Consider the following 72,089-nt stretch of genomic DNA (forward strand, 5'->3'; position numbering starts at 1 on the left):
TCGAGGAACCCTGCTACGCTAGTGCTGCCATCATGCGGACAGTCTCCGCAACCCCCCTGCCGTTAAATATGGTGTATATAACCTCGTTGCTTCTTATCAGTAACGTGCAGTTAATAGTTGACGAAATGATTATCCGATTACTAACTGCTTATTGGCCTCAAACTTTACCTCCTTTAATTTCCCCCCCAACACACATACGTATACCCCTCATCCCCTCTTCCCCACCATAACGCCTCACCAGCACCTCTTTCTCTCCCTCCCCTCATCCTCTGCCCCTTACCTCACCCTTTCTCCCTCATCTCATCCCCCTCTCCCTCACCTCATCCCCTTCTCCATCACCTCATCGCCTCTCCACTATAATTTTTCCACTACATCATCTTCTCTCCATCCCTCACCCCCCTCCCCACCACCAACTCCGCCCCCCCCCCCCCCCCCTCTCTTCACCTCTACCCTACCCTGAATCTCACTCGTTCGGTTCGAAGCTTCCTCTATCGTCTCGTGCCTTGTTCAGCCTGCCACAACTCGCCTCCTACACAAACATTATAATTTATCACTAGGAAATGCTACGTCACTTTACACCAATGCTTTGGGCTGCAAAATCAAAAAATTGTTCTCCCGTTTCTTCCCCTTTCCAGCCTAAATTTAGACTTGCTCATGCATTGCTTCGCTAGTTTGAACGCGCCGCCTCCCCTCTCCTCTCCTGCTCCCTACCCACCATTTTCCTCAACCCTCCTTCCCCAATGATCAAAAGTTTCTTCTCTCCCATTAGTCACTTTCTCCGTAAAGCTGTTAATCCATCCACCCACAAGGCGTAATACCTTTGCATGCATTCCTAGACACAATCTCTTCCCTCAAACGTTCGCCGTAATTCCTCGTCCCACCATTTTTTTCGCGAGGCAAAAAGGTAGTCACCACTTAAGTAGAGTATCTCCGCAATTGACTTTGTGGTTAAGAAACACAACTCACCTTTTGCAACGATGTCCTCGATCCACCAGTCTGGGCAAACCTCATCCCAAGAACGGATGATAAATATAATAGTTAACTGACACACGCCCACACCTCCCTACACTCACACGTCTACTGATTCACGGAGTCAGTGCTCACGTCACTGGCCACTGGTCAGCAGATCGTGACTGCGATGACTGACGTATGATTCAGTCAGGGAGTCACTGACATCAGATGTTTTAACTTCTAATTCAATAAAAGTTACACCATGTGGGTCAAGGATGCTACAGCTCAAACTATTTTTTGTATGGATGGAGAAAAATAAATTAGATGCTGTCAAACGATTTGAAGGTTATTGCCTACCTCAGTGTTGTATATCTTGAATACGTATCTGTCTGTGTGTGTGTGTGTGTGTGTGTGTGTGTGTGTGTACACACACACACACACACGTATATATTCAAGCTAAGGGAAATTGAATAAGTGTGTGTGTGTGTGTGTGTGTGTGTGTGTGTACACACACACAAACGTATTCAAGATTTGTAAAATTGAATACGAGTTTGTGTGTGTGTGTGTGTGTGTGTGTGTGTGTGTGTGTGTACATCTCTCTCTCTCTCTCTCTCTCTCTCTCTCTCTCTCTCTCTCTCTCTCTCTCTCTCTCTCTCTCTATATATATATATACGTATACACGTTGCCTAGGTCAGTGTGGGTAGACTTGCCACCTGTACTGAGAGGTTCAAGGGTTGGGAAGTGTTTAACGTTAAGTTGCACCCATTTATTTCAGCATCATATACAAATATATACAAAGTTATATAAAAAGATACCCTCTCAGATACAAAGGAAAATATAATGACCAATTTAAGCTGAATCGTAGCCTACAGGACATTGGAAGGATAAATTATATGTTATGTCACTGATGAAACCGGGCCGAAGCCAAAACATGTCTCACTGAAGTCTGGACGCCCCATCGACGGAAAAACTCATCTACCACGACACCTACTTCTCCGGAGAGAAAGAAAAAAGTATGCTTGAAAATGATAGTTCACCAGATTATATTATTTTTATAGAAGCAAAGCCTCACTTGCTTGTTAATTAAATTCGAAGATATGAAGGTGGTGATAAGAGAGGCTCTGCTGATATTATGGTATATTTACTTTTAATCTTAATTTAAATCATGAATGCAGCAGTGGTTGCCGTGACGAGGGGTCCAGCGGGGTTAGCAAGCAGCCCTCAAGCAGGTCCTCTTGGCTCTAGACACCTGGGCCCGCAATATACCCAGCTCGATTTGGCGTGTTAGTCTCAATATCTCGTTTTGGTGGTATGGGAAAGCCGTTCAACACTCTCCTTGTGCTTGTGTCTGATAACTAAAAAAAAATCTGTACTTTAACAGCTAGATGCTAAGGCACGACTGTAGAACCTCAAGTGACTATCGCCAGAGGAAACTTTTTACGATTGCTTTCCTTTACCAAGATTTAAGCCAAACAGTTCACGGTGGTACAGGAAACGCCAGGTGCCTCCAGCGACGCAGTGCTGCCCGGCGGTGTCTGGCGGGCATGGCGCTGCGGCTGCTGAGTGTTGCTGGACCGGGAGGACGAGAGCTTAACTAAGGAACATTACACTGCTGAACTGAAGCTGCTGTCCGACCTCCCTGTCTATTACATGCGCCAGATTACCTTACTGTTTACCTGTACTCTTTTGAAGCTCAGTAACATGCTAACAGAATGACTCACGCCTTAAAAAAAGTGGTGTCCCATGAAAGATGACATTGATCACTACAAGAAAAATACTAAATGTGTAACTGTCCAAAATACAACCCAACACACTGAAGACAAATTTTACATGTACGTACAGACACAAAATTTGCGACATCGCCTGCAACTTAAAACACCTCAAACACTTTACTTAGTTGTACAGAGCGTCGGACAGGTGGGAGGGGATGCTGAGTCGTGCGAGATTTTACGCTTTTACAAAATTGATCCTCCATTTAGAGTATAATGAAAATGATGGGAAGGAAGGGCGGGGCATAAATCATGTACGCTTTGTATAACCACGAAAATGTTGATGCAATTAATGAGAGAACCACACGCGGCCCCACGCTGGTGCCGGGGCCGGAAAAGGAGACGTAAAGAAAACGCAACAGATCAACACTGCCGACAGGACGACGAACACAAGACTCGATGTGGAGGGCGTGCTGGGCCGGGGCGTGGCGGTGCTGGAGTCACGGGTAATGTGCTTCCCTCTGGTGGTTGGTTTAAGAAATGATCAAGTTTTTTTTATCGCAGTGGCAAGAAGGGGCGTGACCTGACCTATGCTTGCCGAGGTCACATCCCACTGGCCTGACCGTAGTCGCAGGGTAACATCAGAGAACTGGCTGGATAGTCCTGATTATATACATTAACCTTAATATTAATTGAATTGATCTTTGGGAGACTTAGGTTAAAAATAAGTAGCCTGGAGGTGCGACGAGGCCCGCTGCCTCCGGGGGTGTGAGGGGAGGAACTACACTACACTGATCACTACACCTGGCGGGGAGAAAATAAAGTGTCACAACCCGAGGACTGCACTTCCCTCGTACACAAAAAACGGACCATCCCTCTTTGCATAGGATACAGTGATGGAGTAAAGCAATCAAAGGAAACTAAAATAAACTGATGTGCAGATCGTGAAGCGCCTGGCTGAAGGTTGAGATACAAGTACATAGTAAGCTTCGGTTGTTGACACACTGCTGTACATGGTTCAGGATGCTTATGAAAAGTATAGACAATTATTACTCCTTACCAATAGTTTCACATTCAGCAGACTAATTCATTAAAGTTATATCCTAATCCTAAAGTTGCCCCTAGAAAATGCTTCCATCTTATACGTGTTGCTAGACAACAATTGCTTACCAAGAACAGAGATCTCGTCTTAACACTGAGAGAAGCCCAAGCAGCGGAACAGACAGACGGTCGCGGCCACACGCGGCCCTCACTCTCCGTCTTGTACACGCGCTACACACAAGCTGGCTGGCAGCACGCGGCTGGCGGCTCTGCTCTGCTCTTGCACAAGTTTTCTCCCTAATATTCCGCTGACTTATCACCTAAACTTTAAAGGCTTCTAAGTGTAAATCCATAGGCTGGAACTGATCAATACAGTAATATTCATGGATGTTCTTTTTTTTTAAGATTTTTTGTTTTGTTTTATGTGATACGCCCGGATTCTCTTGAGGCCAAACATCGACACAGAGACCTGATCAAAGTTTCACAAGTAAGCTGAAGTTGTTATATGTAAAAAAATCTTCATACATTTAGAAGAAACTGGTTTTGGGTTTACATTACAACTGCGCACTCAGACACATTTTGTCTGAGTAAAAAGGATGTTAACATGTTTGTCTAGCTGGCAGGCGACCCCGCCCCTTGACCTGCGACTTGTGGCTCTGGAGCCTTGCTGGTGGCGGCGCGTCACCCTCGCGTGATCATATCTCGGCCGTCTGCAGCGGGCGCCCCTGGAAGGTGATCTCCGCGTACTGGGTCTTGGGGCGGCGTTGCTCGCTGCGCCGCATCGAGCCGTTGTTAGAGGCGCGCGGCAGCTGCAACTCTGCGTAGATCACGCCGGCGCCGCCGCTGGGCCGCCGCGGGTGGCTGCCGGGGCCCGACTTGCCCCGGTCTTGTGGTGCCGAGGTGCCGCGCTCCAGGTTGGGTCGGTAAACCGGCACGTACTGAGGACTCTTGCTGAAGATCTTGGAAGTGTCTCTGGCCTCGTCTTGTGGAATGTCTTGCCTCTTGAAGGTGAGCATATCGCTCTGCATGTAGCCGGTGTTGCTGCCGTCTTTCTGGTCCCCTCCCTTACCCACGTGCTCCTCACTCTCCTCCTCCACCTTCCTCTTCTTCTCCTCCACTTCACCGTTCCCTGCTGCTGTTGTGCGCTCATCTCTTTTCGGCTGTCTGCAGCTGCTGTTGGTGCTGTTGCTGCTGCTTCTCATCTGGCATGAGCTTGGTGTTGCCGTTTGTGTTGGCATTATCTGAAAGGAATAAATCTGCGTTAAAATATAAGTATTTAAAAGGTTCAAAGAGTCCAACGTCTATGATTAACTACAAAACACTGAATGGTGATCTAATACATAAACTATCCGATATTATGACTTATTGGGGTGTGGTAGTGATGACCTTTCCTCTAATCCTCTTACCAGACAAATTAAATTCACTCATAATCTAATTATACGGAACTGGTTGATGAGAACTGAAGTGGTAATTATATTCTGCCCTCTTTCCGATGACCAGCCTGCCATAGAACTTTAATCTGCAAAAAAAATATATATACATACACTGGTAACACACAAAACTACAGATAACTTTGTGTTTGAAGGTTCTGAGAAATTACTTGAAACCTTATGACTACGTACTCACAGTTTCCAGATCGAATACGTTGAGAGAAACGTATGAAAATGATTCCTACTAACGGCTGAAGGATGTGAGCAGAGTATAGGGACAACAGCACTGCCTCTATACAGACACAACAGCGGCAGCTACAACAATGATCGTGTGAGTCTACGGCTACAGAAGTGCTGGCGAGAATAAGTGTTGTGACGAAGAAACTGTACGTACTCTAGTGTGCCAGTGTTAATATACCACACGTCTAGCTACAGTCTGTTAGTATTTGTGATTGTTTCTAGAGAATAAAAGAGGCGAGTTCACAGCGCTTCAGTCTTTACTTTGTACACTGAAAAATAAATCATCTGTTTGTTAGTGAATGTAATTTTTTTTTCTTTTACCACGTCAGGCAGAGTGTGAGTCTATCTTCAGGTGTGATTGTGTGTACCTGTTGATGAGATTTGTGGACGCGTGACACCTGGCTTGACAGACTATATACTTCGTTGACGTGATATGTGACAGTATGTAATTTACAAGATAATGAAATTGTGTGTGTGTGTGTGTGTGTGTGTGTGTGTGTGTGTGTGTGTGTGTGTGTGTGTGTGTGTGTGTGTGTGTGTGTGTGTGTGTGTGTGTGTGTGCTTGCGTATATGTTGCAGTGAGCGCTTGAATAAACAAATTTCGCCGTGACATAAGAGAGAGCGAAACAAAAGTCTGTACATAATATATAGAGGGCTAGAGTGCAGTGGTGTCTGTGGCTGATTGTATATACAGACGGGGCGTGGCGTGAGCGGCTAATGGTGGTGGTGGTGGTGGTGGTGGCGGTGCTCCGGGCCAGCGGTGGGGGGGTCCCGGGGGCGCGAAGCTGACTGGGGTACGACAGGGGCACGGGGGCGGCGGGGGGGAGTGAGTGGCAGTGGGCATTTGGCTGAGAAGCGCTAGGCATAACACATGAACTAAAAACGGGTCACTGATTACACTAAAAGGACATATACAGATAAAAAAAAAGTTTAAAATCCTTCAGGAGAGAAATGTCTTGCTCCTGAAGGGTGCCTAGGAAGGATTCATTGTCATGTTTAGTGAGAGAGCAAGCCACTGCCTCCTGCCCCGCCCCACAACACAAGCCGTGGCCTCACTGTCCCCCTCGACTCAGCGCTGGCCTACCCTAGTCTCACCTTCAGGTTCTCATACTCATGGTCAGGTTTAGAGGACACAGAGGGAGTGGTGTGCCTAGGCCGGGTTGTGTAGAGGGCGTCGGGGGGGATGGAGGAGGAGTGGAGGCTCCCTGCAGTGCCTCCCCCCACCCGACCCCCTCCAGACTCCGGACCACTGTACTGGTGCCTACCGTTCGCCCCCTTGTGGCTCTCCAGGTCACTCTTGTCGCTGTGGAAAAGGCGGGTGTTAATGCGTTGCAGGGGCGGGCGGCTGCTATGGGTCAAATATGAGTGAGGTCAGTTTTGTAAAGGATTGAAGTGTTGTGTATTTATGTGGTTAGTAATTCTGTTTTTGTGGGTTTTGTACATCGGTTCCCATCTGTTATCAAGGCAGGGTGTTAATGTAAAGTTATTATCAGAAGTATATTTTGCATTTTCGACATCTCGTAATTGTTGTGTGATGACAAAGACGTCTTAACTCACCTCTCCAGATCAGTTGGTTTAAAGTCACCTCGTTCTGTGTAAGAAAACATTCAATTAGAAACTGTCATTACGAATGATTACGTCAGAGTGGAACAATATATTTGCAGAACGGTTAGAAAGCCTTAGCAGTGGATTTATACGTATCACTGTTTTACAAAGGTGACTAACAGACATGAGTTACATCAAAATGCCAAAGTGCTTGACAATAGTTTTATGAAAGAGATCTAGAGAGTTACCTCAGGGATTTATATATTCAATTTTATACAATTCAAAATAATGAAGTAAATGTTTGAATTAAGGAGAAAATTTAGCATAGTAATTACGAAAGAAACACACACAATATGATCAGAATTATGGTCATTTATTAAGACAATATTTTAGGCAGCTTACCATGCTTCCGATTACTCGAGGCGTTTAAAGTGGTGAACGTTACTCTGTGTGGCAGCAAAGAGAAAACGTAGCGAGGCGGCTTTGTTACTACGTGGGTGACAAGACAAGAACACGTTTTAGTCCATCTCTGAGTCAGGTATTCATGAAAACGTTTAATCTGACATTCCCCGGACGCCCCGCGCACCGCACCACCTGGCGGGACTAAGCCAAAGCTGCAGCCACACCAGGGGCGGAAGGGCGTGTGCGGGGCGGTGGGAGGGAGGCGTGCGAGGCGAGGGTAAGGGGAGTGGGTGAGGGAGGAGGAGAACCAGCACCAGGAACACCCTCGCCCGCACCAAGCCTCCCAAATCAAAGGTTCGTTGACGCCCAGAAGGTAGTAACAAAGTCGCCGTTTAGATGAAAGACTCACATTGAGGTGCCAGGCGCCGACATGCAGAAGAGAGAGGCGGAAGAAGTAGTAGCATTATAACTCTGAACCCAAAGAGTCTCCCGAGGGGTGGGAGGCCGTCCTTTACTGCGCTGTGCCTGCCTGTTCTTGGGTCACACAGAGCACAGCGAGGCGGGTTTGGGAGGAATGCAACAACTGCGCGAAACTCATTACTACACCAGCAGATAAAAAAAAGTAGGAGAACTAAGAAGCAACAGGTAAGTAAGCATAAGCCAATGGAACCTTTCTTTGCATATACTGCTACTGACTTTTTTTTATATCAGCCATTAAAGTTATCAAGGCACAGGATACACAACATGAAAAATAAGTGTAATAAAAGTCGTCTCATTCTTTATTGTCATAGAAAACAACGTCAGCAGTCTGTATATAACATTATGACTCACACAACCCAACACGGAAGATGGCGGAAGGGAACGCGGCCTCCTCGGAAACACGGTAATGGCGGGGCGCAGCAACACAGTGTTTTCTGTTCCACCTTGAGGCTCCTCGTGGCCAAGGCGGTTCATGTTCGGCAAGGCAGCGCTACAAACTTTTAGTATCCGTCAGCTGAGAATACTTTTACTGTCACAACGGAGGCGCAGCTGCTTCCAGTTCGTTATATCAAAACATTCTCGATGAAGTCGAGACGCTGGCTGGATGGATATTACTTGTTTTTTTTTTCCCGATATTACAAAACTTTGTCCCGGACGGATGGTCCGGCACGAAGGGGGTTCACTTTTCCTCTCGTCGTATGTATTAAAAGCTACAATATTTTAAGCCCACACACTCCACTCGTTTTACAAGGAACTATTCTATAAAATACATATTTGCATCGTTGCCTAACCCGAGATCGGTGACATCTCCCTAAATGCTTTCAAAAATGGATCTGCAAATGATCTATTTTCTACGGAAAACTTTGGTTTATTGTATTTTGATTAAGCTCTCGACTATTCTTTAGTGTAATACAATGAGCACAATGCTACTAATGTTATATATAAGCTCATGTAGCTCCCTAACCCTCAGAGTAATCCGTCGTGGCGGGGTCACGGCCTCCGCCGCCGCCTTGGGAAGAACCGTCCGATGCTCCTTTTGGGCGCGTCACCGAGTACAGCCGATCGGCTGCTTCTCGACGTACACGTTCAGTACACGGGATGGCCATTCTGTTCACTGCCGTCCACTGCCGTGTGCTAGTCAAGCCCAGGAGGAGGGGAGGCGGCGACCCACGGCACGGCCTCCAACACAACACCGATGGAGGCTCCAGCGAGACACGAGAATCCACAGACTGTTCCTCCGGCAGTTTGTCGACAAAGCAAAGTGTACGCGTTTGTCTTGTGACTTAGAGTTCACGAATAAGATTCATTCACACCAACTGAGAAATCACATGGACAGTGCATGGAACAATGTGTGCTTGAAATAAGGTCACGATATTTTTGTGGCTGACGTGTTGAGGCCAACCCTGACAATCACGGGGGAGGGGGAGCACGGGACTGTCTGCAGCACACCCTTGGGGGGACACAGGGCGTGGCTGACGCATACCACACCTCGCAGAGATTGTGCTTGACTGGCCTAACACACACACACACACACACACACACACACACACACACACACACACACACACACGGGCCAGTCAATCACCCATCAACGTCAACTACTGCAGTATTGTACACTGTGATGAGTCTACTGTTACTCGCTACCTATACACAGGTGATATGAACATACCAGTCGCCTCAGGTAGCCCCACACATGCTTACGTCACCACTGCAGAGAGACTCGAGCAAGGGCGGGCGAGGGAGTGGCGTCAGGCGGGCGAGGTCGGCAGGGTTGTGCTGGAGGCGAGCTGGTGTCTCTCGGGGCCCACCTTCACCTTTCGACACCCATTCCAGAGGCTGCTTCCCATGCCTCCAGCGCCCTCGCCTATAGACGGCACGACACTCAGCACGTACACACAGCCTCGGGTCTCTGTGTCGGTGCGGTGTGTGGTGCGTGTGTCTATTCTGTGAGTCTGTGGTGAGCGGTTGTGCGGCTGGACTGTTTGTTGTGGTATGAGTCTGTTGTGCTGCTCTAACACGTAAGTGGCACAAGTATTGGCGGAAACGTCCGTTGTTCAAGGAAGCATATTGAAACGTTGGCAGACTTTCAGGGGGCCAATCCTCTCCGCTGAGCAGTTACAAGAGATGTCAGTGGCGTCTCAAGGGTCGCACTTCCCTCTGGCGTCCTCGCTGCCTCAGTAATACCTGTAGCTCTCCAGGTCATACGCCCGCAGCGGGGACACCTTGCTGGGCGACGGCAGATTCGCCACCTTGGTCCCTGCGGCAGGGTGGTGGGTGGTCATTGGGCGGCTGAGGTGGAGCCCTTGGAAGCAGGCAGTAATTTATGTAGCTTTGATTAAGAGAAGCAGATACAGCTTCTTTTAGGTTGCAAGGCACTTTTTCTCACACTCTGTACTAACTAACTGGAGAGAGGGGCCAGGGATGCTGCAGGGGGTGGGGCGTCACGGGGAAGAAGTGTGGGGTTGAGGGGGGTTGGGGAGATGGAGGCACTAAGGATAAAGTTGCGGAGTGGTGAGTGAGTAGGTTAGGTTCTTCATTCTATCCTTGGAGCGTCATGCTGAGACTAGACACAGGAGGGACGGTCTCGCATCACCATCTTGCAGTCCTTGCTCTAGCCTGTCAACATGCAATGCAACACGGCCGCGGCTGCCTCGCGCGGCTCAAGGGACTTCGTATTTAGTCGTCGTGCTCCAGACTTCCGGGCAAGGCGAGACCTGGTTGGGGCTGCTCGATGGACAACCTCGATTGCACGATTCCTTGCTTTGCCCTGTCACGGGTTTACATACAAAGGGTCATCATTAGACGGTGCGGCGAGGGAACAGCAACACAAACACACACAAAACCACTCCTTGTTCATTGCCAGACATGCAAGTGCGTACGAGCAGAACGTAACCACACCCACACCCAGATCTGTCACCTACACCTGTCACCCACACCTACACCCACACCTGTCACCCACACCCACACTTCCTTCAGAAAGCTTAAGTCGCCTTTGAGGTTTGGGTGGCAACTACTGAGCCTCACTTAATCTTCTTGGTCAAGGGTCTATAGTCTTTTGTTTATCTTTACATTTGTCCTTATTATTATTATTATTATTATTATTATTATTATTATTATTATTATTATTATTATGATCGCTATTATTATCCCGAGGAGCATCAAAACACCATTCAACTTTCTCGTACTCTGACCTTTATGCCTCGAAACACAACACTTCGAATAGAGTCTTAACGGAGAGGTCATAGTAACTTGACCCTTCAGCATCGCATCATTCAGCCACAGCAAGTTGCACGTAAGTCTCAGTCAACCACTAACACCCCGGAGCTCGGTGACGTATATTGGCAGGTGTTCTTCTTTTCTCCCCACCCGTACACGTCATCTGCGAAGGTGCAATTTCGGAACATCCCCGAGGCTGAATACTGATGTAGAAAAGGTAACAAAATACATTCTGACTAGTTCGCGTCTCTCTCTCTCTCTCTCTCTCTCTCTCTCTCTCTCTCTCTCTCTCTCTCTCTCTCTCTCTCTCTCTCTCTCTCTCTCTCTCTCTCTCTCCGCGCAGGTAAATAAGCTGTGCCACGGAAAAACAGACTAATATCTCTCTCGCCCTCTTCGCTCTGAGTCTCGCCATATTATTTCAAGCTTTATGGCCTTTCGCAGCCGCTAATAATATCAGTGGAAATTACGCGAGGGGCGAAGTACATACGTTTCGGGAGCGCGCGTTGCCCCGGCGTTTGTTATTATATATATGGCCATTAGGTGTCTCCGGCGCAGCGTGGGTGAAGGAAATTACGGTTGAGTAACTTAGGCGTATTGGCAGCTGGAAATACACGAATGGGCCCCGGCTTCAGGATTACGTTTGTTAAGGATATTAATTTCGGTTTATAGGCTCCGCTAAAGAGGGGAGCTTAAGGGGAGAGTCCGCCGTGAAAATATGAAAATAATTTTGAAAAAATACGAAATTGAGTTATATGGTCTATGGCAACACCCAATCCTTTGGCTTTAGAATGGTAGATTTTTTTTTTAGTCAGACATATATTTAAATCCCAACAGCGAGGAGATTTAAGTGGCTACTGCGTGGGCGTGGCACGGTGACTGCGGCGCATTAGCTGGCATACCAAAGATGGAATAAATGTTCGAAAATCAAATATGCAGCAATCTTCAGGGTGAAGTTTGTAACCCATGTAACAGTTTTGGAACACAATTATGGATATGAAAAGCGCAACCTGCTCACAAAAATGTTTGGAACAAATGAATACAGAGAAAAGGGATTAGAGATGAGAAATAAAAAGAGAGCGACAATGAGGGGCGTGGCGCGCCCTGACACTCTCGCCTTTGAGAGATTAATACCTTTATAAGGGGGGGCAAGGTGCCTGATCCTTTTATGCACTCACTGATATGTGATTACTGATCTATCTGACTAACAATATCATAAATCAAACAATTTTCCTTCCTACCAATTCCTCCTCATTCTCACAGATGAACCCTTCCCTCACACCATCCTTGTCCAATTTCTCCTTTTCCTCTCTCGCTCATCTCCACCATTTCCTCCTTTAGCCAACACCAACCACCACTGCCTCGCCGCCGATTCCCAAAGCTGCTGAGAAAATCAAGCAACGCCGCCGACACGATCACCAACAGGCAGACTCTCGAATGGAGGCAACTCGATCCTGGCCGGGAACACATCCTGGCTAATGTGTTTTCTGCTTCTTTATGTCACGAGTCCACAGCGTGTTTGGAGCCCGGCTGTCGTTCGGTCGTTTCCGGAGCTGACGTTTACGCTTTTTTGCCCCCCTCTCGCCGTTTAAAAGTCGAGTCGGAAAAAAAGATTAAGCGTTCGGTAAATAGTTATCTCAATGGCGTCATGGCTATTGTGTCTGTTGCCCGGCGCTGAGAGAGTAATATTCCAGTCCCGAAGTTGGCTCTTTCCTTTTTTTTTCCCTTTTTTTTTGTATTTATTTCGATGAACTGCCAGGCTTTCATCGGGATCGCGCACTAATGAACAAAACGGGATGGAACATCTTTATTTTAGCGAGACAGAACGACCTCCGCGTCAAAACTCATTGGGCAAACGGATCTCAAAGCAATAATTAACAGGCCATTCTAATCATACGAGGCGGGGCGGCAGTTATCCGGGAGACTGACTTGATTGCAGACTTATTGCAGGTGTGGTAATTAAGGGAGGAGGAGGAGGAGGAGGAGAGAATCGTTTTGAAAGTTGATATACAATACGTTATTTTACTTCTCATCATAGCACGCTCGTTATCCTTTAGACTCACAGAGGGAAAGATGATGACACAGATGACTTTACTTTATTTCCATTTCCTCTACGTCTGAATAATTGCGGCGTTAAGTAAAGAGTGAGGGTTTGCGTACACCACACCTGTTTACTAGAGTCATCCCTTCAAAACCTTCGTCTTCTTATTGTGGCAGAGAGAACGTGTTGGGAAACGTTTTAAATCTCTCTCTCTCTCTCTCTCTCTCTCTCTCTCTCTCTCTCTCTCTCTCTCTCTCTCTCTCTCTCTCTCATAAAACGTTTCAGTAATATATTTTTTCTTTGTTTATCGTCTTTGAACTGTTTCCTTTACTGTAAAAAATATAAATAAATAAAAATATATCGCGTAATCAATGTGTTTAAATTAACATATAACACCTTTCAGCTAGTTATCATCTCAACACCTTCGTTATCTTATCAACGGAGAGAGAACGCCGTTGAGATGAGCTTCACAACTTATCTCGCCTGCCTCTACACTGTTTTAGTAATCATGACCTGCTGCCGCGGGGGATAATGAGGAAGAGAATCAATTTTGCTGCCATGCATTTGAAATTCTGTAAAACCTATCGACTGCACGGAGTAAAAAGAGTTCAGACATTTTCTTTCAACGCATATAACTTGGTGCAGAAACAGAACTCCATTTATTTTATCATTATTATCATTTATCTTTTCTGGTGTGTTTGGGGCGAGGGGCAGAGTCGCGTTAAGTGAATTGAGCGAAATAAGCAAAAGATCCAGGATGTTCTTTTTCCTCTTTTCGTCTTCGCGTTTATTTCGTCCTCGGGGAGAATTTTCGTGCGTCCAGTTAAAAGTTTTCCTCTCTTCTTACATCACAATTACTCTCTCTTTTCTTCCTGGCAGAGTTACGCTTTATTTCGAGGCTTCTTGCAGCGACCACCATCATGGACTCCTGATTTTAAGAGCGGTATATCTCCCTCCCTCGCTGACGCCGAACAGTTCCACGAGAGACTGAGACTTGAGGGAGAAAACATCGGACAGGAGACACTGAGAGCAAGAGGAAAGAGACTCAGGTAAAAAAATAAAGGATGGAGAGCAGTGGTGTGTTTTCCCTTTCACTTGTCGGACGCAGGCGAGGGGCATAAAAATAACACTCCTATAAAAAGTGATGACAGTACAGAGAGGAGGAAAGCGGAAAGCTACACAGTCTCTCAGTAAAAGAAATAATACTGTTTTGTCCTGCGCCTACCCCTCTCTCTCTCTCTCTCTCTCTCTGTTTCACCTGCTCCCTCTATCCACATGTTCCAGCCACTCTGCTTCCTCGATGTTCCACCTCCTCCATATTCGCTTTTGCTTCCCTGATACCGTTTTGTCCTGCGCCTCCACCTCTTTGTTCCACTTGCTTCCTCTACCTATACTTGTCTTCCCTGTGTTCCACCTGCCCAGTACCCTTCATCTATACCTGTACCCTATGTTCCACCTGCCCTGTACCCTTCACCTGTACCCTCTGTTCCACCTCCTCGCTGTTTCCTTTCGCTTTCCATAGCCCTGTGAAGCTTCTCATTACAACAAAACAACACTGAACGTCGACGCACGGAAAACAGGTGAATTTCCTCGTCAGTTCAATCAGTCGCGAGTGAACACAATGAACGAGAAATAAAGGGGACTTCAGCAACACGGCTCTTTATAAATGCAGAACGTAAGCTTCCATCCCACGTGCTCAGTTATGTTTCGCCCCGACTCAGAATGCCTACCTCGTGAAGAATATATTGGTGGGAATTGGCAATTATTTTAACCATGAAGATTAAAGATTCATCGTATCAAGCGAATAAAATATGGAGAGAGAGAGAGAGAGAGAGAGAGAGAGAGAGAGAGAGAGAGAGAGAGAGAGAGAGAGAGAGAGAGAGAGAGAGAGAGAGAGAGAGAGAGAGAGAGAGAGAGAGAGAGAGAGAGAGAGAGAAGCTTACGAATTGAGAACAGAGACTTTAACAGACAAGGTAGTTTTAAAATGAGTGCTATGAGTCTTCTCCCACGTAATTCATCTTTGCGGGGGCGATATTTGCTGCTAATTGTCGTAAACACAAAGCCACCATCCCCAGGTAGTGCGCGTCTGCCGCCTCGTCTCTCCGCCCTCTCTACAGCGCCAACTTTGCACATCGCCACGTCGCTCGCCGCCACTCATCCGCCTCCCGCCCACGGCCGCTCGTCGCCTGCAGCCCCGCCGATATTGCCTCGCCAACACGCGCCCGGTATTGGAAATTATCGGATTAATGCTCTTACGGTAATTAGCCTCCAGGGTCAGGCATGCTTTCCCGCCCCTGTCAACAGAGCCGCGGAAAATCACCAAGCCTCCAACGGATGTACCCGAGCCCTCGTGCTCCGCCAGTGCGAAATAATAATCTACAGCCTACGACCGCCCCCTCGAGGGTAAGGCTGCCCCACAGACGTCTCGGTGTCCTGAGCTGCAGAGGGTTTACGAGTGTAGCATAGAGAGGTAAAGCAGTGGTTGGACGCACACTATGTACAGACAGGAGAAGTGACAGGTTGTCAGGGTGAGTGGAGCAGGGGAGCGGGGTGCCTAGGCTTGGTAATAGAACAATGGCGGCCACAGACCAAGAGTCGCCCGGCTGACCACTAGGTGTAAAATGCTGGATAAGGAGACAGCGATAGACCTAGCAGAGAAAAGAAACACAACATCATCAGACACGTGGCACAGCGGCGGTGATGACCTGGATGACACTCGCTCGGCCAGTCAACAAGAGCAAGACATCAGGAGCACGAAGGCTCCAGAGTCTGCTGTGTAAATATTCCGCTGGCGGCCAAACTGTTTGTGAAAACAAACTAATTGTCATAATAATAATTCTTGTGTAGGTGGCGCTTATTAACTGCGTCCAGTCAGGTGTGAAGCGTCGAGTGACGAGCTGACGGACACGACTTTGTGTCATCCACGTCATGCAACCGATGCTGTAAACATTTCGCATCGAGAAAGTCAATACAAACGATATAATGATCAAACTTATACTGCCACAATGACTATAATATATATATATAGATAGATATATATATATATATATATATATATATATATATATATATATATATATATATATATATATATATATATATATATATATAAACAAACTGGCTTCCTGTAGTGCACATGTATATTTTCCTATATAATCTTCAGAGCGACACAAAATAAGGAATCTCAATACTATGGACATATCTGTTATGAGTGTCAAGGTGTTGCCACACGAGGTTCACACTCGCCACGAAGCTCTCGTCCCATGGGCTCCTGGGCTTCAGCAAGCTCATGCAGCTACGGTCTAGGGCCGGGCTGGCCGGGCTGGCTGGGGCTGACAGCACACAGCCATCGCCTGGCCAGCCTCGGCCGCCACTAACTATTGCTTAATTAACAAAAGCTGCGATGGAAACGCACTTTTCTGACTTCATCAAGTTCGGTGCATCAAGAAGTGATCACCTTGCCATTTGTGCCGGCGGCAGCCTCGCGACGACGCGGGAAGAGCGCCTCACACGCGCCCCTCAGGCAGACAAGGCGAGGACGCAGAAACGGTAACAGCATGGCGTGGGCGCCCTATACGTGATGTAGGGGTCCCGACGAGGCTGCTGACGAGTAAGTGGCAAGACACGTCTCCCCCACACGAGCAGAATACTTATTTTTCCTTTCTCTCCCAACACAATGCAAAGGGTTCATGCTTGTGACACTTGTAACTCTGCAGCTTCAACGGGACTATGAAGCCAAAGGTTGACACTGCTGGCACGGATGAGCCGCGGCGCGATCACAACCGCCAGTAGGAAGCTTGGATGACACGATGGCAACAGAGGAAACAGTCACGTTCCTCCACCGCCACGGCAAAAGACAATGTCATCGTCACCCTCAGCACACACGCCAGCACCGTCATCACTCACACTCAACACCGCTCACCCGATGTCCTCATCACGCCGCTCCAAACTTGCCCGATTTGGAAACACTTACAGCTCCCAGACGCTCCTTAATGGTCCTTAATGGTTCGCGTAACGACGAGCGCATCAGTCGCCCTTCTGTATTACATCTTTATACCAAAAAGAGAGAGAAAAAAAAAGCAGCCTCCAATAAATGGCAGTGCGGCAGCGAGCAGCGGCGCGCCTCGGGTCATGCACACATTCAAACGTCATGCAGGAAGCGGGAAAGACACAGGACAGGGCGTGATCCCCTCAGGCCTTCAGTCATCGGGAAGTGTTGCATGCAGCCACTTCGTATTTCAGTCCGGGTTTCAGCGTGGCGGTCACCCTGCAGTGCCGCGCTAGTTTCTGGATCGGAGAGCACTTCATCCACTTTAATATGCGCTAGTGGCTGACTATTTGATCTTTGGGGATTAAAAGAACGTGTGAAAAGAGCACTCTGCCTCCTCTGATGTGAAGTTTGAGTGTCGCTGAAGTTAATTGTACAACTTCGCAAACAAAAAAATTCAGACCACGTCCATTTTACTGAGTCTGGACATTGACACCGAGAGGGAGTCCAGCTTTACGAGGCACCACGTCTCTCTCAGCACCTGCGGCAGAAACTCAAGCAGGTGATTCAGTAGTCAGCGCTTGTATAGATCTCAGTCTTGGAGGCGTGTGGGGCAACGATGCCAGATTGTCGTACTCAGCCGCTTATATTTCCCGACTTCCTACCCCAAAACTATCTTCTGGGCTCCAATAACGAAACTCATTTATAGTTATCGTTAAAAGAGCTATATCCTGATGTTTCTTGGCAATAGTGAGGCGTCAGTGATCAGTAAATACTATGCTCTGAGTACGATAACCTGGCAACGGTGGTGTGGGTTAGTGTGGGTGTCCCCGTGTGCGTATGTTGGTGTGTGTGTGTGTGTGTGTGTGTGTGTGTGTGTGTGTGTGTGTGTGTGTGGTTGAGGGTGTGGATACGATGAATACTCTACGGTGCCATGAATGTTATATTGAACCCCCTAAAATAAATCGTTAATATCACACAGTTCAGTTCAGTGCGGTTTAAAACTTCACGTGTGGAGTGCGATGCTTAAGTTACGTGCTCATCCAAAGTATATACAAATCATCCATCCAGAAATAAACTGCACCGCGGCGGACTGATGTAAAAAAAAAAGTGTAAAAAAGTGGGTTTAGAGTTCCGCGTCCCAATGCAAAAAGGGCCAAGGGGGGAGGGGGGTGAGGAAGGGGTGACGCGGGGGTGCATCGTCACACAGCAGGCACAAGACTTCAGCCCGCCAGGTACAAGATCACTCTGGCGGGGCGATGCGAGAATGTGCAGGGGTCTCGTGCGGTGGACAGGGGAACACCGGACCCCTAGAAGCTGCTCTGGCCACCACCACCATCACCACTATCACCACCACCACCACTATCACCACCATCACCACAGTCACCACCACCACCACCTACAAGCCTTGCAGCAACTTTCGGTGGTGATGTCGTCGTGTGGTGCTGGCGGTGCTGCGTGACTCCAGTGCTCGGGGTGTGTGTGTGGGCGGGGTGGCCAGGCAGTCCCCCAGGGGGCCCAGTTTTCTCCCCTGCTCGTCTCTGGCTGGCGGGCGGCGGTGACCGAAAGGCCAACAAACGCAAACTCAATTTCGGTCACGTGAAAAAGGATAATACTCAGAGTAGAAATACAGAGAGAGAAACTTTAAACTGGTTTTCCTTAGTTCGTCACCTGAACAATATATTTTCCGAGACTTTCGCCGCCTTCGCCTTGAAGACGAAACCACTGCACAGGGAGGGGGTCAGGCAAGGAGGGTTAGGTCACATACCAGTTATTGCCACGGGGGAATGGCCAGGAATTAGCAATCATGTATTATGTATTAGCTAGATTAAGATTAAAATGAATGAATTAATGTCATGCTCTGCATATCATACATATATGCATATATACATAAAATATTTTATGAAAATTAATATAGAGTAGAAAACTATGAATAAGCTGGCATGATTTACTGGAAAAAGGAAAAGGCTGCCACAGGAGCCACAAAAGCGTCTATCCTACAATGATAACTGAGCGGCGCTAGCCAGGCCGCCCTGAGCCTATGGAGAAGCCAAGTGTTTGAGAGTGTCAGGGTCCAGAAGAGCCCTGTGCCCGGCGGCGCGGCGCGGGCGGGACTGACCAAGGCAGAACAGGAGGAATACTTACGGGAGAAGCACCACTTCTCTGTCTTGAAGGCGTAGAGGACGATGAGAGTGACCAGAACAAGGATGACCAAACAGGCGATGACGATGCCGATCACAGTGGACATGGACACGGGCTCTGCTGAGGGAGGGACACGCTGTAGTGGGGGCTTGGCTACATGTCCTGGTGGGGGAGGAGGGGAGGAAGGCGCCAGTTCACCTCGTCAGGCGCCAGCAGTCTTGCGTTGCTATTAACTACCCTAACACTGTCTTGCCCTGCACACATCACTTTATGACACTGTCCCTACACCCTGATAATCACGAGTAACAGCTATCTTAATCGTAGCCTTAAAACTATCTCAACAAGGCATGGATGCAGCCTAGACAATGCATTGCCTCTTATTTGTTCCTCAGTACATATAATATATCATGACAATTTATCCATGAGTTTAAAGTAATAGAAGAAGAAAACCTACAAGAAAATCAACAATCTACAAGGAAGTATAAGTCTTTCACACGGGTTTCCTCTTCTCTTAAGCAACGGTCCTGTAAGATGCATTTATCCTACAATGAAAACGTAATACTTTTGCCCACACAACGTAATAACTCCACGAGAAGCACTGCGCTGCCATTTGAGTATCTTTAACCCCGTCTGATTTCGCCTTGCAATTTCCAGTGCTTCGTCTCTCCGTTGCTAAAAGCTTCTCTGTTATGTGCTCGCTCCATGCCCAGCCTCACTATGCTCTGCGATGCGATAGACGGGCGGCGCTTCGCTACCTGGGCTGGCGCGGACAGGTGAGTGATCGTCGGGTTACCAGTTCCTTATTCATGAGTCAGGTGTGTGTCTGCCTTGATTAGCAGGTGTGTGGCGGGTGTGAGCTGGCTTCCTCCTCCCCTTGTCCCCCCACCAGCACAGAGAGTGGCTTGAAAATGAACACAGGCCGGCAAGGAGTTTGCAGAAGTTGAAATAAAGAAAGCTTGTAATTAATGGAAGCATAACTAATAAATATGCATACCAGAAATTTCAAAACAACACAACATAGGTAATTATAATACAGATAACAAATGAAGTGTGGAAGGTACTAAGTTGTAGAAGTAGTAATGAGGTATGTAGTTGTAGTAGTAGTAGTAGTAGTAGTAGTAGTAATAGTAGTAGTAGTAGAAGCAGTAGCAGCAGCAACAGAAGCAACAACAGTAGTAGTAGTAGTAGTAGTAGTAGTAGTAATAGTAGTAGTAGTAGTAGTAGTAGTAATAATAGTAGTAGTACTTGTAGTAGTAGTGGATTAGAAAAGAAGAAACAATACCAATAACAAACAAAGTTAGTATTTCTACTAGAAAACAAAATAATAAAGTAAAAGAGGAACTACAGTTCGTAATAATAATAATAATAATAATAATAATAATAATAATAATAATAATAATAATAATAATAATAATAATAACAAGCGGGTAGCAGGAGGAACAATTAGTGCAGCGGGAGGTGAGGGGGCGGGGGGGGGGAGGGGGATGGAAGGGTTATATAAGGTAAGTGCAGGGGGTGAGGGTGGCAGGGCGTGGGTGCGGGGTGCAGAGGGGAGGGGAAGCCAGGACGCGGGGTCACGGTCAAGGGGGACGGGAAGGGGGTCGGTGCGCCCCTGAGCCTCACACCTCGCCCTTCAGCCTAGCCAGGAGCGAGGGTGAGGGGGACTGGCTAAGTGTTGCTTGGGCAGTCACGCCACGCATTGCCTAGTGACTACAGCCTCTAGCGGCGACTACGGTGAGGTGACGAGGCCTAGGGTGGCTGTCTACACACACACACACACACACACACACACACACACACGATGGGCCACTAGTCTGCCTTTTCTAGTGCTGTGTAGCGGCGACTACGGTGAGCTAATGTGAAGTCTAGGGCGCGCACACACACGCACACGCACATGCACACACACACATACACACACACACACACACACACGATGGGCCATTTTTCTGTCTCTTTCAGTGCTGTCTAGCGGAGGGTCACGGGTTCGCCTTGATAGAAAGCGAGAGAGAAAGTTAGAGAGCAGCAGCACCAGCCTAGAGAGGACAGCAGCGCGGCGTGATGCGTGGCAGAGCAAGACCCACCGTTGACGCGCAGCTCCACGGCGTAGCGATCGGCGCCCTTCTCGTTCTGCACGTTGAGGATGTAGTCGCGGGAATCCGTCACGTCGGCGCCCTGGACACGAAGCCTGGCTGAGTAGCAGTCCTGGCGCGCGTCCTGCTGAGAGGGGTAAGGATTAGGCCATCTGACTCGTGGTGTGTGTGTGTGTGTGTGTGTGTGTGTGTGTGTGTGTGTGTGTGTGTGTGTGTGTGTGTGTTGCTTGGAAGGGGAGGGGGGGGGATTACTGTCAAAGATTCAGAAGGGGAATGGAAGTGGGGAATATAGTTTTTTTCTTTAGTGGAGGGAAAAAAGTAATGTTCAGGGTATCAACGAGGGAATGAAGGAAGAAATAAAAGAAAAAAAATGACAAAATGAAAAAGACAAGGAGAAAAAAAGCGATGTTCCGGGTATCAGCGAGGGAATAAAAGAAGAAATACGAGAAAATAAGAATATCTGAAAGAGAAAACCTTATACAAACACATCCTCGGTTGCTGAGTCTCTTATGAATCTCCTCCTCTTGAACTGGCAGGCAGGTAGGTAGGGGGACAGGTAGCAAGGCAGGGCAGGTACCAGGTATTCGTACGTACATAAAGGGGAGAAAAAACACGCTCCCTACGTGATTGTTTTCAGGTAACAAAGCGGTGGACGGAAAACAAGCGATGGAGAAGCGAGTAATGTTGAGCGCTCGTCACGCCGGTACATAAGGAACACAGCGATGTTTTGTAAGGGGAGTACAATGCCTTCCTTTTGAGCAGCGTGCGATGAATGGCGCGGAGACAGGGGTGGTTAGCGGGGCGGAGAACACCATAAAACACTTGCCAATTAAGTTATACAATAAAACTGTTGACACAAGAGGAGAAGGCTAACCCCAATTAAGGTGAAAACCCCCAAGGTAGGCCGCCAATTAAATTTGAAGTCATACAACTTTATTGGCGAAAACAAGATGAGGAACGTGGCGGAGGAGGGACCGGAACAAAATGAGGGAAGAAGAGAAGAGGGAAGGATGGGAGGGAAGGAAGGAAGGAGGAAGAATCAGCTACCTTATTTGTCGTGTAATCTAAAACCCGTATTTTTAAATATGTCAGCGCCTCAGTTCGCCCGGTTGAAGAGCCTCTCGTGGAAGTCGCGGGTATTGCTAGTGATAGTTTGACACGGCTTCTGAATCTTGAACAAACGAAAACTACTCATGAAAATCCAATTAATCTCCTCTGTGGCCTTAGCAAATAGTCGTAATGGGAGATCTATCCGTTTAAGAGTACGAACTAAATGTTAAAGGAGAAAATTCAACGTTAACGAGAGCCTGTATAGAGTTCCTTGAAGCGCAGCGTCACCGGATTCATTTAAATTTGTGTCGGCAACGGCTTTGATTTCGTTGCTGTAAAACTCGCAAATCCCGCCTCGCTGTGCGCCGCTCGATATGCAAATGACGCGAATGATACAATACAACAGCGAGGATTTCTTTTTTTTTTTGTCTGTGTCGCAATGTTAATCCCAAGCCGCTATGCGAAAGGTGGATCAGGTTAACTTATTCATGAAGGTGGATCGCGTTTAACAATTCATGGGAGTCGAGCGAGGGTGTGATGCATCCTCCCCCATCCCCCCCAGCCTTCCCCAACCCATCCCCCCTTCTCTCTCTCTCCCTGGGCCGTTGCTTTTTGTCTTTATTTTCGCGTGAATGTGGAAAAAAAATCGACGAAGAGCGTTACTTATTATTATTACGAGACGAATCAGGAAGAAATGGAAGAGTTCGGACACTGTAAGCTACCTGATCAGCTGCCCCCAAACACCTGAGACGCAAAGAAAAAGAACAAAAAGAACTTGAGCTAAAGGGAAACTTCTAAGGATAGCGAAAGAACACACACGAAAAAAAAAAAAAAAAAAAACTTGAGCTAAAGGAAAACAATGAGGATTGCGAAAGAACAAAAAGAGCTTGAACTTAAGGGGAAACTATGAGGATTGCGAAAGAACAAAAAGAGCTTGAACTTGAGGGGAAACTATGAGGATTGCGAAAGAACAAAAAGAGCTTGAACTAAAGGGAAACTTATGAGAATTGCGAAAGAACAAAAAAAAGAACTTGAACTAAAAGGGAAACTTATGAGAATTGCGAAAGAGCAAAAAAAAGAACTTGAACTAAAAGGGAAACTGTAAGGATGTCAAAAGAACAAAAGGAACTTGAACTAAACAGAGAAATAATAAGTATTCCAAAAGAACATAAAGAACTTGAACTAAATTATAATGATTACGAACAAAAACGAACATAACTGAATCAAAACAGGAGCATTTAGGGAAGAAATTTTGCAAGAACATCCTTTACTTTATAATCTCCAACATCGTAACCGCGGCTGCACACATATACTTGGCCTGAGAGGGAGGGAGAGAGAGAGAGGCAGCCCCGCGTAACACCACATGCTCGCTCGTGAAGCCCCCACTGATGAGGGTCTAGAGGGTGGCAATGTAGGGTGGGGTGGGGTAGGGGGAGGAGGGATAAAGAGCACCGGGTATTGCCTAAAGGGGTTCGAGCGGGTGTGCTTAACTGCTATAGCTCCTGTGACACCCTGAACGGTGGGGCAAAGGAGGGATTCTGATACTCTATGCCATCCTGTTATGTGGTTGACTGCTCTTGTGTATCAATCGTTCTCTTAAACCTATTTTGAGCGCCTGCATGGAGATCCGACTTCCTCCTATTTTCAGACGCTTTTGGCTCTCACAACAAATACTTCCAAAAGGTGCATAGAAGAGTCGGATTCCCATGAGTCTTTTCCAGAGAAGAATTGTCAGACTATCACTGCAGGGCTCATGAAACTAGCCCCCTTGGAAACACCCGCAAAACCTCTACGAAAGCCTTATTAAATGTGGAAGTGTAAGCCCGGACATGTTTGAGAATATGACCTATAATAGTGTTTTCCGGGCAGTGGAGGAGAATAATTCCGTGCCTTGTTGTTGTGGCGCTGTGGAGGTGGATGGTGGTGGTGGTGGTGGAGAGCCAAGGGGTTACGAACATGCTTCCTCCCTTTGCCTGCCGCTGCTGTGCCTTCACCAGTCCAAGCGTTTCAGGATGTTTGGAGGACGTGACTTGAACGCGAAGAGGAAACCTGACCTCTCCAACAACCGTCCCCACAATAACAACAACGCTAATAATAATAAACCCATAAAATAACGCTAAACGCAACACACAGTTTATTATACGTCGCGTGTCGCCCCAATTCGATTTCCCAACGGATCATCTGATTCCGCCGCGACTATTGTACACACGCGCGCCGAGCCTCCTCAGTCAACAGGGCCATGCAAACACGTATAATTCCCTCAGAGAAACGTTTCCCCACGCTGATCCGAGGCAAATTCTAGCGGCGGGGAGGATGATTACTACCGAACTGAAGCAATATTGAGGTCATTGAGCGGTTCCACGGCAAATCCATTCCCCGTGGCCGCTCGTTTGTACCCTAATGCACCTCACGTCCCCTCCGCTTATGAGGCCAAACTGTTGTGCCGTGATGCTGCTGCGGGTTGGCGAGGAGGGGGCTGGCGGGGTGCTGTGGCCGGACCCTGTGACGCCCCGCACGCTGGAGCAAATTATAGTGTCTGATGGTACTGTGACGCTCTGTATAGTGGAGGAAAGGAGTCTGATACCCCTTTGACGCCTTGTTCGGTAGAGAAAAGGAAATTGTCTGAATCCCTTTGCCGGTATGTTGGCCCTATTGGAGGGAAGCAAGATGGCTGGTGTTCCTCTGATTTCTTGAATACGGTGGTGAAAAGGAGGGGTCTGACGCTCTGTTCTTTTGTTCTGATTATGAGGTCGAACGCTCTTGTGTACCGATACCTTTTCTTATTCTGCGTGACTGCTTGGTGTCCTGCGTTGCCCAGAGAGTGATAGCAAGGGAGGTTTTTAAGTCCAGTGGTGTTTGCTTCGATGTGGAGTTGAACAATGCGGTTCAATGATGATTTAGTTTATCGTGACCAAATCTGCGGCACTCTACGTCATCTAATGTTGAGGGAATTGGAAGAATGACGAGGTACTGATGTTTTCTATATGATCTGTTGTGATTCTCTTCCTATGATGTCAGCTCTTAATTCATGCTTTCACTTTTACTGTGGGAACCTGTAAGTTGGTTTTGTCTCCTGAGCGGAAGGGCATAGCTCGTCACCGGCCGCCTTGTAGCTCCATTGGCAGGCCTCGTGGATAGACTTGTGCCCTGAGTCTCCCTTTCCGTATGCCGTAACTCGACTTGTTAGGTTCGCGACGCTTGATTCTACCGTCCACTGAGTTCACAAATGACTCGAGTTGCCGGAGAACGAGGAGGAGGGGGAGAAGGAGGAGGAGGGGGAGGACCACCGACTCACTCCGGCAGCCCAAAGCCTTTATGGGATGACTTGCCCCCCGAAACATAATGAGAGGCAAGTATAACCCTGATTAGAGAGAAGGAAGGGAGGAAGGAAGGAAGGAAGGGAGGAAGGGAGGGGAAGGGAGAGAGGAAAGGAAAGAGAGAGACTGGTGAGAGGTGCAAATACATAAGGAAGGAAAGAGGAAGGAACAAAGAGAGACGGAGAAGGCAATGGGAAAGAGTGGGAGGAAAGAGGAAAGGATATAGGGAGGAGATACGAAGGGATGGATAAAGTAGGAAAGGGAAAGAGGAAGAGGAGAAGGAAAGTGGAGGAGGAGGAGGAGGAGGAGGAGGAGGAGGAGGAGGAAGGAAGGTTATTCTTGGTAGGCGATAAACGAACTCTTTGATCCCTCTGCCGGACACACTTGACGAGGCTCCAGAAAACTCCTCCGCCGTGCGCCGCCTCCGCCACTGCCTGAACGGAGAACACCTTTAGGCTATACGTAATAAGTTTCGCTATTAAAGGTTACGCACGGGCGGAGTTGTATAAATACCTTCAAGGAAAGTGGAGTTCGTTAAACCTTGGAGTGTCGGGACGAAAATATTGCCCAACTTGAAGGCGAGCTTTGTGCTGATCCCAATTTATTTCCTTAGCCGTGTGCTTTAAACTTAAACTCTTATACTTATGATGCAGAGATACGAGCACGGGAATGGGAGAGGTTACTGAGGAGAGACTTACGTGGTACTGAATGAACCTGGCTGTGACATGCTGGGCGGAGACAGAAAAGAAATAAGTTGACGATGCAGGAATCCATGCAGAATGTATTGCCGAAACAAGACTGAGGACCCAAAGAAACCGGAGTCAGGAGCAACAATTCAGGGCGGAGGTGGAAGTCGCCGCTGCACTTCGGAAAGTTTCTCACAGGAGGAAGACACTTTTCGCGGCGGTGACGGAGCGGGTATCCAGAGGGAGGCTGCGAGGGGCGAGCCTTCGAAACAAACTTGAGTCGCTTCAGGTAATCGTCCTCAGAGGAGCCGTTAATCACTTTTAGGATGAATGACTGTCCCGAGAGAGCCGACAGACACCCGGAAGACAGTCATCATGCAGATCTCAGGTGAAGAAAACGCCTTCGACGAAATTACTCACGACCGGTGTTGCATAGAGACCGTGGATCACTCCCAAGATGAACACCTGCCTCCATAGAACCTCAAGACACCTCCACCAAGACTGTCATGCAGATCTCACGTGATGCAAAATACCTGAGACGAAATTATTCACGGCCTGAGTTACATAAATACTGTGAATCACTCCCAAGATGAACACCTGCCTCCATAGAACCTCAGGACACCCTCAAAGATTGTCATGCAGATCTCACGTGATGGAAAATACCAGCGCCAAGATTCTTCACGGGCGGAGTTCATAAATACTGTGAATCCCTTCTAAGATGAGTGAATACCCGCCCCCAGGAAGCCTCAAAACACCCCTTAAAGACTGTCATGCAAATCTCACGTGTTGCTGAATACTTGAGCAAAGATTATCAACGGCCCGCATAAATAGGATGTATACCCGTCCCCAGAGCGCCTCAAAACGCCCCCTAAAGACTATCATGCAAATTTCACGTGTTGCAGAATACCTGAGCAAAGATTATCAACGGCCCGAGCTGCATAAATAGGATGTATACCCGTCCCCAGAGCGCCTCAAGCCACCCCCGAAAGACTGACATGCTGATCTCACGAATAGCAAAATACCTGCGCCAAGTTCTCCGCTACGTAGCGCCCCCTGCCGTTGCCTGCCTCCAGCCGCAGAGATCCCCACTCCCACGAGGCGCTGGACGGGCGGGGGTCGGAGCAAAAGACGATCTGGATCACGGCGTCCTGGCCCTTCTCAACCTGCACGTTCCGCTCCACCGTGTACCGCAACACCTGGGGAGCACCTGAAACCGGAGACACAGGTGAGTAAAGCAGTGGTTGAATTCTGCCTATGTCTAAGGAGCTTCATAGACAGCCTTGACTAACTGACCTCGAAAACAAGAGTGTCGAAGCTGGGAAGAACTTAAGACTCGAATCGGGGTAAAAAGGAAGAAGGAAATGCACTTGTAACTCCATCACGAAAGGAAACTCGACACGAGGCCATTATGGAGCGTATGGAACGGAACAACCCCATTCACTCACCCACCAGCCATCCCACCCTCTCTCCTACCAGTCCCCAATCCACCCATTCACCCACCAGCCCAACCAATAACACACCAACCCACACACTCACACACCCACCCACCAGCCCACCCACTACAACCAACCACTTTGCTCCCTTACCCACTCCATCGGCCACGCCCATCCACACCCAGCCAGCACACTCATACACCCTCTCCCTTTCCCTTCCCTCCCTCCCCCCTCGGCACTTTGGTCGGTAAGTCAAGAGGCGCCGCTGGAAACAATAGCGCGCCCAGTATTCAGCCTCAATCAGGGTGCGGTGTCGAACGTGATGCGGCCGACTTAATGCAGCTTTCCACGGGTTAAATCAATCTCTCTCTCTCTCTCTCTCTCTCTCTCTCTCAAAGGACTGCTTACGAATAAAAAAAAAAAGAATTCCACGATTACTAAAGTAAAAAAAAAATCTAAAACTGAAATATGAGATAATGATGTCGAATGCTGCTGATGATAGTGATTAAAAGTTGATGGTGATTATGATGATTTTAATACTGGTGATAGTGAGGCAGAAATAATAGTGACAAGTAGTGTTTGAGGACTGTTCTGTTAGCTTTTTTATTATAAGCTTTTTTCATCATCATTTTGTTTTATAGAATCGCATTTACAGACCAGCCAAATACGGAGTCCCAGAAAGCAATGCCCTGTAGATCAATGGCCTGGCTAATACATTCGGAACAAAGGTAAATGTATACAATTATATTCTAAGTGTGAGCCTCCCCAATGACAGGCCTAGATGAGAGAAAATGAAAGAGTAAGATAAATAGATAAATAGATAGGCAGATAGACAGATACAGACAGACAGGTAGACGGACAGACAGACAGAGACTCATCTAAACAAATCTGGTACAAGAAAATCGTGTGTCTGGAAAATAAAATCTCCCAGAAATAGAACGGCGAGAAGATGAGAAGAAAGATGAGAGACAATTAAGAAGGAAGAGGAGGAGGAGGAGGAAGAGAAAGAGGAGGAACACGAAGAAGAGAAAGCAGAGTCTGAATTGCGGCGGAAGAAGAAAACGAGAACGCGAAGGAGAGGGAAAAAACACGAAAAAGGGAGAGAGGAAGGAGACCAGAGAGAGAGAGAGAGAGAGAGAGAGAGAGAGAGAGAGAGAGAGAGAGAGAGAGAGAGAGAGAGAGAGAGAGAGAGAGAGAGAGAGAGAGAGAGAGAGAGAGAGAGAGAGAGAGAGAGAGAGAGAGAGAGACGGACCCTAAAGACAACATGTAAGGAAGAATAAGGAACCCGGCCAAAAGGGAGGAGGCTGCAGTTTCATTTGGCATCTTCCCTGCGTTATCATACTTCCCTCACTTCTTCCCGGCTCTCCACTCGGTCCACGCAACACACAAGACAACACAGCGCATCACAGGACCATACAACACATCATACCATCTCCTGCGTCTCCATATCTCCCCTCTCGCTGCCTCATCTCCCCTCGCTAAGGCCTGGATGGCATCACGCACCCCTTTTCTGCCTCTTTTCTCTCCGTCCTAACCCTCTTCAGTCCTCCCCTTGTCGCGTCTCCAAAGGGAATCTGATCCTTCTTCACAGGAGCTAAATACTCTCTCTCTCTCTCTCTCTCTCTCTCTCTCTCTTCCTTTTCCTCCTTTCCTTCAACTTAGATTAAATTTAAATGTTTTCCAGCCTTTAGATCCATTGAACGTTCACTTTACTTCTCTCTCTCTCTCTCTCTCTCTCTCTCTCTCTCTCTCGACATATCTATTTCCCTTTGTTTCTTTTCTAGGATTTGACAGTGTAAGGCATTTTCCCATCTCCCGTTTTCTTTATTTGTTGGCCCTAAAATTTGTATCAGTGCCCCCTTAGCCTCCATTCTGGCCACCCGTCGCCGCTGCAAATCGAGCGCCAGTATATTCTTGAAATGGCTGGGCCCGTATAATAATGGGACTGTTATTCATCGTAAATCCGGCTCATACCTGTCGTAAAAAATTAAAGGTAGGAAGATATGTGTGTGTGTGTGTGTGTGTGTGTGTGTGTGTGTGTGTGTGTGTGCATCTAATTACCGCAGTTGTACTTTTTTTTTTTACGAGCGCCAGACAAAGAATAATAATGAGCTTTTACAAAATACGAAAAAAAAAATCCGTTTCGTCCATGAGAAAGTTTTACCATATTGCATTGGCGTCATTACATAAATACCTTTGAACCATTGACTTAATATTGTTTTTATTTTATTTCTTCCTCAGTTATGAACAATCTCTCTCTACATATATTCATCTATCTATCTATCTGTCTATCCATCTATCTAGCTATCTCTCTCTCGCCCTGGGTTCAACTATATACTTCTGAATCGTTGACCTTTTTTTATAATTATTTTCTTTTTTTACTTTTTCCTCAGTTTTGACATATAAAAGTTCATAGCAGAGTTGTGACCAGGAACAAGCTCTCTCTCTCTCTCTCTCTCTCTCTTATAATTATTTTCTTTTTATACTTTTTCCTCAGTTTTGACATATACAAGTTCATAGCAGAGTTGTGACCAGGAACAAGCTCTCTCTCTCTCTCTCTCTCTCTCTCTCTCTCTCTCCCCTTTTAGCCGGCACTTCAGCGGGTTATCAGCGGCATGGACTCGTGATCCGTCCATTTAGGGCTCATGCTGCTGTTAGTCGCCGTCTGCCAATGAATGATGAACACTAACACAGAGAGCCCACACTGACCCTCCCCTTAAGCCACCCTGTCCAATCCTTTACCTCTCCTCCTAATGCCTGTCTCTTTTAACGTTCTGCTTCTTTCCTCTTCACTGTTACCAGGATCCTGACTGTTGCTATCTTGTCTCTTTCTCGTCCATACTGCCCCTTCTCGCACCCTTCCTCTTTTTCTTTCACCTCCCTAATATCCCCTAATTGAAGTCTGTTTCCACCCTGCTTCTTCCTCTCCCATGCTGTCCCTGTCTTAAGCCATCTTGCCTGCCCTTTTTCTCTTCCTCTTCCTCTTCCTCCATTCTAATATCCCTCTGTTTAAACCCCCTAAATGTTACTCTTTATCCACCTTTTATCTTCATCTACTTTACTGCCTCTTTTTCGCCCTCACTGAGCTCAAGATCGATCAGCTGACGCCCTCGACGACACGCCCTTACCATTTCCTTGCTTCCCAACCAAGAAAAAAAAACACAGGTAAAAGCGTGAGGGTCTTGTGGACGGCACTCGACCTAAAGAAAACGAGAGGCGAGGTGAGAGGTGTGTGGGGTGTGTGGGAGTGGGTGGAGGGAATCGAATCCGCTTTCCTCGAGTCTGTTGTCAAATCAAACGAAGAGATGGCGCTGAACGGGGTGGGGTGTAGGTAAGGGGTGGAGGTGGGGAGCATCCGTTTCCCTCTCGTCTACTGTCAAGGTAAACGGGGGTATATAAGGTGGGAGTAATAAGTGGGAGTTGATAAGCCTGTTGCCAAGCGAAACGGGGATAAACGAAATGAAGATAATCGGTGGAGTTGCTAAAAAAAATGTTGTCTTTGCGTCTGGTGGTGAGCTTAACTGGGCTAAAGGTGGTGGAAAAATAAGTAAGGTTAAAAAGAACTCGTTTTCCTCCCATCTGTTGCAAAGTTTTTTTTGTTTAGTTTGTGGTTAGTTTATTTACGTTTTCTGTTATGTATGATTTTTTTTGTTATGGTTATTATCGTTCTTTTAATATTTTCCTTCTTTTTCAATGGTGGAATATTTACTTTGTGTGTTTTTTTACTCCTTTTCTCTCTTTTCGTCACCTTTTATTTGTTATTCTTATTCATTATTTTACTTTTTTAACTTTTCAATGTTTTTATGTTAACTTTGGTGCTTCTTTTAAACGGAACTGAACATGATGGAGATAACAAATGATGAGGCTGATGTGAATTCGTCCTTGCCTCCGTTGCCAAGCTAAACAGAGAGAATGAACGGAGAGAAACGGGGTGGAGATAATAGGTAAAGTTAGTTAATATTCGTATTCCTCGCGTCAGTCTAGTAAAACAAACAAACAAACGTGGCAAACGGGAGCATAGGAGTGGGGGAGCCTCGAGAGGGGGCCGCCTGATGTGAGTGGCCTCAACACGCCGCCTCCCCTCCGGCGGCGGCGCGTGGAATCAAAGAAACAAGGGCTCAGTGTGTCCCCTTGTGGTGTCCCCCGAGGAGCGCCGCGCCGGGTTCACTGAAGGGTCTACATGGCCGGCGTGAGGAGGAAAAAGGTGGAGGAAAAAGAGGAGGAGGTGGAAAATGACTAAGAAAATGGATGAGGAGGAAAAGAAAAGTAAAAAAATGAGAGAGAAGTAGAAGGATAAGAAAAAAATAAGCAACACAGAAAGGAAACGAGTGGAAAGTGAAAAAAAAGGGATGATAGAGGAAAATAAAAGAAAGTGTAAAGTGTATTAGAGAAAAAGAAAGAAAGGAGAAAAGCACAATACGAGAGAGAATAATGGCATGAAGAGTATATATAACTTAGATAATCCACACAAACAAACAAACAAACAAACAAACAAAAAAAGACTGAAATCGCTCTTACTCATTACAAAAAAAAAAAAAAATGTAGCTTACACGAAAAAAAAACAAACAAACAAACAAACAAACAAGCAATAACATAATAATCGGAACAAGAAAAAAAACCACACTCTATGACACGCCCCCCCCTTTTCCCCTCCTCCCCCCCTCCCCAACAAACCAACATAACAAAACAAAAGCGAATCGCAGACACGTTAGGGCGGAATGGGTGTGGAGCGACTGGCCAATCAGGAGTCGTGTTTCTAGGCTGGGCCCAAAAAGGCTTACAAAGACCCACTATTGATTCATCGACTGATTCTGACGAGGGGGGGGAAAGAGGGCAGCGGAGGAGGAGGAGGCGGAGGAGGAGAAGGAGGAGGAATTGGAGGAGGAAGAAGGAAGAGGAGAGAAGAGAATGAAGAAATAGATGATAAAGAGGAAAGGAAAAACAATAATAACAAGAAGAAGAAGACGAAGAAGAGAAATAGGAGGAGGAGGAACTGGAGGAGGAAGGAAGAGGAGAGAAGAGGAAGAAGGAATAGATGATAGAGGAGAGGAAAAAATAATAACAAAAGGAAGAAGATAAAGAAGAGAAAGGGGAGGAGGAGAAGAAAAGGATGAAGAAGCAGAGAAAAAAGAGAAGAGAAAAAAGACGAAAAAAATGGAAAAAATAATAAATGAACAACAGCAAGAAAAAAAAGGAAAAAGATGTGAAAAAATAACAACAACAAGAAGAAAAAGACGAAGAAAAAAAGAAGAAAAAGAGAACCGCAAAAAATAACAACAATAATAAAAAGACGAAGAAGAGAAAGAATAACAAGAGGAACATTAGGAAGAACAAGAAGAAGAAGAACACGAATAAGAAGAAAACTGAAAAAAAAGAATAGAAAGAAAAAAACGTCGACAATGATGATGATGATGATGATGATGATGAGGAGGAGGAGGAGGAGGAGGAATGAGGAATATAAGGAAAATGAAAGAAAAACAGAAGGGGAGGAAAAAAAATGAATAATGAATAAAAGAAACAAAATGAAGATGAGAGAGAGAGAGAGAGAGAGAGAGAGAGAGAGAGAGAGAGAGAGAGAGAGAGAGAGAGAGAGAGAGAGAGAGAGAGCCATGAGAGTGCCATGGGAAGGGGAACATAAGGGCAACGTAAGACAAAGGGAAGGGAAGGGAGGGAGGGAAGGGAAGGGAAGGGAAGGGAGATAACGGAGATAAGGTGTGGACGCAGGTGAGAAAATAAGGAAGTGGATGAAGAATGATGATAAGAAAATGGAACAATGAAAATAGAAATGGAGGAAGAGGAGAAGGAGGAGGAAGAGGAGGAGGAGCGTGAAAAAGTGTATCTATAAGTGGAACAGGCAGGAAAAGAGTGATGGAGGGAGGAAGGGAGGGAGGTGACGAGTTAGGGAGGGACGGAACACTTTACGAGAGGGAGGAGGAATATTTAAGACGGAGGAACTGGAGGGGTCAGTAGAGGGAGGGAGGAAGGGAGAGAGGGAGGGAGGGTGAGAGAGAGGGAAGGAACAATGGCCGTAAGACGAGACCGTGGAGGATGTTGTAGACCAGTAGCGATCAACAAGATTACTCACATTTCTGCTCTTCTCTCCCTCCCTCCCTCCCTCTCTCTCCCTCTCCTTCCCTCCCTTCGTTTATCGCATTCCTCTTGATTTCCTCTTCTCTCTGTCCCTCCTTAATTTCCTTCCACTCACTCCCAGCAGCGAGTAGGAAAGTTTTATGCAAGACACGTAAGAATCATAAACTTTATACCGATGACTCAAGGAGGAGGAAAAGGAAAAAGCACAGTGTAGTTATTTGAACGGTGTCTTTCTTTATACCTGGAAGCAAAAGTCAGGTATAGCCAGGTACACAAGGCCACAGTACACCTCAGAGAATAGAGACAAATCGAAGGCCTATACCGCACGTCAGAGATAAATGGTGCCATGTTTTATTCTCTGATACTCCATCGATTCCGGGGACGAGAGGGGACAGCGAGGGGAAGGGAAGTGCGGCTGAACACAAATCAAATGAACGCTGAGGAGAGTATTTGCCCCACGTGCCTGTGTTGACTCGGTAAGGAAACATGCAGGAGGCGACCCTTAGACTTTTCTTCTTAGTTTATTGACCGTGGGTAGCGACATAGACAGTAAAATATATAGACTAGAGCGACGTGAATGTGTTAATGGTAGCCTCAACCCTCATTCTAGCTAGGACGATAGATAGACAGATAGATAGAGAGCATGAAACAGAGAGACAGACGGACAGACAGACGGACCGATATGTAGAATGTAGCCTCAACAGACAGACGGACCGATATGTAGAATGTAGCCTCAACCCTCATTCTAGCTAGGACGATAGATAGACAGATAGATAGAGAGTATGAAACAGACAGACAGACGGACCGATAAGTACTGCAGAATGTAGCCTCAACCCTCATTCTAGCTAGGGCGATAGACAGACGGATAAATGGATAGATAGATATACAGACATAAAGAGGGAGTGAAAGAGAGAACAGGCAGACAGACAGACGGACAGACAGACAGACCACCAGCCCCTTAACCCGAGGACGTATCTACTGGCGGAGGTTTCGTGGAGGTGGAGGTGGTGGAGGTGGTGGTGGTGGCGGTGGTGGTGCAGGCCTTTGTGCTACGGGCCCTGTTGTTGTTTCTATCTCTCTCTATCCGCCGGTTTTTTTTTATTGTTTTCATCACCCGCGCAAAACCTTTCTTTTATCCTTGTTTTTTCCCCGTAACGCAAATTGTTTTATTTTAACTCTTGTGTTTTTTGTTTTCCCGAAAGAAGCGAACACCTACAGCAAAATGGAAAAAATAGTCCATGGAGAAAGGAAGGGTCAAGGAGGGGAGGGCAAAGAGAACGTGTGGGAAAGGAGAACAGAAGGAAAATAGAATGAAAATGTGAAAAGGAAAAAATAGAAGAAGAGCAGAAGGAAGAGAGTATAGAATAGAAGAGAGTACTGAAGAAGAGAGTATAGAAGAGAAGAAGAAGAGAGTATAGAAGACTAGAGTATAGAAAAGTATAGAAGAGTATTGAAGAGAAGAAGAAGAGAGTATAGAAGAGAGGAGGAAGAGAGTATGGAAGAGTATAGACGAGTATAGAAGAAGAAGAGATTATAGAAGAGAGTATACAATAGAGCAGAAGGAAAATAGAATAAAAAAACGAAAAGGAAAAAAAAGAATGGCAAAGAAAAGGTATAGGAGAGAGATAGTGGAGTGTAATTTTTAATGTCTCGGGCTGGAGTTTCAGGTTTCAGCTTTTTTACACTAAACCCGTTACCGTTCTGACATAGATGGCGTGGTCTGACAATAAAGTGACCTACATGCGTGGTGGTCTCCTGGTGGGTCTGACATGCTCGTATTCTGAAACTTTCGGGTCTCAAGCCCACAAAGGCGATTAATTGCGTTCTTATGAGTTTACTTCACATTCATGGTGCAGAGGACTTGTCAATTCACCACTAGACTCATAAAACTACCCATGGAAATACGTACACCTCCTACGGGTCTGACACATGTCCGTATCCTTACACATTCGGCTCTCAAAACAAAAATTCCCGAAGTCAACAAAGATGGTGTTAGGTCCCTATGAGTTTTCTTCACATTCATGGTGCAGAAGCCTTGTCAAACCACCACTAGACTCACAAAACTACCCATGGAGATACCACCACTAACTCCTACCAAAGCCTCGTCAGTCAAATGTGGGTGGAAGTCCTGAAATGTCTGAGAAAATGAGTCTTCGCTTCCTACCAAACTCCTTCTCCTTCAAGCCGGTTTGCACGAGATACATTAGCCAGAGACTGAATAAAAATAAGTGCTCTTTTCGACAAGTCAAGGAGGTTTAAGTTTGTGTCCCGCGGTTCTGAGCCAGTGTTGAGTCCGTGCAGGAAGCGCCGCACTTAACACTCCTTCTCCGAGACCGTAAGCTTCTACTCCTCATCTTCCACGACGTGCCAAGTATCTCGGGAATCTTACGAGTCTAGCGGCGGAAGATGCAGTGGAGAAGAGTGATTCCAGACGTCTGAATGTGAGGGAGGGAGGGAAGGACAAGGGTAAGGAGGGCGGAAGGGAAAGAGAGACGGAGAGAGGAAAGGAGGGAGAGTACGGTAAAATCCTGTGTGTGAGTTATTATGAGGAAAAATGAGAGAGAGAGAGAGAGAGAGAGAGAGAGAGAGAGAGAGAGAGAGAGAGAGAGAGATGAGGGATGGAACAGACACGGGAAGGGCGGAACGGAAGGAGGAGGAGGTTTGGACGTATTTTCGCCCCATTTCTGGTCGTATTTCTGAACAACCTCGTTAATAACTCAGAAATATCGTTGGGCACAGATGACCTCCCCAACCACGTCAGACTGCGGGGGGAGGAGGAGGAGAAGGGGGAGGAGGGGAAGAGGAGGACTAGGAAAAAAGGATGGGAAGGGAGATGGGAGAGTAGTACGGGGCATAACATGGGGTAGGAAGGAGGAAAAAGCCAGTCCCATACGAGATAACAATCAAAACACTAATATCTCCCAACACATCATTAAAAACTACCCCAATAACAACAATAACAAAAAAATCCAGCCCTATACGAAATAACAATCAAAACACTAATATCTCCCAAAACATAATTAAAAACTACCCCAATAACAACAACAATAACAAAAAAATCACTTAAAACACTAAACGGCATAGAAAACGATATCCTGCTCCACAGTATCCATAGAAAACGTGGATAATTTTAAGGGGTACTTGCCTACGACCTCAACGATGATGGGTTGGCTCCGGTCTTCCACTTCCTGGCCGTGTAGGAAGGACGAGGCCACGCACACGTACTCCCCCTGGTGCTCATACATGACGTCCTCCAGCAGCAGTGTTCCGTTGTGGCCACGAATCTTCTCCTCCTGCGTGTCTGGTATCGTCTGTTGGTGGGAGGGTTGGAAGGTCAGCCAAACGAGGAGTCAACAGAGATGGGGAGAGAGAGAAGAGGAAGAGGAGGAAGGTGACAAAAGTTGGAGGATGAGAGAGATAGGGAAGGGCATTTTGTACAGTGAAATTTGTTACATTATCTGGAAAACGAGCATTGTATCAGTATTAGTATTAGCAAATGAGAGAAAAATATTGGTGAGAAGGAGAATGAATTAGAAGGGAAAGCAGTAGAAATTGAAATGAAGAGAAAAAGGAAGGAGGAATAGAATGAAGAGAGAGTGGAATGATGAATAGGAGAAGGATGAGCCGGAGAAAAAGAAAAGATGAGTTGATAAGAAGGAGAAGGAGAAACAGGGAATGAGTACATCGGGGTTGGCAATCGGTTGAGTTCAAAGAGGCGTGAACTTAGAAAAATGTCACACTATTATAAAGAAAGATATTATAGCACATATACAAACACTAAAAAAAATATACTTTAGAATGCTCACCAAAAGCCTTATACTAGAGCTTAAATCAAGACGAAAAAGCGAAACAGGAGAACGTGAAGGAATTAATCACATAAAAGACTAACAAACAAACCAGACGACGATCAAAGCGGACATCTAACCGTGTGAGATGAGGCAGAATAAGTCAACATCATGAGTCAGCGGGCGACCTTTTAAGAGAGCACTGACTTGAATAACAATCAATAGCGTGTTCCGAGAAAGCCGTGACATCTCTTCAGGGGTTCTGAGTACAGACTGGTGCCATTCTCCTCCCTCGCTTCCTGGAGACCGTGATGTGAGCCTCTCGGAAGTTGCATAAAACAGTAACGAAGAAAGGAAACGAAAATGAAAAGAAAAATTAAGAAAACGAAAGTAAGAATTGAGCTGACGTGTTGTATGAAATAGGAACGAAGAGGAGACGAACGTAAGAATTGAGCTGACGTGTTGTATGAAATAGGAACGAAGAGGAGACGAACGTAAGAATCGAGCTGACGTGTTGTGTAAAATAGTATCGAAGTGGAAATGAGCGTAGTAATTGAACTGACGTGTTGTATAAAATAGTATGTAAGTGGAAATGAACGTAAGAATGGACCTGACCCGTTAAGTAAAAGAGTATCGATGTGGAAATGAACGTAAGAATTGAACTGACGGATTGTATAAAATAAGATCACGCTGACGCCTCTCGTTCTCTCTCTCTCTTCTGGCTTTTCTTGTTATTTTCCTTCCTCTTCCCGCCGAGAGTCTGGGAGAGCATCGGCACTAAAGAAATAAGTTTGGTGATCTGTTCGTCTGCACCAGTGACCCACTCCGTTACTTGCTGCCTCTTATCCGGAGCCCCGCCAGCGCGTCTCCAGCCATCTCCCTCCAGACACATCTTACCCCTACACTACCTACGCTTCCTTGTCTCGTCCCTCCTACAGCGACTCTAAACAAGATGAAGTCTCCAGTTTTACGAGAGAAAGAGAATAAAAAAACGATATACAGACTAGGCAGGATATTATGTGAGGTGAAAGACGGATATCACCTCTACTTTGCCAAGACACTCCTTTTGATTATTTTGTTGACTTTCTTAATGGAAATGAAAATAGAAAGAAAACGACTGAACTGTGCCGCTAAAAAGATAAGGGTGACAACAAAACCTCGTAAAAACTTGAGTTACTCGCCTGTTGAATTTCTGAAAGCGTAATGACGAAAACAAAGATCTTGCTTATTTCGTTGACTTTCTTAATGGAAATGAAAATAGAAAGAAAACGACTGAACTATGCCACTAAAAAGATAAGGGTGACTACAAAACCTCGTAAAAACTTGAGTTACTCGCCTGTTGAATGTCTGAAAGCGTAATGACGAAAACAAACATCGGTAGGCAAAGTTTGGAGGAATTTACAAGTGAAAGGATAAAGAGCTAAAGAAACTGTCGGCAACCATGGATCACTGACAGTATATAGTAAACCTGCATTTGACTGACAGAGTATGAGAAGAAAATAAAGGAAAAATAATGAAAGGCAGAGAGTACCAGAACCTTCAAGAAAAAGAGATGAAGAAATGACATAGCCGCTTAACACTACAGACAGCCCTGGGTTACTAACGAGGACCAACGTTGCTAGATTGTCGTACTCAGCCGCTTATATTTTCCGACTTCCTACCCCACAACTGTCTTCAGGGCTCCAATAGCGAAACTCAGTTATAGTTATCGTTAAAAGAGTTAGATCCTGATGTTTCTTGGCAATAGTTAGGCGTCAGAAACCGGTAAATACTATGCTCTGAGTACGACAATCTGGCACGGTGACGAGGACATACCAGTGGGGGGGCGGCAGGTAACGGCTCGGCACTCACCTGGATCCACTTGTAGCGCGGGGGCGGGTTGGCCTCGGCGGTGCACTCCAGCAGCGTGTGATTGTGGAGGGTGGCGGTGACGACAGGGGCGGGGCCGGCCTGGATGACGTGGGGGCGGTCTGGGGGCGACAGGTGACAGGGGGGGGAGGGTATTAACAGGCGGTGGTAGAGGTGATGTTGGTGGTGGTGATGGTGGTGCTGGTATTGTCATTGCTTTTGTTGGTGGTGTGATATTTTTTTTTGTGTGTGGTAGTGTGAGTAGGTGTCTGTGTCAGTGTTGTTGATGGTGATGGTGGTGATGGTGGTGGTGATTACTTACCGATGCAACGATTCACCAAATAATTGACTCTGCATCATTACGCGACACGTTAAAAAGCAATTACATGTATTACTCATCAATTACGCTCAGTGCAGCCTGATGTAAAAATGCAAAGCCCTTAATGAAACGCTGGAAAAAGGGTAATTATGCTCCATTATTGCATCAACACCACAACGATAATTTACTACCACGGCGCCGGCACCACACCAACACCTGAGCGCCACCAGTCACCTGATTCTCACCTGCGCACCTAGCTAATCATACTAAAGGCTTTGTGTCTCAGTACTCACATTTGACATCGATGTTGACGGAGATGGGTTCGGATCCGCCCACTGGGTTCCTCGCCTCACAGGAGTACGTGCCCGAGTGTTTGCGAGTGGCGGGGCTGAAGCGGACCTCGGGGCGGAAGCTGAACACGTCGGGTTGTCCGTTGACCTGCGATATACGAGAACAAGGCAAGAAGTGAGTGTGTGAGGCGATCTACCTGACTCTTCCTCTCCTTGTTCCTCCTCGTCCTCCTCCTCCTCCTTTTTCATCTCCCAACTTTCCCTTATAACTGCTTCCCATACTGCTACTTGTTCTACACATTCTATATAGTTAACAAAATGACAGGAAGGAAGGAAGGAGTGGAAAGCATATATGAATCAATGAAGGCAGGAAAAAAATATGAAATGTTAATGAGATCAAAATGAAGAGAAAAGAAGAAAATGACGGAACGGATATTGGAGAAGAGAGAGTTGGAAATAAATAAAATAAGGGAAAGAAAAAGAAAAAAGTGAGAGAGAGAGAGGGAGAAAACGCAACGACGAAACGAAGACAGCAGCAAAAGAGAGATAAGTTGAAAAGAAAGGAAGAGAGAAAAAGAAAAAGAAACAAAACAGAGAATCACATGAGCCGGCTTCTGAAATTGACAACGTATTTCCTTCCTCGCCAATCATGTTCCGTTCAGCCACCAAGAAATTTAGAAAACGGGGGACGGGGCTCGAAGAGAGAGAGAGAGAGAGAGAGAGAGAGAGAGAGAGAGAGAGAGAGAGAGAGAGAGAGAGAGAGAGAGAGAGAGAGAGAGAGAGAGAGAGAGAGAGAGAGAGAGAGAGAGAGAGAGAGAGAGAGAGAGAGAGAGAGAGAGAGAGAGAGAGAGAGAGAGAACCCACAAATAGGAAGGAAGGAAGAGTGCATAAATGAAAGGAAAAATGGGAAAAAAAAACAGAAAGAAACGGCTAACAGTGGCATGAAGGAAGAACTGAATGAATGAATGAAGGAAGGAAGGAAGGAAGAAAGGAAAAATAGAGCAAGGACAAAAAGGAATGACGGAACGAGGAGTGAAAAAAGTCTTTTGAGCTGGAAAGAAAAAGAAAAGAAGGAGAGGAAAGAAAAAAAAGAGGGAAAATAAAGAAATGACAGAACGGAGATTGAAACGGCAAAAGAAAGTTGGAAAGAAAGAAAGAGGGAAAGAAAAAAAAGAAGACAGGAAAGCATATTATAACAGAGAAACGTATAAACACAGGCACAGAAAGAATAAAGTAAGGAGGAACAAAGAGAGACATGCAGGAGAAAATACGAGAAAAAAAATAACGAAGGAAAACGGGTTGAGATTTTTTAGGGGAAACTATTAATAGAGTAAATAAATAGATACATAAAAGTTAACAAAAAGAGAACACTATATAGAGGGAAGTAGCGTGTAGGAATGACTTATGGGGTAATGCTTACTTAAATTACTCTGTTCGCTTGTTTTTGTGTTAGCTCCTCATTTTACTTCAGCGTTTAAACAGAGAAGACAAACATAATTAAAATAACTCCCGGCGCTTATTAACCATACGTCACGCTCGAGATAATGAATGACCTCACTAAAAAGAGAACCCAGCTAATTAGGAAGGAGAAAGGCAATAGAATAACTGAGAAAGAAAAGGAAGTCAAAGAAAAAGTAAAAGAATGAAGGAAAGAATGAATAAGGAGAGAAATATTGAGAAAGAAAGAAGTGGAATGAAAATAAGAATGAAATAAATAATGAAGGAGGTTAGAATTATACGGAAACAAACACACACAAAAAAATAATAAGAAATACATGTACAATTACTACTTCTACAATCACTACTTCTAATACTACGATAGGAGAAAAAAAAAATAACGATAACAACACCCACACTTCCTATTGGCACACTCACCTTCCACACAACATTGGCACCAGGGTTCGAATCCACGAGACAGCGAAGAAGCACATCGTCCACACCCTCTTCGATATCCTCGGTGGGGGCGCCCTCGAGCGTGACCGTGGGAGCATCTGGGGGAACGAGGGAGGGGGGGCAGGGTTAATGGGGATAGGGGGGAGGGGGAGACACGAGCAATGGTCTTCAAACGACTCTTGAGATGACCCTGTTTTCGTTTACTCAAGACTCCAGTTAAAATGGCCTAGTCTTCTTTTTACTCTTTTTTATAGGAAAGGAAGCAGCTCAAAGGCAAAAGAATAATATAAAAAAAAAGACAAAAAGAAATGTCAACTGCCGCTGCTCCTGAAAAAAGTGTACAATAGACAAATTCCAAAAACGGAGGGTCAGATTTATTTGCTGCATTATATCGCTTCCTTATGTTCGTTAGCGACGGCGACCCAGTAGGAACAGTCCCGCCACATGGTACTGGGTCACGCCACGCCCTTTGAAGACCTTGCTCTCGAGAACGTGAAAGGGTCGACTTGTACTACGAAAAGAGGGTAAAGACGAGGGACGGGGGAGGGAAATTATGGCTGAGAGAACGGGATGGCGAAGGTATTAAGGGCAGTGGGTAAACATTGTCATAGATATAGAAATAAAGTAAGGAGGGGGAAAAAATAGTCCTATATATATATATATAAAAAAAAATGGGTAATGGGAAGGGAGCACATTTGGGCAGAAGAAAGGAATTACTATGGCCCACTGTAGGCCGTTTTTAAGGCTTGGTAAGGTGAGGGTAAAAATTTTGTTAACGTTAAGAGGGAAAGGGGAAGAGACTAAGCTACTTGTAGGAGAAAAAGGGAAGAGGTAAGAACGAAAACTGGCTATCGGGAAGAGAAAGAGGCGGAGAAGAAGTTATCAGTAAGAATAGTAGGGAAAGGGAAGGGAAAGTTAGTTACGAGGAAGAGGAAGAGCAGGATAAGCTTACTAGGAAAAGGTAGAGCGGCTTCAGGAAGAGAGAGGGATTTTTTTTTAATCAAAGCAAAATATCACGTAATCCCCCGAGCTTATTATTAGTGTATAGAGAATATTTGCAGAGTTTGTGTTGCTTCACGCTTGCATAATACACGTAATGAGGTCAACGGCTCAGCGACCATCATTAGCAGACGCCGACGCTCAACACCTTTCATCCGCTTACCTGTTTCACAAGTCATCATATCACCTGCAATTTTCTGCTCATGATTAAGAAAATATAAATAAAAAGCAATCTGTCCGTCTGTCTGGATGTCCGTCGGTCGGCTGGGTGGTTGGTTCGGCCTGTGTGTGTGTGTGTGTGTGTGTGTGTGTGTGTGTGTGTGTGTGTGTGTGTGTGTGTGTGTGCCATGTCTGTCTGTCTGTCTAACTCACTCTCTCTCTCTCTCTCTCTCTCTCTCACACACACACACACACACACACACACACTCTCTCAATACTTACATTGTACATCCATGAGCACATCGATGGACTGGGAGCGCGACTGGTAGGCCTGGTGAAAGGCCTTGCAGCGCAGGGGCATGTTGTGGTCGGCCTTGGAGAAGGTGTGTTGCAGCACTGACACGGCCATCCACGTCTTATGCTTGTCCACCTCCGTCACGTTGGTCTGCCCGTACTCGTGGGACGGCAGCTCCTGGTCACCTGGCACACGGGAACAAGGATAGGCTCGTAAAGACTGTAGTCGGTATTATAAGATACTCTCGTTTCTCACATCAGCTATTTCTAAAGGTCAAAGAGGGGATCAATAGGGTTCCAAAGAGTGTTTCTTTTGGTTCATGGTACAGAAGAAGGGTCAAACTACTACCAGGGTCATAAAACTACTACTGGAAATGCCCCAAACTCCTACGAAAGCCTTGTCAAATATGTGAACTTGGGCGACGAAATGTTTAGTAAAACGGCTCTGTGATTCGCTGAGACACAGAAAACAGACTCGGATACAGATTCTTGAGTATCCTCGATATGTGACACAGAAACACTTATATATAAAGAGATTTCCTCGTTCCCTAACACATACAATATTCACAAGCATATACATATACCTATGCATCAAAATACACATCGTTAATCTACTCGCATTCTTCCTTCCTACGGCTTAAATGCTTTCAAGATGGAGTTATCAAGACATTCTGAATTAAAATGAGATGAAACTCTGATCTACTGTTTATACTTCACTGGAGCAGCATAATGAGGATTTTTTTCACATCTTGTATTTACCCTTTGGAGTGTACCCATCACCACAAACAAATATGTATACTCTTTAGCAAATTATTAAGTACCCCCAACAAAAGCATTTTTAATATTCACTTTAGATAATGGGTTGTTTGCCACGTTGAAGATCGATAAGAAGGATGGGAGGAGGAAGTGGTGGAAAGGTGCGGATAAAAGGATGGAAGCGAAGGATTAGAGGAGGAAGTGGGGTGAGGTTTACCGTGGGGGGAGGAAAGGGGAAATGAGCTGGAAGGGAAGAGCGAATTGATGAGAAACATGAGAGAAGAGATGAAGGGAGAGATTGAGGGAGAAGGAGACAAATGGATACATGGACGCAAAGGAGAGAAGGATGGGTAAGAGAAACTGGAGAGACGGAGGTTTAAATATAAGAGAAGATAGAAAATAAAAAGATAACCAAAATAAACGTAAAAAAATATGGACAGATGGACAGAACAACGGAGCACAGGTGTTGAAGTGAGGACAATCAAGGAAGGAAAAAAATAGAAAGAAAAAGCAAACAATGACATGAAGGAGGAGATAAATGAATGAGTGAAGGAAGAAAGGAAAAAAAGAAAAGAGAAAGGAAGGACACCTGTATATATTTAAATTATACAGGTGTTTAACTTACATAAAAAAAACACACTTAATTTCGCCAATGGTATATACAGGTGTTTAAACAGGTGAAATACAGACAGGTGAACAGGTGTGTATAATAATGCTGTACAGGTGTTTGCCTTACCAATAAACCCCTTAATTTCGCCAATGGTATACAGGTATTTAAACAGGGGCAAAACAGACAGGTGAACAGGTGAGTCTATTGATGCTGTACAGGTGTTCGCCTTACCTATGAACCACTTAATCTCAGCAGGAGGGTTTCCGTATCTAGAGAGACACTTGATGTTGGCTTGGCGATTCTCCACGACAGTAAAGTTTTGCATGGGCGTCACCTGCTGCGAATCCACCTCCAGCATGGGGTGTAAGGGGGCCACTGGGGGACAGACAGACACGTGGAGAATTAAAAACCATCAAAGAAAAGGAAGAGGTAAAGGAACACACACACACACACACACACACACACACACACACACACACACACACACACACACACACACACACCTTCATATCAGGACACCTCTCCCAAAATTGACCTCACTTTCGGCCAACCCTTTTGATTTTTTTTTTTTGTAGGAGCAGCGAGCAGCGGGCTTTTTTTTTTTTATTATTGTTTCCTTTTTGTGTGCCCTTGAGCTGTCTCCTTTGTTGTAAAAAAATATATGTATAAATGTGTGTGTAGGTGTGTGTGTGTGTATTCCTTTATGAGGCTTCCGCATACAAAAAAAATATTACCTGTTATAATGATAATTAGTTCACGGTAAAAATGCCAGGTACATGAAAAGGTGTGCTCTACAGCGTTCATTTCAGCCGTGTAATTATTCCGGAGCAGAGTATATGTACGTACACACACGCACACACACACACACACACACACGCGGGGGAATAAGTGTATCTCGTCACTCCATTCATCAATCATCATCACTCTTACATTATGTTCATCACCCCATCGGAACCAAAGCGAGTCACTCATCAATCAAAACGACGCCCATTCACCCCTCTCGCCCCCCTCACCCCCCCTCGCTCTCACCCACTCTATGTAGCCATCTCCCCTTTCCTCGTCTCCTCTCCCATTCCCCTCTTCCATACACACCTCATCAATCTCATTTTACTTACCCTACCTTTCCAGTTCTCTCTCTCTCTATCTATTAATCTTTCTAAATATCTATCTATCCATCCATTCATCCACCTACATATCTTTCCATTCATCTAACTATCTCTTTATCTATCCATTCATCTGTTTTATCTATCTATCCATCTATCTCTCTCTATCTATCTATCTATTTCCCTTTCCCTTTCTTTCTCACCTCTGACAATCAGCTGAGCAATCCTGGAGGTGAGGGCGTCGTGGGCGGCGAAGGCGGAGGCGGTCACTTGACACTCCCACTCCCCGTCGTCCACCTCGCCGGCGTCCAGGATCCTGATGGAGCAGTCGCCGGCCTCCCTGTCCCCCGACCACTCGTACTTGCCCACGAACATCCCCTGCGGCTGTGGACGAAGGAAAGGAGGAACGTTACTTGGGGAGAGACGTGAAGGTAAGGGATGTTTATTTTAGGGTTTCTTTTTTTTTTTTCGTTCCTATTTTGCATTAATTTTTTTTTTCCCCGTTTTTCTCCCTTGCTCGTAGGCGGGGGATATTTAATAAAGTTGTTCCCGCGCGCTACTCTCGTCACTTGGGCATTTTCCGCCGCCGTGGGATCCATCGCGGAGGTGATGTGGAGTTACGGGGAAGGGAAGCCGTATCTCCGCATAAATATCCCCCGTCCCGCTGCTGAGGACCCTGCGAAGATAAGTTGCAAATTTTGCGCAAGGAGGAGGAAGGAGACGTGGAGGAAGGAGTATGGGAGGAAGTTTTATTCCGCGCACGAACGTTCCCGCCAAGATTGAGGAGCCGCCGGAGTGGAAACAAACAGGGAGAGGGAGCGCGAGGAGAGAATATTACCTTGCTGCGACTGTCGCCAAAACACACATACAATTCAACCTTAGACCGAATGATATATATATATATATATATATATATATATATATATATATATATATATATATATATATATATATATATATATATATATATATATATATGTATTTTACAGGGTTTAAAATTTATATACTACGGAAAAGTCCTTCATGGAAAACGCTGGAACAGGATGTAAGGGGAATACTATTATATTAAAGTTGTGAGGCCGAGCTGACGGCGACGACGACGGCGATGGTGTGCGATGGCGGTGATGGTGGCGGTGATGATGGTAATGACGGTGAAAATAATAAGGATAATAATAATAACACTAATAATAATAATAATAATAATAATAATAATAATAATAATAATAATAATAATAATAATAATAATAAAATAATAATAATGACAATAATAATTCCCACCATATTAATTATCGAGATGGTACTGCTGCCGTTACTGCAAATGACAACAATGACTTCGGCTAAGCTGCATAAATACGCAGACGCCGCCTGTACATTGCTTTGATGCAGAGGAGCAAAAATTGGAATAATTACGTAGAGGCTCTATCATGGCCTAATTTTTGCTGCTGTTAATTGGAATATTTGTCACAGGGAGTTGTGGGTCGCGATGGAGGCTGGGGGAGCGGGGGCGGGGGGGGAGGGGGGGGGGGGAGGAAGGAGGCAGGCGGGTGGGGAAAAGAGAGAGAGAGAGAGAGAGAGAGAGAGAGAGAGAGAGAGAGAGAGAGAGAGAGAGAGAGAGAGAGAGAGAGAGAGAGAGAGAGAGAGAGAGAGAGAGAGAGAGAGAGAAACCCAGCCAGCCAGCGAGACACACAGACAAAGACACAGACAAACAGAGACAGAGAGAGGAAGAAAGGACAAACACGAGAAAGAGGAGGCTGAACGTAGAACGCAGAGATGAAGGTGAAACAAAAATATATCAAAACAGGCGGAATGATACACAAAATGGGTTCCCAGCGACTCGAGTTCGTGCCGCGCAACGAACGAGTGCCGGCGAACAGGTAGTGAACACATATTCGCAGTCCCGTCCTGCATATATTCGGCCCAAAATTATTGTTGTGTATTTGCAGCTTCCTCTCATTTTCCGGCTTAAAAATTGGCAGGTAAATGGTGAATAATGTTAAAGGGAAGCCATCGTAAATCTTGAAGGAGGAGGAAAAATATATAGACGGAATGGAAAGCGTTACTGCATAGAAAAAGGCGGATAAAGTTGGACACATAATAATAGTAGTAGTAATAATAATAATAATAAAATGATAATAGATAATAGTTAGTAATAGTGATGATGATGATGGTGATTATAAGTGCTGTTGATAGTGCCAATAAAATGAAACCCAATAAAAAAAGTTAAAAATAAAGTATATTGTTGTGTCGATTTTCTCGCTTCTCTATGACGGTAATAATGACAAAAATGAGCAATAATGAAAAAAAAAAAAAACAAAAGTTGCTTCTCTCGCTTCGTCTCTCTTTAACTTATTCATCAACCGTAGTTTAGTCTTCATTAATATATTCATTTTTCATCACGCTTACGACTAACAATCCGAGGCCGAAAGAAATCATATCAACCATGGTAATATTTTTTTTTCACTAACAACAACAACAACGAGGGCAACAGCAACAACAACAACAACAACAACAACGAGGGCAACAGCAACAACAACAACAACAACAACAACAACAACGAGGGCAACAGCAACAACAACAACAACAACAACGAGGGCAACAGCAACAACAACAACAACAACAACAACGGGGGCAACAGCAACAACAACAACAACAATAACAACAGCAATGACAAATAACTACTGCATTAATATTTTCCGGGTCTCTGTAATTTTCCTTTTCCTAGAATCATATAATTTTTTCCATTAATTTCCCTTTTCTTTGTTTCTTTAGGCTTTTTTTTTTAGCCAGGCGTGACTTTAATTTCCTTTCTAGAGTTTTTTTCTATTTCCTCTCACTTTTATTTTGCCTCCTCGCCTCTCGGATTTTTAAAATTTTTTTTTTTTTTTATCAGGGAAAGCAATTACTGACCCAAATGATTCGCTTAACATTTGAACTTTTGTTGAGCTGATCCCACAGTTTTTACAGAGTTAATTTTATATATACGCATTTTTTTCGTTTTAATATCTATTTTACGTTTCTCTCTCTCTCTCTCTCTCTCTCTCTCTCTCTCTCTCTCTCTCGTTTCATATAAAGTTTTGGAAATTCTACTTAGCACTGGATTTAATTTTCGAGTTTACTCCACGAAATGAAATAAAAAAATCTGTACCGAAGCCAAACTTTCCAACAGCGCGAGAAAACAGGAGGAAAGTGTTGCAGGAGGAGTAGGAACGCAGAGCAAAAGGTGGAGTGAAAAAGAGAAGGCAGAAAACAAGACTGAGACTAGAAAGAGAAAGAGATAAAGAAAAAAGAAAAAGAAAATGAACACAGTGAACGATATTGCTTTTTCTTTTATTTCCACCTGATTATTTCGAAGTTTTATTGGTGTCTCGAGGCTGTCCAAGAAAAAAAAATATATATAGTAACCTTTCGTATTTTTGTTTTGGTTTGGTAAGTTCATCTATACTGACTTAAAAAAAAATGCATGTAAAAAGTGTCATAAAATATGGATTGACGTGTTTTTACTAGTTTTATCAGTTTCTCCAAAATATAAATAAAACATATGCACTTGATTCTTACCTTTAATCTAACTTTTCTTTTCTTAACCTTTACATTATTTTTTTTTTATATTGCAAGAAAGAAAGAAAGATACATCAAACGCCATTTTTAAACACAAATTCTCAGCCAAATCCAATCTTGGCAGCTCAAAAAAGAGAAGAAAAAAGTGAGAACTTTATTATATGAAGTTAAAGGGACAAAATATCAGAAGGATGAACTAGAAAGAATTTTTATACCATTCTATTTCTCGGACTGTCTTTCAATTATTCAAGGGTTGGAAAGGCCACCGAAATATCACGGCCATTCTAGTCTGTGTCGCGCTGAGTAAACATTTCAGTGTCCTCGCGAGTTTTGCTTTAAAGTTTTTCGGTGAGTAAGTCGTATAGGTGAGTCTTCCATAAGGTGAGTCAGTCGTAAGCAACGGTGCCAGATTGTCGTACTCAGCCGCTTATACTTCCCGACTTCCTGCCCCCAAAACTGTCTTCTGGGCTCCACTAACGAAACTCATTTATAGTTATCGTTAAATGAGTTAGATCCTGATGTTCCTTGGCAATAGTTAGGCGTCAGAAACCGGTAAATACTATGCTCTGAGTACGACAATCTGGCAACGGTGCTCGTAAGGTGAGTCACTTGGTCGTATGTCAGTCAATCGATAAGTCAGTCAGTTGTGATGCGAGTTATTTTGGGGGTCAGTCAGTTCTTGTATTGGTCGTAGTGAGTCAGTTTTGTAAGTATGTCAGTCAGTCGTTGTGTGAGTCAGTCAATCGATATGTGAGTCAGGGGTATCTAGTTAGTCTCCTTCTATGTACAACTTAAAGGCCATGAGTCATTTGGCTTCCTGTGTGTGTGTGTGTGTGTGTGTGTGTGTGAGTGAGTGAGAGCGAGAGCGAGAGAGAGAGAGAGAGAGAGAGAGAGAGAGAGAGAGAGAGAGAGAGAGAGAGAATGGTCCCGGAGGAGAAATCAATCAATCAGCGAAAGAAAGAACGAAGAGCGAGGCTGATAAAGGAAGTGGTTAACGAGAAAATGGATTAATGAACGCAGGAAACGAAACGAGGAAAAGTGTTGAAGGGAGAAGCGGTCAAATAAATCAGAAGGAACGAGGAAGAGATGACGCGAGGAAAAGCTAATAAAGGAAGGGAGTAAATAAAAGATGAGGGAAAGAGGAAATTGCACAGATAAGGACGAGAAAAAATATATGAAAGAAAGGAAATACAAAAACGAATAAAAATGAAGAGGAAAAAATGGATAAAATATATATGAAAAGGAGAAAAAAACAGGAACAAGAAAATAATAATTAAATAAAAGAGGAAATTGCACAGATAAGGGCGAGAAAAATATATGAAAGAAAGGAAATACAAAAACGAATAAAAATGAAGAGGAAAAAATGGATAAAATATATATGAAAAGGAGAAAAAAACAGGAACAAGAAAATAATAATCAAATAAAAGAGGAAATTGCACAGATAAGGACGAGAAAAATATGTGAAAGAAAGGAAATACAAAAACGAACAAAAATGAAGAGGAAAAAATGGATAAAATATATATGAAAAGGACAAAAAAACAGGAACAAGAAAATAATAATCAAATAAAAGAGGAAATTGCACAGATAAGGACAAGAAAAATATACGAAAGAAAGGAAACACGAATACGAATAAAAATGAAGAGGAAAAAATGGATAAAATATAAATGGAAAGGACAAAAAAAAAACAGGAACAAGAAAATAATAATTAAATAAAAGAGGAAATTGCATTGATAAGGACGAAAAAAAAAGAGAGAAAGACAGAAAACAAGAGAATGATAAAAATGACAAGGAAAAAAATGGAAAAAAATAAGAAAATGAGAAAAACAACTAAATGAAAAGAATATAAAAAAATATCAAGAAAGAAATGAAGACAAAAAAACAAGAACAAGAAAAAAAAACAACTAAATAAAACCCCAAAAAATCGCAAGGTAAATTTTTCCTCCTAAGCAGCCAAATTTTCTCTCCCTTTCCCCTGGGGCCCCTCACTTCTACTCTACCTGGTTTTCTCTCCCTTTTCTTCCCTCCCTCCTTTCTCCCCCCCACCCCCCACAGGCTGACAAACAGGAGGGATGAGCCGGACTTACGACTTACAGTGGAGGTAACGGGAGGAAGAAAAGCCGAGGGAGGGAGGGAGGGAGGGAGAGATGGAGGAAAGAGGGGATAGAAATGGAGGAGGGAGAGAGGGTTGGAAGAGGGGATAGGGGTGAATGAGGGAGAGGGGGAGGAAAGAGGGGATAGGGGTAGAGGGAGGGAAGATTGGAGGGAAGAAAGGAAGGGTGGAGGAAAGGAGGAAGAAGATGAAAGGAGTAAGTTTTAAGAAGGAGAGAACAAGGAAGAGGAGGACGAGTTCTTCATGTTATTTAATCTCTCTCTCTCTCTCTCTCTCTCTCTCTCTCTCTCTCTCTCTCTCTCTCTCTCTCTCTCTTATCTTTATTTCAGTACCATTCTTATATTATTAATGATTTTGTACGCACTTTTCTGGGTTAAAGATGAATCGGCGAGGGCTTTCTAATTTAAAACTCAACCTCTTCTATTTTATTTTTTTATATATAATTTTTGTTGCCCTTGACCCGGTTTTTTGTAGTCTGTTTGTTTGTCAGTGTCTGTCTGCAACCCCCTCCCTCTCTCTCTCCCTCTCCCTCTCTCTCTGTATCTGCCGTCACCAGGCTTCCACACAAACAAGCAAAAATATAAAGAATTCGCGTTACGACAGCGCCAGCGTGTAGCAGCAGCTCTGGACGCGAAATAAAGCACACACTAAAAACGCGGAAAATGTCTCTCTCTGTAAAAGAAGAAAAAAAAGTGAAGTATGACCAGAAAGTCGATGAAAAATAAATCCTTGAAGTTTGGTTTTATTTTTTTCGTGATTAATATTTTTCTGGAGGTGTTATTGTTGTGTCCCTCGCCAGTGATATGTGAAGGAAAGAAAGGATATTTAGATTTCTTTTGCAAACGTTTATGAGTCGTGTACATATGGCGGTCTCTCTCTCTCTCTCTCTCTCTCTCTCTCTCTCTCTCTCTCTCTCTCTCTCTCTCTCTCTCTCTCTCTCTCTCTCTCTTACACACACACACACACACACACACTGACAAAAAAAAAAATCACACCGTCCACGTACGACAAAAAAATAAAATAATAAAAATGTACTGCGCTTGTAATCATTAAAATAACACGGGCCAAAAAACAGGCAGGAGCTTACGTTATTTTCCCCCCAATAATCCTCAATAAAATCACAAATTCTTTTCCGAAATCTCTTAATGAATAAACAAAACCGAATTATCATAAAAAAATGGAGTTTGTAATGACGGCGGGATTAAAAATTACAGCTGGTGTATTTTAGTATTTACGCCCCATAATGGTGGATGAATTATGGGAGGAGGAGGAGGAGGAGGAGGAGGAGGAGGAGGAGGAACACAACACAAATGAACACAGAGGAAGAACAAACAACAGCAGACCTGATAGACCTTACGAGGAATGGGAGTTCCGTCGTTAGAGGGGAGGGACGGGGAGCTCACACCGAAGAGGTCGCCACACTCCTCTACACCGAAGGCCTAAATAACTAGGGCACGGTCCAGCTAACTAGAACCCTGGAACTCCAGCTATTGTCTCATAAGGAGATCCTCTGTCTGCAGTCCAATCCACTACTGCTGCTGCCCAGAGGCGTCACCGTGACCCTGGCACGGGAGACAGATCAGGTATTACACCTTGTCCAAGGGAAGGAGGAGGAGGAGAGGAAGCAAGAGAGAGAGAGAGAGGTATCTCCATTAAATTATTCAACCTAACCTTTCCTAGACATTCCTGGTCACCCTTTTACTTCTTTAGTCTCTTTAAGTTCCAGGTATTAAACACACACACACACACACACACACACACACACACACACACACACACACACACACACACACACACACACGAACGTATATCATTTCCATTTTCAACATACTTCGATGATGTTGAGATAAACACTAACATTCTCCACGTAAAACATCTCGTTACGACGTTAAAACGAAATGCACGCGCTCATAAAAGAAGAAATGTAGAAGTGAAGAGAGAAAGGAAGAAAGAAAAAAATAAATTATCACCTCCGTATATATTCCACCAAGGCCCTTCTTCAAAATTGATTTAGTGTGTTTAGGATATCATTTAGAGTAAGTAGGTCATAATTTGTTCAAACTCCCCATCAAGACGCTGTTTATTCTGCTCTCATCAAATCATAGGAGATAGAAAAGATAAATAATACAAATACACTCTGGTACTCCTATTACTCCCCTGCTTACTCTTTTTCACCTCCCCTCAAGAAGGCATACTCAATAGAAAATACAAAAACACTCAATCACTCTAACTATTTCACTCATTTTCATCTGTTTTCATAAAGGCATACTCAATGGAAAATACAAATATACTCAATCACCCTTACTATTTCACTCATTTTCATCAAGGCATACGATAGAAAATACAAAAACACTCAATCACTTCCTATTTCACTCATTTTCATCTGTTTTCATCAAGGCATAATCAATGGAAAATACAAATACTCATCACTCTTATCATTCTACTTCTTATCTTTACCTCGTGTCTAGAGATATTTCCGTTATTAAGCGTGATCTCATAATTGTTTTCACTTCCCTTGCATCTTTTTATTTTCTGAGCATCATACTAGCAACATCTGGTACGCGGGTGTGGAGGGGGATGGAAGGGGGGAGAGGACTGGGCGTTGGGGAATGGAACTACTGACAGGAGGGCAACAAAAAAAGTATGAACGAAAAAGAAATTAAAAAAAAGATCGGGCGAGTAAATGAGGAGTGAGTCAATGCAAGTGTAATTATCCCGAACCGAACTGATAAAAAATGACGAATTCTCCTGATGGCTGGGCGGGGATGGTGGATTCTCTCTCTCTCTCTCTCTCTCTCTCTCTCTCTCTCTCTCTCTCTCTCTCTCTCTCATCTTATCTCATTTAATTTCCTCTCCTCTCTTCTCCTTTCCTTTCATTTCCTTTTATTTTTTCCTATTTTCTCCACCCAATCTTTATTTCTCATTATTATACTCTTTTTCCTTTCATTTTTTCTTCTGTTCTCTCTCTCATCTTATCTCTCTTTATTTCCTTTCCTCTCCTTTCCTTTTTTCCCTCTACAGTCCATCTTTATTTTATTATTATCTTCCTTTATTCCTTGTTTATATCATTTTCTCTCTTCTCATTTTTTCTTCTCTCTGCTTTCTCTCTCTCACTCACATTCTTAAACTTTTTGTCTCTTTTAAACTCTAACTTAAACTCTCTCTCTTACACTCTCTCTCTTAAACTCTCTCTCACTCTCTTGACTTTTTATCATTCCTTCACTCATTCATCTGTTTATTTATTTACCGTCCGGGCGCGCCAATTAACGAAGCCTGACTGAACGGCCGCCAATACTCGCCTCGGGATGGACGCAAAAAAACTAGGCAAGGATATTAATTTTCATGTTCAGAAGTATAACCAAACATTGACTCTTGCGCTGCTCGGGAGGAGGATGTGGACGAGAGGAGAGAGGGAGTGGGTCTGAGAGAGTGAGTGAGTGAGTGAGCGAATGAGTGAGTGAGTGAGTGAGGGGAAAAGAAGAAACAGAAAGAGAAAGGAGAGGAGAAAAGGAAAAAAAAGGAAAAAAAGGGAATAATGAGAAAAAAAGGAGAGGAAGTGGAGAAAAGAGGAAAAAATGAAAGGAAAGGAAAGGAAAGAAAGGAAAGGAGAGGAAATTAAAAGATGAGAGAGAGAGAGAGAGAGAGAGAGAGAGAGAGAGAGAGAGAGAGAGAGAGAGAGAGAGAGAGAGAGAGAGAGAGAGAATACCACGTACCGTCCAGTAAAATGTCGGTATCTGTATTCGCCAGTTATTCAGATTCGCGAAATTCAGGGAGGCTCCCCACATTCCAACAAAAAATCTCCCGGGCGTCACTTAACAGCCGAGTGGGACGAGGCGACGAGGGTGTTTCAGGGAATGTCCTACAAAGGTGTCAACCCTCAACGCGCCCGGAAAACATACCTGCCCACTCACCTGCCTCGAACATTTTTTTTGCTCTCCATTTCCCGCTTAATTAACACACTTTCTGTCTTTTTTTAAACTGGTCTTCGTCTTTAATTCCGACACTATTGGGCTTATTGCCTCGTCTATTTGCCACTCTGCGTCTGCTTATGAAGGAATGTGATATGTGGAGGAGGTTACATTTTATTTTTATTTTATATGCTTAATTAACTCATAAGGTCATTCTTTTTCAGTAATTAACACATTTACCAGTGACTTAATTTCTACGGCCGTTCTTCCTGCACCGTAACCTAATACACTTTTTTTTTCGGCCTAACCGTGTCCACTGAAGGTAAATTTGAACATGCAGCGTCCTCTTCGATATCGTTTGCTTGTCTTAGAAATTAATATATCACCTGCGACACTATACTTATTTTGCGATGTATTTTAACCCTCCTTCTATGGTCTTGGAAAATATCAATGCAATTTAGTTTCTTTTCCCCCTATTCGTTTACTTTTTAAAACGTTTTACGCCTTAACTTCTTGACGTTTTTGATCTTGTAACACCGCATTTTCGGCCCTTATATTTCTGTAAAAGGTAAGTCATAATGGATGATCTATTGCTTTCTTTTTAATGTTATTTTCTTTATAACTAGAGACTACGTTTTTACTTCTGACACAACTGATCTTGTTACACCCAGTCTATGCCTATAACTACCTCGCTTTATGGTAAATTTTAATGAGTAATCTACAAGTCTCATTCTCTATATTTCCCCACGGCCATTATTACTGCAGTCACGTCATCCGCACACCTCACCTTCCCGCTATATATTTTGTGAATGGTAATGTATATTTTATATGCCACACGTTCTCTATGCACACGACACGAGTGCCATGTATTCCGCTGCCATCGCTATTTAATTTCTCCTGCGGCGCTTTCACGTTCGCTGTCGCTTTTCTTTCCGAGTACTGGAAGAATTGACGTTTTTTGCAATGTTACTTTTTTAATATCTTTCGCAAATTTTCTTTACAATGGATATCTTTTTTTTTCACTCTTCAGAGACATTCTTTCATGACAAAATATTAACCGTTTCCATCATTGTATTCCTGACCCAATTACTTTTCCTCTTATAGAATATACGGAATGTTACTCGTCGATAATATATCAAATTTCCCTTTACCTCGAACACAAATAGCACAATATCCTGTCTAAAAGGTATTTCCTTGAACATGATGGTTAATTAAGCGTTTATAATTCTCTAAAGTATTTTCTCTATCCCGTAACAAAATATATATCCCAGAAAACACTCTGGATACATATACCCTTCCAATCTAATACCTGTCAACATATATTTGTCTGTTTGTGTGTCGTGTGCCTATCTGCCGTCTGTTTGTCCGTCTTTGTCTGTCTATCTGTCTTTCTACATGTACTTTGTGACCCCCTTATAGAGACTAACACACATCCTATACATAGCCTTTCTCAGAGCCTTGTGTCCTCCCCCCGTCCCTCAGCGTCGCCGCCAGCCTGACGCCGCCGCATCCCTCACTGGCTCGGGCGTCCGCTAGTCACGCGTGGCTCCATGGTTTTGGCAGACGCCCCGCCGCTACCTGGCCCACCTCCATCGGGAACCTCCTCCGCGTATTCCACTACTCTAAGAAATGTAGGATCCAATATCGCCATCATTAAAGCCACAACTATCACCACTCCTACTATCCTCTGACGGTCCTTCTATCCTACTATCAACACTCACCTTTACCTGGTTCATATCCTCCAGGTAGCTTCAACGCGTACTCCACTATCGTAGGAAATGTAGGATCCCTCACCACCATCACTACACCCACTGCTATCGACACTCCTTCTATCCTACAGCCAACACACCTTTATCTGACTCATCCTCACCACTCATACTTCATCGCGTATACTACTACTACTACTACTACTACTACCACTATCACCAGGATCACCATTACTACTACCCCCATCACCGACAACACCATTACCACCACCACTACGTTAATTAGACTAAAACAACACAAACAGTATCTGGGTGAAATGGAGACGTGAAAGCGATTGGTAACTGAATTAGTGAGTGCTCCCTTCCACACTCAACAAATAACAAAAAAAATAATTAAAAAGGTTCCCCTTGACACTTTCTCACTCCTTTATTTACGAACAATCAACAGACAGACAGACTTCGCTAACAGGAGCATCAAGTGGCCTTTGGAACTTAACTGGTATGTCTCTTTTGGCATTTTCCATTATCCTCTTTAAAGGACTCAGTTTTTACGAGTTTTGAGAGAGAGAGAGAGAGAGAGAGAGAGAGAGAGAGAGAGAGAGAGAGAGAGAGAGAGAGAGAGAGAGAGAGAGAGAGAGAGAAAGATAATAAAACCTCTAATCCCTCACCTGCCACCTGCTAACACCTCAGCAGGGCACCTAATTGACTAATGAATCCCCAGGCGAAAGGAAATCGAGGTTACATTACTACTTCTGTCTATTCCTGTGTCAACCCGTCCGTCTGTTTTTTTACCTGTGCTGTCACCTGCGGTCGGGACACGTGACATACCTCTCTTCCTGTCTGTCTGTCTGTATGTATGTATGTTTTACCTCCCTGTCTGCACTCAACGTTAAGCCTCTTCTTTTTTCTTTCTTCCTGTCTGTCTGTCCGTCTGTCTCGTTTTACTTTCATGTTTCCACTTTCAGGTTCTTTTCCGTTTCTCTCCTTCTTCCTCTCTTTTTCTGTCTCTGTCTATCTGTCTGTCTGTCTGTCTGTCTATCTATCTGTCTGTCTGTCTGTCTACCTGTCTGTCTGTATGTATGTTTTACCTTCATGTTTGCACTCTACGTTAAGCCTCTTCTTTTTTTCTTCTTTTTCTTCCTCTCTGTCTGTCTATCTGTCTATCTGCCTGTCTCTCGTGTAAAATATAAACTCACAGCATTACCGTTCATACAGGGTTGACGGTACGCCTTTCGTGATGGCGGGGCTAAAACATGCACGTGACGCTGTAGCCATGAGCGCAGAGCCACGTATGCAATGCTCGTGTATAACGTACCAACGCTAAATGTGTTCCGCTGTTTTTTTCATCTAGCAGTATGTGTGGATGGGAGGGGTGGGGGGGCGGGGGATAGGGGGGATAGGGGGTGCATGCTTTCCTGACCCCTATGATAACTGTACGGAAGGATGAGTAAGGTATTTTCCTCATCAAATAATGTTTCAACTCTAAATGTGTACCCCTGTTATTTTTTTTTCGGTTTTAATTAAGGTCCGGGTGCGTGGGTATGCGTATGTGTGTGTGTGTGTGTGTGTGTGTGTGTGTGTGTGTGTGTGTGTGTGTGTTTCTCTGGCCATACAATTTTCCTGGGATGGTAGTTTTAAGGCCACACAATTTTCCTGGGATGGTAGTTTTAAGGTAGTTTCCCCTTTAAATAAGACTCGTTGACAAGGGGAGGCGTATACATTTTGAGGGGGGTGGGCTGAAGGTCATGACGAGGGGGGCGGGGGTAGGGAAGGCGGGGATGATGAGTAACATGAATGAGCAAAAAGTCTCCTGTTTCTCGACATATTATAACACTCGTCACAATACCAATATACCTCTAACATCTGACTCTCATATACAACTCCCATCCAGTCTGCCTTGTTTGACACACTATCACACGGGCCAAAAAAGTCATGAAAGGGAGCAGGAATATATGCGAGTAAGGGAGGGAGAGAGAGGTTGGCTGTACTTCGACACCATACTCGCCTCATGACAATAGCAATACATGTCCAATACCTGTCTTTCATGTACTTCTCCGCTGTGTAGTTCAATATAACACACACTGGTACATGTATAAACTAAAAGCACGAATGTAAAATAGAGATACGCAGCTTTAAATCATATAACTTTTACTGCTGTTCCTACGTATGATGTCTATCTAGTTTTAATATACCTTTACGTTATCTGCCTCTGTTTGACACATATCCTGAGCAAGTGATATGAATGGAATGAAAATATGATGGCTTTAAATAATACAGTCTTTACTACTACTCTTACCAATGACATCTATCGTTCATATACGTTAACAATTTTTATTTGACACGCAACAGAAGTATAAACGAAATAATCTGAATGACGAAGAATTAAGAGAAGTTTGACACGCACCAAGTCTAAACGAAACTTATATAAAGACGTAGAATTTGAAGAAGTTTGAGAGGTAGCAAGCATAAACGAAACAATATAACTGGCACGTAATTTAGGCAAGTTTGACAAGTACCAGGTCACTATAGTTCGTTCACTTAAGTCTGACCCAAGCTGACAACATAAAACTAAGCGTGTTCGTAAGCACAGTGCAGATTAGCAGAAGATGCTGCGTGAGATAAACACAAACAGAGGTTAAAGAAAACTTGGAAGCCATAACAGTAGCCAATCAGCACTCAGCTTACAAACACGCTTAGATTTATGTTGTCAGACTATAGGTATAAACAAAACTAAAGGACTAGCACAGAATTAAGAGAAGGCTGACACACACCTTAACACACATAAACGAAACTCTATGAGCGGTACAAAATTAAGAGAACTTCTAGCCAGGTAAAGTGAAGGTAGGTTATGATCTCACCTTGCCATCCTTCTGCCAGGAACACGTGCCCTGCTTGTTGTACACCTTGCAGGCCAGCACCACGTTCCCCTCAGGGTTGACCTCGGTTCTGCTCGGTTCCTGGTTCCACGTCTGCGTCCCGAAACATCCTGAGGAGAGAGAACAGAGAAACGTGTGATTAAATGTGGAGATGAAGGAAGTGGATGAAGAGAGGTACGGAAATAAGGAGATGAAGGGAATATAGAGCAGTGAGGAGATAAGGAGATAGATAGAGTGGTGAGGAGATGAGATGAACGAAAGAGAGAGAAATGAAGAGATGAGGAGATGGAGGAGAGACAGAGCGGTGGAGATAAGATGATGAAGGGAAGACAGAGCGATGAGAACATAGGAAGCTGAACAAAATACGATGAGAGAAGGGAGGCGTGAAGAAGCGTGGAGGGGTGGAAGAAATACATGAATAGATAAGGAAGATAAAATAAAGGATGAGATAGAAAGAAGGGAGATAGAAAAGGACCTAATAGAATAACATACGGAGTGCTGAAAAAAAAAGGAAACATGATCGAAAAACAGCGACGGTAGAGAAGTGATGTAGAGGAGAATGAAGAAGGTGACAGAAACACAGCAAAAGGAGTCAGGTGATGATGTAAAGATGAACAACGAGTACAGTGAAACACGCGAGGAGACGCAAAAAAGGGGAACGGGACACAATGAGATGAATAAAAGGGATGCCAGAAAAAGACTACAATACAATGAGACACTTGGAAGAGACGCAGAACCAAACCAAAACAAAACAAAACAAAATAAAGAGAGACGAGCTAATGGGGCAAAGGTAGGAAATAGGAAGACACAAAAATGAGCGATTCTGACCTTCACCCTCCCCGCCCCTCACCCACAAAACCGAAGACCTCGATATATAAAAAGATCCTTTTGAAAGATACGCAAAACCAAAGCAAAACAAAACAAAGAGAGAGGAGATAATAGGGCAAGGGTAGGAAATAGGAAGACACAAAAATGAGCGATTCTGACCTTCACCCTCCCCGCCCCTCACCCGCAAAACCGAACACCTCGATATATAAAAAGATACATTTGAAAGATACGCAAAACCAAAGCAAAACAAAGCAAAGAGAGAGGAGCAAACAGGCAAAGGCAAGGTACGAGATATAAAGACACATTAACGAGCTCACCTGGCTTCTACTTTCCCTTTCCTCCCTCCCCTCCTCCCACACCTGCCTCGTTACCGTTCGCCGCCTCTAAACAGGTGTGCTCAGGTACGGCATTGATTCCAAATTTATCGGCGGCCAAACGGTGAAATGCGCTTACTTTCGTGCGCTTATGACTGCGTTATCGAGAGCATTTCGCAGGGGTCACTTTTAATAATGTGCGTCAGTGATTGTCTATTTTTTTCATATCTTTCCATTATTTTTCATACTTTATCGCTTCATCACGAGAAAATAATTGTCAAGTGCTTTTTCTTGGGGGGGTTGATATTCGTTTTTGTTTTCGTAATTATGAATCCACTTCCACATTCAGATTAACTTCGTCTTCCTTACTATCTTTTGCTTTTTGAAGGGAAACTGTGATTTTTTTTTTATTCTTTCGTATCGTTAATTTTTGGGTGAGTTTAATTGCGTAGTGATTACATTAAGCATTGCCTATGAAGAGAGAGAGAGAGAGAGAGAGAGAGAGAGCATGAGGGGAGGAAAGAAGGGAATTAGCGAGTCAGTTTCAGTGTCGGAGGGACGCGGAGAGGGAGGAAAAAAGGGGTTAAAGGGAGAAAAAGGAGGGTCGCCAGGGAGGGGAGGGCGGAGGGAAAAGTCTGTGAGGGGAAGGGTTACACGAGGGAGGAGAGGGATTAATGAAGGAGGCGGAGTGTGAGGGCATGAGGGGAAGGGATTATGGCGAGAGAGAGAGAGAGAGAGAGAGAGAGAGAGAGAGAGAGAGAGAGAGAGAGAGTCCATAAAAGACCACATGGCATTGATAACTGCCAAACTAGAAAAGGAATTGAGAAAAGAGAATAACTGAATAAATAAAAGGAAAAAAAACTTCATGAAACAGAAGAAACATGGGAAGAATGAGAGAGAGAGAGAGAGAGAGAGAGAGAGAGAGAGAGAGAGAGAGAGAGAGAGAGAGAGAGAGAGAGAGAGAGAGAGAGAGTGTAGACTGTTGTGCAAAGGAAGAAATGCATCTGACTGAATTTTGTACAGCATGCAAAGAGTAATGACAGATCGACGGTGTTCACGGCCGAATATTCTTAGGATAAGTAGCAGAGAGTGATTGAGATCCTCCACAGAGTGTCTGAAAGAGGATATGAAATGGAAAGATGGATATGAAAGAAGATATGGATGGCAATTACATACAAGAAATGGCCTGATAAATAACCTCAAAGATCAGGAAGCATGAGACTGACAGGAATGGAGGAGTTCGCAAAAGCTTTGAATAGTAATTTAGTTATCTTAAGCTTCTGAGCGCCAGGAGATACTAACGCATGACTGTGATATTTCAATGTTGACCCTGAATGACGGATGACCCCTAAAACTGTCACCCCCTCAGGTAGACTTAATTCTAAACCCTCTGGAAATAGCGTACCAAGAATAGGCATTACGGAGCGAGACAAACTGGTCCTTTTAGTCTCAATTGGATTCAGCTTAAACCTTTAAACACCTTTTTCATCACTATTCTACGCACTATCATAATATCCTCTTTAACAATTATTCAATACTATCGTTTCCTGTTACTTGACCCTTTCCATCGTCCGGCTCTTTAAACTTTAACTCTTCCTCCCACCCACCTCCCGGACCTTTCATATTAACCCATTCTCGCCCTCCTCCCTGGCCACAGTTGCCTTTCTATCCCCACCACACATCCCGCCCAGCCTCTGCATGTCACTCATCTCATCTGCCTCTTCACCTAAGTCACACAGATTTTCATCATCCTTCTCTTAAACCGCAAAAGTACCCACCATTTTCTTCCCCATAAAACTATATTAAAAAAAAGTTCAATATGAAAGTCCACAACAGTAGAGGAGGATATATTCTTGATAGTTACGAAAGGAACTTAAGGGCAAAAAATATAGTCATCTTTCAAGCAATATATAACCTTGTCTAAACTCTTGACCTGGCATGAAACATCACCGCCCCCTGCGACCTCTTGATATCCTTTCCACGTGACCCTTGACCTATATATGATCAAGAATTCTGGCCAGTTTGACCTCACACCATTTTTTATTAATCACGACGCCCCAGAGGCCACAGAATGTCCTGGTGACCCGGAAACCGAACACACAAACAAAAGAAAAAGAAAGTTCCGAATGACTTTTAGAATATTGGTGAAGGAAAATAAAAATGGAGAGAGAGAGAGAGAGAGAGAGAGAGAGAGAGAGAGAGAGAGAGAGAGAGATACAAACACTACTACATTCAACCAAACAACAGGAAAAAAAAAGCTAAAAAGAGAAGAAAAAAAACATCATTATAAAACAAAAACTAAAACAACGATAGTCACCCTTAATGAAAACAAACGTCCTACCCCCACGCCGTCCTGTTTCACACTGCTACTCACATTATTTCCATTGCCGAGCTGCTTCTTTATTCCAGTCAGATTCTGTTGTTATTTGCGTTTTGTTTCCCATTTTCTCTTCCTTTCTTTCGGGGACACGATTAAACATTTTTTTGGGAAGGGTTTTACTTTGCTTATGTTTCTACAGTGATGTTATTAAGGCTTTCCATGGCTCATTATGTTATTTTAAACCATTTTTTTTAGACCGCAGATTTTAATGGTAAACTCACATAAAGTTGTCACGTGTGTTTGGCAACGGCGCGCGTCCTTCTCTGACATGATTTTGAGTGTCGCGTCGGAAAAAGTGTTGTACTGCACTACTAGACGAGAGAGAGAGAGAGAGAGAGAGAGAGACCAACGTTTTCCTCTTCTCTCTCTCTCTCTCACACACACACACACACACACTGCCCTACCCCTGCCGGCTGCCACTTCTTCCTTCCCTCCATCACTTCACGAAAACCGCCCTTTATTTTTCCTTCCCTCTTGCCAAAATTTCTCCGCTCCGTCCATCACCCTCTGAGCATTATCTTTCCCTCTCTCCTCCTCCTCCTCCTCTTCGTGGCCAGAACGTGCCGCCCCTGACGTGCTGGCGCCCCCTGGCTGACGGGCGTGGCAGCTGACAAGGGCCTCACACCACCAGCTGATCTTCCGAGCGTCAGCCGGGGTGGAACTGACGGCGCCTTAATGGACCAGGGCGGCTGCGCAGGGACGGACTAAGGGAGATGAGTTCTTGCCCTTTCTCTGTTTGGTAATTACTGTATATGCCTATTGACCTTCCCATCTCTTCTCATCGTCCTGTTTCTCCTTCCAATATCATTAAAACAACAACTACACTACTACTACTACCACTACTACTACCACTACTACTACTACTACTACTACTACTACAACTATTACTATTACTACTACTACTACATAAAAAAACAAGAACAACTATTAATGCTGCTACTAATTATGTTACTAACGTTGATAATACTGCAATAAGGTCTTAATTATCTTCATTACCATTGTTGTTTTCATCTCCATACAGAGTTTTTCGTCAATGCTGGGATGGTGAAGTTGAAATTGCACTCCAATGCCTTGCGTAGACAACCTCATAAGTGATGTCTACAATATTCAGACTACTGGGGGACGAATTTCCGCTACAGTGTGGGACTAGTGGTGTAGTAGTAGTAGTAGTAGTAGTAATAGTAGTAGTAGTAGTAGTATTGCCTTCAAATTTTTGCCACTCATTAACTTCACTAATCTTGCTGTGCCTCTTTCTGTTGCTTCTTTATCTACTTCGTTTCCTTCGCATTCCCTTCTCCTCCTCGTTTTTCTCCCCTTTCCGCTCCTTCTTATCCTCCCTTCCTTGCAGCTGTCATCACCACCGCCACGACCACCTTCACCACTACGACCACCGCCACCACGACTAAAACCACAATTATTAACACTATAACTGCTTCTCTGCGATTGTTGTTGCTGCCACCACCACCACCACCACTACTACTACTACTACTACTACTACTACTTCCACACTGTAAAACGACCAAAGTAAAGGAAAATAAAAATCCTTACACGGCAAATTGAAATTAAAGGGGAAGAAGGAAAGGAGAAGAAGGTGGCCGCAGCGGGGGAGGAGGAGGAGAAGGAGGAGGAGGAAGAAGAGGAGAAGGAGGAGGAGGAAGAAGAGGAGAAGGAGGAGGAAACGGAGGAGGAGGATGTGGTTTCACGGTGACGTCAACCATCAGTAAAGGCACAAGGTCTGAATTGGCAACCACCACCTGCCTCTTCTCTCTCTCTCTCTCTCTCTCTCTCTCTCTCTACCAGCTTGCGTCATCCCTTTACTATTCTGACCCTTTATTCGCTTCACTATTTTCTCCATCCTCGTTTTTTTCCATTCCCATTCTTTGTTTCATTCCCTTTTCCCTAATCATCCTGTCATCCTTTTTCTTCCATTCAAGACTGTTGTGCACCGCCTAATCTTCTTCCTGCTCGTCGTCGTCGTCATCTTCGTCCTCCTCCTCGTGTCCTTTCCAAAATATTTTCGTCTTTTTCTCCTTTTCCTTCTCTTCCACCTCCGAATCCTCCTCCTTCCATTACATCTGCTTTATTTTCTTCTCCTCTTTTGCCTCCTCCTGCGTGGGAATCCTTTAGAATTCGTACACGAGAAATCGGATCTTGAGGTCACTATCAGCAGTGACTTAAAACACACGAAGCTCAGTAAGAATGCCAGGAAAATAACTAAGACCTTGCTCGGGTTCGTATTGAAGAGCTTCACTGTAAGAGGCTCGGAGTAATGTTATCTTTGTATAGCTCGTTGGTGAGACCTCATCTGGAATGCGTAGTGCAGTTTTGGTCGTCTGATTACAAGAATATTTCACTATTCGAGAGCTGAAGAACATCTATTTCAAGACTAACACGAGCGACTCAGGCTCTTTGTGTTGTGAAAAAAAGTCTGTACGGAGAAATTTGATCGGTCACTTTGTTTTATTTATCTTCAAACTAGCCCGATCACTAGAAATAATAGCCTATCACTTCAAGCATGGCGATACTTTTCATACATCGGAGGAGTATTTCTCTGAGTCACTCGCCACTGGGAAAATGATGTATAAAACTACCAACGATAAACTTAAAACAAATAATATTAACCGATAATTTGCCGACGAGTAATCTGGAAATTTTCGTACATAGATACATCAAGTGCTTTAATCTATTTCCCAGGTCACTGAAGTCCCTGATGGATTGATTGATTAATTAAAGTATATGGCCTCGGTAAAACCCAACTGGCTCTCTGTTGCCTGCTCTTTCATGTTCATGCTTCCGTGTTTCTCCTCTTTCTTATTGTTCCCATGTCACGATCTTTTCCTCTTTATCTCCTCCTCTTCTTCTCCTCCTCATTGTGTCCCTTTCATTGCCCCTTCAGCGTTATCATCCAATCCTCCTCTTCCTTACTGTGTCCCTTCGTGATCTATTCGTCTTTATCTCCTCATTTCATCTTCATTCAGCTTTCTCTCTCTCTCTCTCTCTCTCTCTCTCTCTCTCTCTCTCATTTATCCTTCCTCCCTTCCTCCGTCCTCCATTCTCCGTGTTCCTATTGTCTCTGTCTTCATTCTGGCATCCACCATTTCCATTACAGCCTTCCTCTCCTCACCATTCACCCTCCTCCTCCTCCTCCTCCACCTCCTTCTCCTCCTCACCTGCCCGCCACCCACCTCCGCCTTCAGTAGCAGGTCACCGCATCGCTTCCCTTCCTCGTGTTTCATTATGTCGTCCATTCGTCTGCTAATTGGTTGGGCGAGAGGATCAATTCTAATTTAGAGCATCGTCGCCGCCTCCGGGAAGCAGCTGTGTAAATAGTGCGTCATTTTATGGGGTCTATTAGAATTTTAATTACGGGTCATGGTCGCCGGGGTAACGGGGCAGGGACGCCACTTCGCTGCCGGCTAATAGGACGTCGATGTCAAATTAGTTTTTAGTGCATGGGCCGAATCCTGCATGAATGTTTGACGATTGTGTTGTGATGGGTTTAATTTGCCTATCATTCTCTGCTCTCTCTCTCTCTCTCTCTCTCTCTCTCTCTCTCTCTCTCTCTCTCTCTCTCTCTCTCAAGGCTCGTAAAAACCGTGGTGCTTTAAGACAATAATGTAAAATTCCGAAAAAAAAGACTTATTAGTTGAGTCAGAGGTGTTAGGAGGTGGCAAGTAAGGAATTAGAGGTTTTATTAATACTCTCTCTCTCTCTCTCTCTCTCTCTCTCTCTCTCTCTCTCTCTCTCTCTCACGCGTAACAAAGTTCATTAACCAAACTTTTTAGCGCTGCGTTTTTATCTTTCCTTCCCTCTTCTCCCTCCTTTATCCCCTTCCCTTCCCTTCCCTCCGTCACCAGTCATTCATTTCCCTTCCTCCTTTGTCTGGTAGTTAAGAGTCGCCCATTAGCAAGCTACTGGCAGGGCATACGACAGTCACCCTTCCGACACCCCAATACAAGGCTGCGTGTCGTTAGGGAGAGAGAACAAAAGAAGGATCAGGAAACATTATTTTTCAGGGGGATTTGATTCCTTTTTTACTCTCCCGGACACAGTGAAGGGTCGAGGAAGGCTGACTCGCGGCCTAAATCACGAACACGCACACGCACGCACGCACGCACACGCTCACACACACGTACAGCGTTTAGAACACGTGCATACATTCTCTCTCTCTCTCTCTCTCTCTCTCTCTCTCTCTCTCTCTCTCTCTCTCCGTACACAATAACTCATACGCACTAATGTTTCGCTTTTTTTTCGTCTTTCTCCAGATAAAGAAATACGTACAAAAAAATATCCACAGTTTAATATTTTTTTTCTCCTCTGCCTACAAACCAAACGTCAAATAATTGGTCTTGCGCTATGGTTCCAACATCAACTTCATCTAGCCAAGAGACAAAAAACACAGTGTCCTTCAATTCTCCTTAAATTACGAAGGAAACATGGAAACATGGACTAGCAGGCAGCAGAAAGCCTGTTGGCTCATTACTAGGCTGCCTGCATGAAGAAGAATATGCAAAACTTTATGTATGTATGTATGTATATATGTATGTATGTATCCGGAAGACAGTCAGTGATTCTAAGCATATACACACACACACACACACACACACACACACACACACACACACGTATACACACAAATGACTTAATATATTGACATTATTTGCCCTATTTATTTTAGTCACGCTTTATTTTACATTCATATTGAGGCGTGAAAAAGAATTGCCGAGAGAGAGAGAGAGAGAGAGAGAGAGAGAGAGAGAGAGAGAGAGAGAGAGAGAGAGAGAGAGAGAGAGAGAGAGAGAGAGAGAGAGAGAGAGAGAGAGAGAGAGAGAGAGAGAGAGAGAGAGAGAGAGAGAGAGAGTATATTGAACTCTCGATAGGACTGGAGGCGAGAAAGCTTTTTAATTTGATATAAGTCGAAAGAAAGGAGGAGAACATGGAGGGAAGGAGAAGAGAAAATAGGGGAGCAGGAGGAGGGTAGGAGGAGGAGGAAGAGAAGACGGAAGATGACGAGGAGGAGGAGAAGTCAGGTGTGAAATTGGAGACAAACAACGAGTGACTTCAATCAACACCTTCACGGACCTCATTAATTCTCGGACACCTGGCCCATATACCTGAGACGAGCGAGGCGGGCAGGTGGGTTAACAAGGGCCCATACACCTGACTAGAAGGACGGAGGTGTTGCAATTAAATTATACAGGTAAGGAAGGGGAAGGAAGCTAATGAGATGAACTACAAAGGAGAAAGAAGGGGGAGTGAAGATGATGCAGAATTAAGAAGAGGAAAGGATCAGATGAGAGGGGGACATGGATATAGAAAGTAAGGAAAGGAGGAATGGAAGGGAAATAGGTAAGGAAGACAGAAAGGAAGGGAAAGAGGTAAAATATGGAGATAAGGAAAGGAATGAAAGGAGATAAAGGAAGGGGAGGGATGGAGAAAATGAGAAAGAATGAAACGAGGGAGGAAGGAAAAAAGGAAGGAAAGGGAAAGGGAGAAAAGGGAAAGGAAATAGGGAGAAAAAGAGAGGAAGAAAAAGGAAATTTGACTAAAGAAAGAACAGGCATAAAAATCTTACACACACACACACACACACACACACACACACACACACACACACACACACACACACATACACACACACACACACACACAGGCAGAAGGGATCCCATAACGCCTTTGAATATCTGATAACGGAATCGAATCCACCTTAACATGATACACACTCAGCGCACCTCAGTTGAACGTGACCACTACCAAATTAATTCTCTCTCTCTCTCTCTCTCTCTCTCTCTCTCTCTCTCTCTCTCTCTCTCTCGTGTGGTCGATAGCGGCACCTCCCCGTCCAAACAGCGCGCGAAGAATAGCCACAAACAGCGTCTCAATCGCGCTGTTTGCTTGCTATTACTCTCCCAGGGCGCACGAGGCAGAAACCAGAGACTATTTTTCATCTCGAGTTTACAGCGACACCCGACTCCTGCAGCGGGGGGAAGGGGGTGGGGTTGGGGGGAGGAGGGATGGGAGGGTGAGGGGTGAGGAGAGAGATTGGGTGGGGAGGATGGTTTATGTACACACACACACACACACACACACACACACACACACACACACAGAAGGCAGGTGGAAACGAGAAGCAGGTTGATTCACCAAATGTATTCAACTACCACAACCTCAACCACCACCACTACCACCACCACCACTACCTCCCAAAGCTCCTCCTGCCATATTTTTCACCTCCTCTTCCTTCCCTTTTATCATCTTTCCAGTCTTCTTCCTTTTGTGTAAGTTTTCCTCTCTACAAGCTCAGCCATTTCCATCTCTACATAACTTATAAACACATTCTTACTTCACCCATTTTCATTACGCTTTCAATCATCTCCCCATCATCCTTTATTCACCATTCCCTTCTCCTTTTCATCTCTGCCACACCCATTTCCATCACCTCTTCACTGATCATCTCCCTCAGCATCCCTATCTTCATTTATCCATCCATTATCTTCTCGTTTTCATCTCTGCCTCACCCACGTCCATCACCCCTTTACTCATCACCTCCCTCACCATCAGGCAGCAGCATCTTTTACTTACCCATTCTCTTCTCCTTTTTAATTTTCCTTCACCCCTTCCATAACCCTGTCACTCATCACCTCCTTCAACATCACACATTCTCCTCTCGTTTTCACTTCTGCCACACACAGTTCGCTTGCTTCATCACTCACCACTTTCCTTACTTCACATCCCTTCACCTCCTCCTCCTCCTCTCCCGCCCTTCGTCCATCTCGCAGCCACTCCTGCTAATTCTTAAAGGCAGTGCAGGCAGCTGGCAGAGACGGGCAGGAAATAGCATTACCGCCACTAATAACAACTTCATCAAGCTCCCTCGCGCTCTTGATAAACAGAAAAACTTTTGTTAATCTCGAGAAAGCTTGTAACGATAAACATCTGGAGGAAGGGAAGCAGGGAAGGAGGGAGGGAGGAGAAGGAGGAGGAGGAAGGATGGAAGGAAGGAGGGGACGAGAGGGAAGCAAGGAGAGAGGGAAGAAGAAGGATGGAGGGAAAAGAGGAGGGTTGAGACTTATAGGAAGGATGAAAGGAGGGGAAAGCAAGGAGGGAGGAAGAAGGAATAGAAAGAAGGGATGGAGAGAAAAGAAGAATGGGAGGGATAGAAGGAGGGGAAAGAGAGGGATGTGGAGGAAAGATGGAAGGAGGAGGAAAGAGAGATGAGACGTATAGGACAAATGGAGGGAGGGGAAGGAAAAAGGAGACAAGGAGGAAGGATGAATGGAGAGAAAGGAGAGAAAGGGGAGGGAAGGGAGGAAGACAGCACGAGAGGGGGAAGAGGGGATGAAGAGGAGAGGAGGAAGATAAGAGAAAGGAGAAGAGGGGGGACGATGGTATACGTTTAAGGAGAGAGGGAGAACAGGGAGAGGAGAGGATGAGGAGAAAGGGGAGGAGAGGAAGGGGAGGAAAGAGGGGAGATGAGGGGTGAGTGAGGGGAGTTTCTGGTGAGTCAGCGGCGTTTTTAAGTAGCGCTAAGTTTACGTTGAAAAGTAGCGGAGAGTTTAAAAGTAGCGGGATTATTTTTATCTCAGTCTTTACTTCTTAGCGCCAGATCGTGTGCGTGTGTGTGTGTGGGGGGGAGAAGAGAATTTAACACCTGCGTACGAGCTCTCTCTCTCTCTCTCTCTCTCTCAGGTAAGTGAATTTAACATACAACCAACTCCATAAAAAAAGGAAGAAAGAAAACACCACAATCATTTTTCCTTCTATAAAAAAGAATCACTCATTTTAAATAAACAAAAAAATATGAAAACAACAAAACAAAACAACAAATTACCTTCCTAGCTCTCTATATCGCATCCGACTTCACTTTACTTACACACAACTAACAAGAACACCAGAGAGAGAGAGAGAGAGAGAAAAAAAAAAAAAAAAAAAAAACCCGGCCAAAATTGTTGCAAAAAGGAAGCCACGTTAGTACAAGGGGAAGATATTGTTTAAAAGTGCTCACGTAAACCTCTCCTGAAGACCGATGGGTGATGGGTGACGGGTGATGGGTGGTGGGTGTATTAAGAATGAGTCTTGTGGTATTGCGCCGCTAAATGGGTGAGCGATTGAGTCTGACATGTGTGAGAGAGGTTGGGAGAAGGAGGAAGAGTAGAATTAGGAGAAGGAGGAGGAGGAAGAGGAGGAGGAAGAGGAAAAGCAGATGCACAACTCTCACGACTCTTTGCCAGTACGTACAATGCCTTTCCCCTTCCTGTATTCCCTTTCACAGGAGGTGGAGGAAGGGAGAAGAGGAGCAAGAGGAGAAAGAGGAGGAGTAGAAAATTGACAAAACTCTCTCACCTTTGACTATTTATATATACAACACCTATTTTCCCTTTGTAATTTACCTGATATACGATTGGAAAAAGAGGGACCGTGACAAAAAAGGGTAACGAAGAGGAGGAAGAGGAGGACGAGGAGAAGGAAGAGAAGGAAAAATAAACACTGATACCACATTAATCTTTG

At 44.6% G+C, this 72,089-nt stretch overlaps 1 protein-coding gene across 2 annotated transcripts; it reads right to left on the bottom strand.

Annotated features, from left to right (window-relative positions):
- Positions 1-1,702: 1,702 nt before the first annotated feature.
- Positions 1,703-60,170, bottom strand: LOC126981461 (hemicentin-2-like). Of its 2 annotated transcripts, none has more exons than XM_050832523.1 (14): positions 60,042-60,170; positions 46,108-46,288; positions 45,033-45,176; positions 43,424-43,621; positions 41,966-42,081; positions 40,094-40,238; positions 39,485-39,603; positions 36,994-37,159; positions 27,348-27,532; positions 21,264-21,396; positions 19,186-19,299; positions 6,929-6,962; positions 6,467-6,674; positions 1,703-4,942 (listed from the first exon to the last, which is right to left on the bottom strand). In XM_050832523.1, exons 2-14 carry the CDS (start codon positions 46,277-46,279, stop codon positions 4,397-4,399), a joined length of 2,280 nt encoding a protein of 759 aa, XP_050688480.1. In that variant the 5' UTR covers positions 46,280-46,288; positions 60,042-60,170; the 3' UTR covers positions 1,703-4,396. The 2 variants fall into 2 exon arrangements, with proteins under 2 accessions (XP_050688480.1, XP_050688479.1); XM_050832522.1 differs by having other exon boundaries at positions 19,186-19,344.
- Positions 60,171-72,089: the final 11,919 nt, after the last annotated feature.

Source organism: Eriocheir sinensis, chromosome 48 (genome assembly GCF_024679095.1).
Source record: "Eriocheir sinensis breed Jianghai 21 chromosome 48, ASM2467909v1, whole genome shotgun sequence".
NCBI classification, from domain to species: Eukaryota; Metazoa; Arthropoda; class Malacostraca; order Decapoda; family Varunidae; genus Eriocheir; species Eriocheir sinensis.

Bases quoted from the DNA above. Each gene is read 5' to 3' on its own strand.
- LOC126981461 (XM_050832522.1), bottom strand. From the start codon at position 46,279: ATGTTCGTGGGCAAGTACGAGTGGTCGGGGGACAGGGAGGCCGGCGAC. The intron at 37,160-39,484 runs GTGAGTGCCGAG...TCCCACCAACAG, and splicing joins CGCGCTACAAGTGGATCCAG to ACGATACCAGACACGCAGGA. The intron at 4,943-6,466 runs GTGAGACTAGGG...TATTCCTTTCAG, and splicing joins ATGAGTATGAGAACCTGAAG to ATAATGCCAACACAAACGGC.